Below are 60,361 nucleotides of genomic sequence, written 5' to 3'. Positions count from 1 at the left end.
CGCCGGGCACGGTGTGGGGGGATGCGCACCGGGATACGTGTGGGGCCGCACTCGCGCCATGGGGCCACCACCCCCGCGTGCCCCACCACGGTCTTCAGGCTGGGGCCACCGTGGAGGGTGCTCAGCGCCCACAGGACGTGGTGCTGGGCACACCGCAGCCAGCCCCGTGCACACAGCAGTGCCCACACGGGAGCCGCTCGCACGGGGTGCACGCGTGGGATGCATGTGCCAGATGCGTGCCCTGGGTGCGCGGGCTGGATGCAGGCATGGGGTGCAGACATGCTCGGGGTGCACGTGCAGGGTGCATGTGGGCTGTGGTGCCACCCGCGTCCCCGGGGCCCTGCCGTGGCGGGTGCCACAGCACTGGGCTCGTCGGCCCCGCTATTGTTGCGGCCACAGCCCTGTGCGGCCTTTGAAGTTGGCGAGACTTCCTGCCCCGAGGTTTTATGGCCCGATCTGTCTGCACCGCGCGCTTCCCCCTGCCCATAAATCACTCGGCGCTGGGAGGCTTGGGGGAGCGCAGCGTGCCTGGCCGTAACCCTCAGCCCCGGCCCCGCACGAGGGCACCGTCGGGGCCCACGCTGGCCTGGGACCTGCCCAGGGAGGCGATGCCCTGGGGCCGAGTGCTGTGCGCACGGAGCAGCCGTGGGGCAGTGCCCGGTCCCGGGGCTTCACCTCCAGCACAGGCAAGGTCAGCCAAAGGACATGTGGGCAGCTCCTGCACGGGACCTGGGGTGCCCCAGAGCCCTCGTGCCTGGGGGTCCTTCCCTCCTGCCCTGAGGGATCCAGGGCATGACTGGGGGCGTCTGCACCCACTGGCCAGGGATCCCCCTGCCCTGCTCTGTGCCCTTGTCCTTGCATCCCCTGTGCTGGAGCCCTGCCTGGCTGTCTCAGGGACAGACAGCCCCCTGCCATCCCCATCCCTGTCCCCATCCCCATCCCCATCCCTGTCCCCAACCCCATCCCCATCCCTCCAGAACTCCCTCACCGCTCCCCACCGCACTGCCCAGCAATAAAACAGGCAGCGGTTTAACGAGGGGGACGTGGGGTCAGACTTTTAGGGCTAATCACTGCAAGACTGGAAACACCAGCTAGCAGCGAGGGCTGCGTGAGGGCTCAGCCCCGGCCTGAGGCATGTTGGGTGCTGTCCAGTGTGGGGCTGCAGGATGGGGATGGGAATGGGGATGCTGATGGCGATGGCGATGGCGATGGCAATGGGGACAGGGCAGCCTCGTGGAGGCCCCCAGACCCCAGTCCCTGCCCAGCCGCTCCATCTGCCCGATGCTTCCGGCTTGACTCAGCGCAGAGGCGGCACAAGGGCTCGGTGGAGCAGTTACCTTTGCTATTCAGAGCATTTCCTGGGTTTTATTGTCTTCCCCTCCTTGTCCCACCTTCCTTGCAGGAAGCCCCCCGGTCCCAGCAGAGCCAGCGGCTCCGTGCCCAGAAGGACGGTGCTCCCAGCCACGGGGAGAAGTGGGGCTGGCGCCTGCCCCCCCGGTCCCCAGCCCAGGCCCCTGCAGCACCAGCGCACGCAGGGCAGCCCGTGCTCAGCACCAGCCCTGGCACCAGCCCCAGACTTGCCTGGGCCATGTGGAGCTGATCCAAGGAACATGGGCCCTGCAGAACTGGTCCGAGGCTTTGCAGTCCTGCACCCGCTGCCAGCCCTTCTTGCAGGCACTGTGGAGGGAGAGCTCGGGGGGTGCCCCTGGTTGCATTCCCTGCGTGGGACATTTGTGGTCGCATCCCTGCACGGGACGCCTGCAGCTGTGTTGCTGCACAGAACGCCTGCAGCTGCACCAGCACCCAGCCCAGGGCACTTTCCTCAGCCTTCACCCCGGCCGTCTGCCTGCTTGCCGTGGCCACAGGGCCTGGGGACCCCAGGCTCCTGCTGCCAGCGGGTGCCTGCCCAGCCCCAGCTCCCCGCTGCGGTTGTGGGATGGCTCCAGCCCCACTTTGGGCGCTGGAGAAGCCACCAGCTGGGCTGGCTCTGCCCCGCAGCAGGCAGGGGATGCTGAGTGGGCAGGAGCGTGCAGGGGAGACCCCAGGGCTGGGAGCAGGCATGACAGCAGCGGTCCCCTCCCCAGCCCATGCTCAGGCTGTCCTGGGGTCCCCGGCGAGGCCCCGACCTGGCGCAGGGCGAGGGCTGTGCCGCATGGCAGCGGCTGGGCGGGAGGAAGAAGAGCCGTCGCAGAGGAAGCCCCATCCTTCCTCCTCCTCCCGCTCCCAGCCCAGCTCTATTCTTAGCCCCGGTCTGTCCTGCATCCTCCCTGCCTGGCCAGGGTCTGGCCCATGCTGTCCCAAGGGGGGCAGAGAGCGCGTGAGGGACCCGCTGGGGGGGCCCTGCCCCTGCCTGCCCCTCCCTGCCCCAGGCCCTGCTCCCCCCGGCCGCACCCCCAGGGCCAGCCCAGCCACAGTAACTCGAGAGCCTGACAGCTGTGCCCTGTGCCTTGCCATGTTGTGCCGTGCCATGCCGTGCTGTGCTGTGCCATGCGGTGCCGTGCCGTGCTGTGCCGTGCCATGCCGTGCTGTGCTATGCTCTGCCATGTGCCGTGTGCCATGCTGTGCCGTGCTGTGCCCTGTGCCGTGCCGGGCAAGGACGTAGGGGGGGAGACAGAGCCCACTGGGTGGCCACCGGGCACCTCTGGGGCATTAGGACTGAGGGGATGGAGCAGGGGACGGCGTGGCCGGGTGCGGGTGAAAGCGGTCTGCCTGCCTGCCCAGTCCCACCAAGCCCCTCTGCTCAGCCCGGGCCGGGGGGACCCAGGTGTCCCCGGGGATGGGCCCTCCTATGACAGTGCCTGCGGTGTGGGGACAGCGGGTGGCGCCTATCCAGGAACGGTCACAGCATGGCGACACGGTGACAGCATCCCCGCTAGGCTGGGGACGCTGGGGACAGTCCTCTCCACGGACAGGGACCTCTGGAGCGGCACCCGGCTGCGTCTGGGGGCCGGGGTCGCGTCCCTCCTGGCGGGGTGCGGGGCTGCGAGGCCGCGGCCGTGGGCGCGGTGGCACGGGTGGGTCCCCGCGACCCCCGTGTCCCGGGGCCGTCCCCAGGCGAGCGGGGTCAGCGCGCCGGGAGCGCCGCATTCCTGCCGCTGGCCCGGCCGATCGGGTTACCTGCAGGCATGAGCCGGGCTCGGCCCTGCCGATTAATCTTCCCCTTGTAACACTTTGTAATTTGCCATTACAAAGCCCATTAAACGCGCGGGCCGGTCCCCGGCCGGGCGCGGGGGGGCTCGTAAATATGGGCCGTGTCAGGAGCAGGTACTTAGGGCCCGGCCGCGGGGCCGCGGGAGCAGGCAAAGCAAACAGCGTGATGGATGGGCCGGGAGCGCGCCCCTTTCATCTCCGGCCGGCCCTGCTGGGGCTGATTACGCCCGGCCGGGGGGCGCCCACCTGAGCCGGCGCCCGGGGCCGGGGCCGCCCGCGGGACCCCCCCACGGGACCGCCGCTGCAGCCCCCGGCGGCCACGGCCCCGCCACGAGGCCCGGCACGGCCCCGAAGCGCGGCGGTGCCGCGGCACAGCGCGATGGCGGGGCGGGAGAGGGGCCCGCCTGGCGCCGTGTTAGGGCACAAGCAACCAGCCGCCAGACGGAGCCGCGGCCTTCCGACAACCCCGGACTTGATTCAGGGAGCGCGGGAGCGGGCGGCGGCGGTGCGGGCACCAGGAGCCCCCGGCTCGGGGCTGCGCCCGGCCGGGCACGTGGGGGCGCGGGGACTCCGGGCCGGGTCGGGGCTGCAGACTGGGGACACGGGGGCGCGCGGGAGGGGGCAGGAGGGCCCGGGGCCCAGCGTGTCCCCCCCCCCCACTGGTGTGCACAGGGTGGCACAAGCATGTTCGCTGGTGCCGGTGCACACAGCGGTACCCCTGTGTGCGTACAAAACAGCTGCGTGTGCTACTCAGATGCCTACACCCACGTGTGCCAGCGCACACAAATTCACGTGTGTGCACGTGTGTGCGCACAAATATCGGTGCGCATGCAAACATCCGCAAGCTGAAGCGCTCGACCCCTGCCAGGCGCACACCCCCTCACCACGTGCCGCACAGGCACCGGCACACGCAGCCATGCTCAGATGTGTCCTCACTGCCAAGCAGCCACACCTCCCACAGCGCGTGTGTGAGCACCCGCTTGCACCACACACGTGCACACACGTGCCCCAGGCTTGCACACAAGAGGCACCCAAGCGCATGCATGCAGCTGGGGTGTGCAGGCAGGCGCATGCCCACTGTGCCCGAGCACCCACACGCAGGCAGCAGGCACAGAACCCCCACGTGCACGGCACACAAATACCCCGACCACGCGTGTGCGCTTGCAGAAATCACACCCGCGCATGGACACACACAAGGCAGCGTGCGGGACACAGCGGGGCTGGGGGTGCCGGGGCTGGGGGTTGGGGGTGGGGAATCTCCCCGCAGCTGAATCCAGCGGCCCCGCACCCTGCCCAGCCCTGGCACCCACGGGCGGGGGGCGTCTGTGTGGCAGCCTGGGGGCAGCGAGCAAGTGCTGGGGTGGGGACAGGGACGGGGTGGGGATGGCGGCGCTCTGCCCTCCTGCTGCCTGCCGGCGGCGCTGTGGCCGCTCCAGCCCAAGCCCCCACCCCGTAGGGTGCCCCCCCACCATGGAGCAGGGCCCCAGCACCCGCCCTGCTGAGCCCCGCAGCCCTGGGACGGGGACGCCCTGCAGCCGCCTGTCCCCCCCCTGCTGTCCCACAGCCCCCCCACCACCACCACAGCCCTGAGTGACAGCCCATGCTGCTGGGGGGGGGGGGGGGAGCGATCAATGGCTGCCCCCAGCGGCACCGTGCCCGCCTGCCTGCACCAGTGCCGACGCGCCGGCCCCCCCACAGACACCGCTGCTGCGTTTCGTTGAACTTTTCTTTTTAATTAACCTCTCGGCGGCGCGGCCCGGCAGCCCTGTCGGGGTTAATGATATCACTGACCCGCTGCGTGGCGGCCCCGATCGATACCCCCCTTCCCCGCGCCTCCGCCTGCCGCCACGCTGCAGCCCCAGCGCTCGGCGCGCCACCACACGCCGCCCCACCACCCTGCCCATCGCTGATCCCCCCGGGAGCCGGCGGGGTGCCCAGCACCCTGGTGCTGGGCCTCAGCCCCCAGCCCTGCCTGGCAGCATGCTGGTGTAGGGCCAGCATGCCCTGGTGTAGGGCAGCACGCTCTGTAGGGCCGCAGGGGGGCGTGGGGCTGTGGGGCACAGGCGGGACTGTGCTGTGGGGCGTCGGGACGGCTGCATGCTCCGGGAAACTGGTGGGGAGTGGTGTGTGGAGCTGCGGCCCTGGTGGTGGCAGACCAGCTCAACCCTCACTTGTTGCCTCCTGACCTCATCCCTGTCCCCATCCCCGTCCCTGTCCCTGTCCCTGGAGGATGCCCCACAGGCGACGTCCCACCAGAGGAGATCGCTGCGGCACTGCAGCCCTGCTGTCCCTGAGCCATGCCCTGAGTACCCCAGGGTGCTGATGCCAGTGCTCCCAGCTCATGCTCCCGGGCTGGGGAGGCTTCACCGAGCTGAGCGGTGGCTCCAGGCTAGGGTTTGTGGGGCCGAGATCGCACGGTGCCCTGCAGGTCCTGCATGACTGCCAGCCCAGCACCACTCGGTGCCTGAGAGGTCTCGCTGTGGCTGCAGACCCCCATTCCCGGGGCTGTACCCCACAGGTGCCAGGTCCCCCTCGCCCCTTGGGCATCCCAGAAGCCCTCTCCCCGGCACCCCTCTGCCCCTCTGCCGTGTCGGGGTCCCGGGACACCCTGCCTGTGGCCGCCCCAGCCCTGCTCCTCACTCAGGTGCGCCCTGTCAGCGTGCGAAGCTTTAATCCCGCGGTCGTTTATCTTCCAAGCGCGGCCCAGAGCTGTCAGCGGCTCAGACGAGCCATTTCCTCATTTCATTGCCCCGGCGAGGGGCTGAGCTGGGGTCCCCGCGCTCACAGCCCTAATTGAATCCGCATGGCTGTGGGTCGCAGTGCCGGCCTCGCCGCGGCACCCGGCCACCCCACACCGCCCAGGGGCCCCGGGGTGCTGCGGCAGCGGGGCAGGGGCCAGCCCGGCCCACAGCCACCCGTCCCCACCACCCCCCGGAGGGGACCCTGATTCCCACCCGGCCCCCACTCCCCACGGTGGCTGGGACCCCCAGGGACCGTGGGGACGCCAGGGGTTGCCCTGCGCTCAGGACAGCAGTGGGCGAGGGTCCCGCAGAGCCCCCCCGGCTGCCCCGTCGCACGGGCAGGGCTATTTGTGGCGCGGGGCAGGAAGCGGCAGCGGGGAGACGGTGCTGCCTGCCCCGCTTCCTGCCCTCGCCGGGCGCGGGCGCACGGCCCTGCACAATAGCCCTGCCCGACCCTGCGGCGGGACGTGGTTCCCACGCCGGGGAGGCAGTGCAGACACTCGCCTTGCTGCAGCTGACAGCGCCTGGCCCCGCGGGGCAGGGGTCCAGGGCTGCTCCCCGCAGCCCCCGCCTGCTCCCAGCCCCAGGTCTGGCCGCAGCCCCTGCTCCCCTCCCCTCCCTCCTCTCTGCCCTGGCCAGCATCGCCTCCCCCTGCAGCACCCCTCGCCCCAGCACCCTTGGGAAGAATCCCCAGGCCCTGTGGACGGGCCTGCATGAGGCCACCCGGCACAGGCACCTCGCCAGTGCATCCCCCGCTCCCATCCCTCCGCTGCTGGCTGCTCCACGGGTGCCAGAGGCCACCACGGGCTGGGGCTGCCCCTACCGTCCCTGGGAAAGGGGACGGGGCTGTCCCCAGCAGCCCTGCCCTGACCCAGGGCCAGCGGGGCGCGGGGCTGGGAGGCAGCCCGGGAGGAGGGAGCAGCGTTTGCTCACAGCCGGAGGCTTTGAAATGCAACCCCCACCCCCCGGCCCATTTGGCTAGAGTTTGGCCCAGGCCCATATGGAGGCCCCTGTGGCAGGGGGGGTCTCAGGGGGAGGGCGGCAGCTGGGGCTGGGGGCTGGCAGCTCCCCCCATGGCACTGGGCTGGGGTCCCTGCGGTGGGGTCACCTGGTCCCTGCTGGGGCATCACGCACAGGGCTGGGTCCAAGCCTTCCCCAGGGCTGGGCACTGCCTGGGGCCCCCAGTTTGCCAGCACTTCTGGTCCCAGTTTGCAGCCTGGAGCTCTGTGCACCCCCATGCACGGCTGTCACACGCCTGCACACCTCTGTGCACGGCCGCAGCCGCACGCAGGGCCACTGGGTGTCTGCTGGGGGTGCACACACACACCACAGACGTGGGGGTGAGCACTGCCTGCACACCACGCACACCTGCACAGCCCCACGCGTTTCAGGTGCCCCCAGCCCCTCAGCTCCCAGGAGGCACGAGCCCCTGCCCACTCCTTGCCCTGTCCTCTCCCGCCAGCTCGCATCCCCGTCGCGCTCTCCGCTTGATTAAGCTGCGGGTCCGCCCAGCACTTGTGCGTGCAGCGAGGTCAGTGCACGGTAATGAATAGATCATTTGCCAGTAACCCCTGGCGAGGGATCCCCGGCACCCCCCCCGCTCCCCGGACACATTAATACACCGTTTCCCCGGGGCGAGTGTAATCACATCAGTTGCTGCTTTGCCGCAGCCGCCCCAGCCGCGAGCTGGGTGAGTGTTTATTGCCAATAATTGGCCGGGTCTCCTCCCCCGGCACCAGGGCGCGCAGGCCCCGCGCAGCAGCTCCCCTGGTAATGCCCCGCGCGCCTCCGCTACTGACAGTTTAATTTTACACCGAGCTATTCCCCTTATTAAAGGAAAATTCATTTGCAAGCAATTTCCATGTGCAAACTGCTCTGCATTTCTAACTCTGGCGCGGGGCTGGGAGCGCCCCTAATTGAATTACTGCCAGGCGGTTCGTCATGGAGCCTGCGTTATTGAAATGGATTCGCTAAATAATAGATCAGGGGCAGAACGCGGTGCCTTGGCATAAGCATATTAGAGGGCTGAGCTGCCGCCTCCCGCCCCTAATCATGTTACCCTGTCACGGGGAATTCGCTGCACAGCGCAGACACCCGAGCGTGGGGCGTCCCTGCCGCCTGCTCCCAGGGCTGCCACGGCCACGGGTGCCCAAAGCCGTGCTGGTGCCCCCCAGCCGCTGGCATCCCAGGCCACGAGTGCCCCTGCGCCGTGGGCGTTTTGTGCTATGGGTGCCCTCGAGACATGGGTGTCCTGGGCAGGGGCGTCCGGGCAACCCCCAGCCATTGGCAGTCACGCCAATGCACGCACGCCATCCTGTGTGTGCTCACACAGCCCTGTGTGCGCGCACACCCTCACGCGTGCATGCGCAGCTGTGCTCTGGCGCTGCTCGCGTTGCTCCCGATGCGAGTGCTGCAGACCCTGCGCAGCTGCTGGGGCAGAGCCACGCAGAGCTCCGCCTCGGCTGTCCCAGGCCATGCTGGGGGCACCCACGGGTGTGCTGGGGGCAGCTGCCCCCACTCAGGCCTGCACCAAGGGGGTGACATACAGGACACGAGGCAGGTGCTGGCAGAGCTGCACCGGGGTGTGCACCCCCACGGTGTTGGGGACCCCAGCTCTGTCCCAGCACCCGTGCAGGACGCAGCACCCGCCGGGCCGTGGGCGCCTGGCCAGCATGGGGCCGGCCGCCAGCCAGGGCGCTTTGCTCCGCTCAGCAGGAAGCTGAAATTTTCCTGCAAAAATTCACAAGTCTTTTTGTTTTCCACCTTGTGTCCTGCTTTGGGGTGAAGCGCGTTTCCCATCCTGTTCCCAGCAGCTGGGGCCGACGCTTCCCCACCCGGTGTGAACCAGGGGCCAGTGCCCTCTCTGTGCCTAGCTGGGGTCCGTGTGCCCACGGTGAGCAGGGCCGAAGCAGGACAGTAAGCCTGCTGAAGGGTGGGGGCGGTGGGTGGCACGCTGCTCTGCGCCCTTGTGTCCATCTCCGTGGCCGTGCACTCCCCCTGACAGCTGCCCTGGTTCAGGCTGTGTGGGGCACGGGCCGGGGGGACCTCGTGTCCCAGCAGGGTGAGCACTGCAGCCAGACGCAGCTCTGTGACCAGCCCAGGTCCTGGCCCCATGGTCCTAGCCCCAGTGTTGAACGCCAGGCACCGCTGGCCCAGGGCTTCCTAGGCGAAGTTCTCGTCCCGGTCCCCAGAGCAGATGAAGTTGCAGGGGGAGATTTATTCAGAGGTGCAGGGCTGCTACAAACCCCGGTCAGTGCAAGAACAAGGAATTAGCCTAAGCAGCAATTTCCTGGTGTGTGTCACAGGGCATTAGCTGAGACAGAGCACAGGGCGCGGGCGTGAGCTGGGGCTCAGCCACCCCACGGGGCTAGGACTGGGATGAGGAAGGCTGCAAACACAAGAGGGCTGCGCACGCTGAGGGTGCAGTTCGTGGGAATCACAGCCCCAGCATCCTAGGGGAAAGCTCCCCTCTCCCCGCAGCACATGTGGCTGGGGAGCTCAGAGAGCCCCTTCCCTGCCTGCGCCAGGTGGCTGAGACTCACGGTCCGGCACGGTGCCCCTGTGCTGCACGGTGCTGCCGGAGGGGACAGGGGACAGTGCGCACAGCTGGCACTGCCACTTGCTGTGGCCCAGCCGAGGCCTGGGCAACTCCTGCGGGGTCAGGGGCCAGGGGAGGCAGCGGGGGCCTGGCTCATCTGCGCCCTGGGACAGGCACTGTAGAGCCGGGCAGGAGCACGTGCAGCGAAGGTGGCACCACCGGCTCCTTGCCATGTCTCTTTACCGCCAGCTGAGCACACGAGCCCTGCAGGAAGGACAAAAGGCTGCAAGGCAGCCACATGGACGCTGCTGCATCGGCGCCGTGTGCGAGGGGCCGTGGGTGCCCCCACGAGCGGGACCCATCCGGCAGCATACAGCCAGCACCAGGGGAAGGGGCAGCCCTGAGCTCTCCCAGCCTGCGCTGCGGCATGGGGACTTCCCGAGAGCAGCTTTAAAACCTCTCAGAAATTGGTTAAATCTCACACTGAGGGCTGGAGCGCCGGCAAGCCCTCACCCCACCCCCGCCCCGGGGTTTAATTGCTCCGGCTGCTAGGAAATTTCAAGGTTGAATTTGTCTAACTCCAATTTCCAGCCAGGGGATCGCGTTCTGCCTTTGTCAGCAACATTGGAAGCACCCCCCCCCCGCAGCTCTCCCCCTCCCCAGCACCAGCAGCGGCACACACGGGTCCCCCTGCACCTGCTCCCACCCGCCCGGCGCGGTTCCCCCATGGCCCCCAGCCCACAGGTTCATTTTCTGTCATTGCTGTGGTGACCCCTGCACCCGCAGCAGCATCTCTGTGTCCCCCGCTGTCCCCTCCCCACACTCAGGCTGCCCTCCTTCGGAGCATCACCCACCCCAGAAGGGCACCGGCACTGGCACAAGCCCACCCTGCCCGAGCAGGATCCCCTCCCCAAAGCCCCCCAAAAGTGCGTCACTAATGCTGCATGTGCCGCACGTTGGCCAGCCTGTGCCCACATGAGCTCCAGCAGCGCAGGGCTTCACCGCTGCACCCAGCAGAGCTGCTCCCCGCTTGCTGCAGCATTTCCTCCTTCCCAATCCCCCCAGCAGCTGGGAGAGCCCCCGGGCCATTCCTTGCCTCCTGGGGACAGCCCCTCACCCCTCCTTTCCCCTCCTATCTGCAGCATCCTGGGGGTGGCACTGGGACAGTGGGACGGTGTCCTCCACTCCCTCCATGTTCCCATAGCTGGGTGCCCCCTCCCCAGACCCCCAGGGAAGATGCTGCCCAGCGCCCAGGCAGCATTCCCCAAGGATGCACCACCGGGCCTGGGAAGGATCGAGACCTCTGGGCGATGAGACAGTTCCTGGTCCCAATCCCGCCTGGGAAACCGGTCCCGGTGCCGGTGGCGGGGCTCACCTGCGTGTGCGGGCGTCCCTGGGTCTTTACGAGCGGACGGGATCACGGAGCTATTTGTACCGGGGGGTTTACGGCCGGGCCGCGCTCTGAAACCCAAAACCCGCCCGAAGCGGCCTAATCACTCCCAGACGCGGCGGCCCCTGCTCTTTTATGGGGCGTTTTAGAGCAGGGGAGCTAATAAATTTCTGCGACGGCAAAAGCCCCGCCGGGTCGGGCGGGGGGGCTCGGCGGGGGGTTAGCGGGCCGCCCCCGAGGAGCTCTTAAAACCGGGCGCGGTGGCGCGGCGCTGCGCCCCGGCTGCCTCCCGTTACAGCCGCACCGGCCCGGGAGCGGAGCCCCCCCCCGCCCCGCGGGGCCGGAGCGGCGGGGACCCCCCCCGGCCCCCCCCCCCCGCTCCCCCGCTCCCGGCTCCCGCCCCCGCGGCTCCTCCTCCTCCCGGTGCCCCGTTATCCGCCCCGGCCCCGCGCCTTTAAGGCTGCGGCACCGGGGCCGCGGGGGGCAGCGGCGGCGGGCGCGGAGCTCGCCCTGCCCGCCGAGCGGCTCCCGGCGCCGGGAGGCCGAGCGCTCCGCCGCCGCCGGGCCCCCGCCGAGGGGGCGGGCTGCGCCCGCCGGGTTTAAGTGCGGCCGCGGCCGGCGCGGAGCCGCTTCATGCGCGGGCGGGGCGGCCGGGACAGCGGCTCCGAGGGGGGATCCGCCGCCGCGGCCCCGGCAGTATGAGGCGGGCGCGCCGCTGAGCCGGCCCCGGTGCAGGACCGGGGACGCGCCATGACCTCGGCGCGGGAGGCGGCCGGTTCCCCCCCGCTGCCCGCCGCGGGCGAGGAGCGCCGCCGGGGCGCCCTGGACCAGCTGCCGCCGCCCGCCAACTCCAACAAGCCGCTGACCCCCTTCGGCATCGAGGACATCCTCAGCAGGCCCTCGGGCCGCAGGGCCCCCCCCGGGCACGGCGCGCCCCCGGCCCGGCTCCCGGACAAGGCGGCGGGGCCCGGCGCGCCCCGCAACGGCGTGTGCGCCCCGTCCTCGCCGCTCTGCGCGCTGGAGGAGCTCGCCAGCAAAACTTTCAAGGGGCTGGAGCTGAACGTGCTGCAGGCGGCGGAAGGTACCGGGGCGCCTCGGGGCCGGGCCGGCGGCGCGGGGCCGGGGCCGGGAGCGGGGCCGGCCGGGGAGGCGGCCCGGGGCCGGCGGGGGCCCGGAGGGAGCGGGGCAGGTGCGTGTCCGGCGGCCGGGCCGGGCCGGGCGCGGAGGGGGCGGCGGGCGGCGGACGCGCTCCCGGGGCGGGCCGGGCCTGGGCCGCCTCCGGGGTCTCTCCTCGCCTCCAGCCCGGCGCGGCGCGGCCCGGCGGCTGCGGTAAGTTTGGTTCGCGTCCGCACCGGGGGAGCGGGGCCGCGGCGCCGGCCAGAGCCCGGAAGGCGGCGGCGGCCCGGGAGGGCCCGGTGCGAGCCCGCAGCGAGGACCGGGCGCGGCGTTACCGCTCCGCGGAGCCGCGGCCCGGAGGGAGGCAGAGGCCGGGGCCGGCCCGGGGGGCCCAGCGAGCCCCCCGCCGTGCGCACCGGCCGAGCCGCTCCGCGGAAGCTCCGCCGCGGCCCCGGGACGGGCGCGGTCAGAGCCCGGTACCGGGCCCTCGGCGCCCGGCGGCAGCGCGAGCTCCGCAAAATGCTGCAGCGGGCGCGGGGGCCGGGCCCCGGCGCCTTTACCGGGAGCCGCACATAACGAGCCGCCGCCGGGCCGGGCCGCGGTGTCCGCGCCGCAGAGAGCACGGGATCGGTCCCGCCGGCGGCCCCAGCCTTAAAACGGAGGCACCGGCCCCGCGGCGGGTGCGGATCCGTTACCGAGCGCTCGGGCAGACCGGCCGCGGCCGGCTCGCTCCCGTCGGTAACGAAAGCCTTTAACGAAAACCCGCGCCGGGCCGCGGCTTTTCCGCCCCCCGGAGCGGGGCTGGGTTCCTCGCCGCGTTACGAGCGGACACGCCGGCCCCGGCAGCGATCCTCGTTAGTAGCGCAGAAATCCCGTTTGTGCGGACTCCCGGCCCCGGCGGCCGCTGGCACCCGGTACCGGCAGAGGCGGCCCGGCGGGGCTGGAAATGGCCGCGCGGCTCCCGGGGGGGAACGGCGGCGGCAGCCCGACCGCTCAGCCACGTCGCCGGCGGGGTCCGGCCCGGTCGCGGCTCCTCCGAAAGCCCCGGGCGGCCCCGGGCTCCCGGCAGCGGCAGCCGCCGTGTGCGCGGCCCGGCAGCCCCGGTCCGACAAAGGCCCTTACGGGGCGGACACACGGACGGGCAGAGCGCGGCTCTCGGAGCTGACGAAAAGAAACCGTTGCAGGGGACAGGGACGGGCAGAGCGGGCTCCCGTGATTAACGGGGAAAACAAAAACGTACCCCGAAGGACACACGGACAGAAACGGGACAGCTCGGGGCTCCGTAATTATCGAAAAAATAAAAGCCCTTACCCGGACGGACACACGGACAGAACCCGGGCAGCGCGTGGTTCCGAAATCAACGAAAAATCCTTTACGCGGACGGACACACGGACACGGACGGGCAGATCGGAGTTCTCGTAATTAACAACGAAATCCTTACCCGGATGGGCAGAGCGGGGTTCCTGTAATTGTTGAAAAAAAGAGAAAAGAAAAAAAAACGTTACCCGGACAGACACCCGGACACGGACGGGCAGATCGCGACTCCCGTAATTATCGAACAAAACCCTTACCCGGACGGACACACGGACAGAACCGGCACAGCTCGGGACTCCCGTAATTAACGTAATTAACGAACGAGCCCGCTGCACGGACAGACACACGGGCAGAAAACTGGGACAGCCCGGGGCTCCCGCAGTTAGCGAACGAGCGCGCCGCACGGGCGGACACACGGACGGAGCCGCCGCCGACCGGCGCCTCGCGGAGCCCGGGCCGGGCCGGGCAGCCCCGTTACGGGCGGACGGGGCCGCAGCGGGGCCGGGGCCGGCGGCGAACGCTCAGCGGGAGGAGAACCGAGGGCGGCCCGGGCCGCGGCCCCGCGGGCTACGGCGAAACGTTAGCGGGAGCCGCACGGGGCGAGCCGCCGCCGAGCCGGGCCTCGGGAGCCGCACTACCGAGCGCGGCGGGTCGGTGCCGCCGGCAGCAGAAGGGCTTCAACGGCCGGGCGGAGCCGCGGGCGGAGCGGGACCAGGACCGGGACCGGGAGCGGGACCGGGACGGCGCCGCCGGTGGGAAGCCGTTACCGAGCGCGGAGCAGACCGGCCGCTGCCGGACTCGGATCCGCGCATTTCGCAGAAGCGCTTTACCGGGAGGAGCCGCTGAGCGCGGTCTGTCGGGGCCTCGGAGCTTCGGCGCGGCCGGAACCGACTCACACCGCAAACCGGCCGCGGGGCACCGGCCCGCCGGTAACCGGAACGGTCTGAGGGCGGGCCCCGGGACGGGCCCGCGGGGAGCGGGAGTTCCTAAAAGCGCTGAAGCGAAAGGACAGCCGGCAGCGCGGGCCGGTCGGGGCCGAGCCCGGCCCGGCCGCGGCGCGGTGCGGGCCCTGCGGCAGCGCTCCGGGACGCACGACCGGGGGCGAGCCGCCGGCGAGGAAAGACCGGACCGGAGCCCCGGAACGCTCCGCCGGGCCGGGCCAGCGGGGGACGGAGCGGCCGCGGGGCCGCGGGACGCGGGTGGGCTCGGCCGGGCGCGGCGGGGAGCCGGCGGGCGGCGGCTCGGCCCGGGTCGGGGCCGCTGTGGAGCGGCGAGGGAAGCGGGCGGAGGGGGCCGGGAGCGGCGGGCGGCTCCGGGCCCCGGGAACCCGCGGCTGGGCACTGGGCTCCGTGCGGAGCCACGGGCAGGGCCGCGCCCGGCACCGGGCACGGCACGGGGCGGCATGGCGCGGCTCGGCTCGGCACTGCAAGGCTCTGCACGCCTCGGCACGGCTCGGCTCGGCTCGGCTCGCTTTGCACGGCTGAGCGGGGCCGGCTCTGCAAAACTCGGCACGGCCTCGTCGGGCACCGCTCGGCACGGCTCGGGTCGGTTGGGTACGGCTCGGGTCGGTTCAGCACGGCTCGGCCGGGGAGGGGCGGGGGGGCGGCGGGGCCGAGGGGGGCGGCGGGGCCGGGGGCGGCCGCGCTGACGCCGTGTCCCCGCAGGTCGGGAGCCGCTGGGCGCCTTCGGGCACCGCCCGGCCTCCAAGAAGCGGCGCAAGTCGCGGACGGCGTTCACCAACCAGCAGATCTACGAGCTGGAGAAGCGCTTCCTCTACCAGAAGTACCTCTCCCCGGCCGACCGCGACCAGCTGGCGCAGCGGCTGGCGCTGAGCACGGCGCAGGTCATCACCTGGTTCCAGAACCGCCGCGCCAAGCTCAAGCGCGACCTGGAGGAGATGCGCGCCGACGTGGCCTCGCTGCAGGCGCTGCCCCCCGCCGCCCTCGAGCAGCTGGCGGCGCTCCCCGAGCCCCCCCGCGCCCCCGCCGCCGCCCCCGCCGCCGGCCCCGAGCCGCCGCCCGCCGCCGAGCTCTCGGAGGAGGAGATCGACGTCGGGGACTGAGGCGGCGGGGCCGGGCCGGCACCGGGAACTGACCGCGGGCCGCCGCCGGAACGGGGCGGCCGCGCTGCCCCCGCCCTCGCGCCGGGGGCTTTGGTGCAATTTCTCTTTTTTGTCTTCGTTCTTTTTTTTTTTTTTTTTAATTTTATTTTCTATCGTGACTGTCCCGTCGGTCCGTCCGCGAGGCCCGGGCCGCCCCGCGTGTATATATTTTGAATAAAGGAGACACCTTATTAACGAGGAGCGGGGGGGCTCGCTGGGGCGCGGCGGGCTGCGCACGGGCAGACGGACGGACGGAGGGACGGACAGACGGACGGATGAGTGCACCCACGCACACGCACCCCCTGCTGCAGCCCGAGCTGGGCGCGCTGCGCACACGCGTGCAGTGCTCAGCCCGGGGGGGCTCCGGGGCGGGCGGGGGCCGAGGCGGGGAGCGGAGCCGCGGTCCCTGAGACCCCGGCGCCCTGCCCAGCCCCGCGCCGGCACCGCCGCCGGGCCCCAGCCCCGCGCCCAGAGCGCTGGGACCCCCCCGGCAGGGCTGGGCGCGGGGACGGGCTCGGGGCGCCGCCACCCGCAGCCGGAGCAGGGAGCAGCGGGGGGGCGAGCAGCGGGCCCCAAATAGCACCCCCAGCTGTGTGTCCGTGTGTCCGCGTCTGTGTGCTTGTGTGTCCGTGTCCGAGTGTCCGCGTGTCCCTGTCCGCGTGTCCTTGTCCGCGCCTTTGTCTGTGTCTCTGTGTCTCTGTTGGTGTGTCCGTGTCTGTGTGTTTGTACGTGTCTGGGTCTGTGTTTGTACGTGCGCGTGTTTCCGTGTCTGTGTGTGTTTGTACATGTGTGTGTGTTTCTGTGCCCGTGTCCGTGCCCCCACCGCCCAAGCAGGGGGAGGCGGGGGCGCACCCCGGTACCCGGACACCTGCTCCGAGTCGTTGGCCTCCACGCCGCCGCCCTTGACGTCATGCTCCGGTGACGTCACCGCGCGGGGGCGATGACGTCACTCCCCGAGGAGGCTCAGGGCGAGCGGGGGGTGCCCGAGCGGCAGCGAGGCGCTGCGCCGTGCCGGGGGCCCGGCCCCGCACCCCCCCGTCCGTTCCCACCGAGCCGGGGCGGCCGCGGGGAGGTGACAGGCAGCTGCCGGCCCCGTGCCCTTGCCAGCGGTCCCCGGAGCCCCCTGTCATCGCCGCTACGTGTGAGCCCCCCCGGGCTCCATATGAGCCCTCGCTGATCTAATTACGCCGGTGCAAACTTCCGAAGGGAGACCCGCTTCTTCCATTATTTACTCCATTTTTAATTGCATTGTCCTTCCCTTCCCCCAGCGCTGCAGCAGCGCCGGCCGAGGGGGAGGGGGAGAAATGAGATTTAGCCCTGAAAGTGCCTTTGAGCGTCCCCCCCCGGGGAATTGCTTTTAATTTGACAGGTAGGAGGTCTGGGGAAGGCGGGCTCGGTGCGTGCGCGGGGCCGCGGCCATGCCGAAGCCCCAGGCTGCGGGTGTACCTCGGGGGGGTTAACGCGAGGGGGGCGGCGGTGACCGGGGGCTCCCCTTGTGCTACGGCTGCGGGCACCCCGCGGGTGGGGGCAGAGGCCCCGGGCAGGGCTCCGGAGGAGAGGGGGCAGAGGACAAGGGGTGGGGGGAGAGGACCCCCAGGGGGTCCCGCCCTGCCTCCCTCCTCCCTCTCCTCAGTGCTGGCAGACTCCGGGGGCTGCCCAGCCTCGGGAGCCCCCAGCTCAGCACCCACCCGGCTGCCCCGGTGCTGCTCCGGGGCTGGCTCCTTCCCCCCAGCTCCGCACAGGCCCCCAGAGGCCCAGAGACTTGGGGGGGGCCTCGCACCCCGCGGGGAGGGTTTGCACACACAACGATGGGGTTTGCACACACAGCGATGGGGTTCGCACACCCTGCAAGGGGGGGGGGGGGTTGCATACACAGCAATGGGGTTTGCACACAGCAGTGGGATTTGCACACACAGCAGTGGGATTTGCACACGCAGCAGTGGGGTTGCATGCCCTGCGGGATCCCAGGACTCTCACACTGACCCATGATGCCCGCAGCCACGGCCCCGCAGGGCTGGGGCAAGGCTCCGGGGTGCTGTTGCCGCAAACACCTCATTCACTCGATGGGCGACCAAAAAGCGGCGGTGTGTGCCCAGCCCCAGAGCCAGGAGCCCTGCGCCCACCCCACGAGCCCCCAGCAGCCGCAGCCAGGAGCCGGGAGCGAGATAACGAGGCGCCTCCGCGGCCCCGCAGCCCCCCGGCCTGCACCGGCCCCCCCGGCCCCCCCTCCCGGCAGGCGGCCACGCCGGGCGATGTCCCCGGTCCCCACGATAGAGACGGGCACGGGGCCGCACGCCCGGGGCCGGGGGCTCCAGCGCCGCTCCCCCCCCCGCTGTCCCGGCGCCCCCAGAGCCTCCCCGAGCGCGGCCGGGACCCCACATCCTCGGCCCCAGCCCTCCCCATGCGCCCCACAGGCTGGGGGGGGGCGGCGTGGGGCAGGGACGGGGGAGGAGGAGGGGGCTCAGGCCCTCGCGTTTCGGCCCCGTCCCCGCAGCCAGAGCCGGTGCCAGCACCTCCCGCCCCTCCGTCCGCGGGGGCCGGCGGCTTCGGTGCCCCTGCCGCGGCCCCAGCCTGCCCGAGCCGCCCCCCCGGGCCCAGCCCCCCCCCGCCGGCCGGTCCCGCGGGCGCAGCTCATCGGGGCGGAAGCGGCCGCGGGGCCGGGCAGCGGCTGGAGCCCCCCCGGCCGCCCCGCGGGAGGCTCCGCTCCGGGACGTGCCGCAGGCGCCGGGCGCGCCGCCATCAGCAGCCGCTTCCCACCGCCGGGGGCGGCCCCGGGCCCCCCGCCCGCAGCGGCACCGCGCGGGGGCAGCCGGCCACGGGCTCGGGCACAGGCAGCAGCTGCGGCCCCCCCCGGTGGGCGCGCTGGGGGCGCTGCGGGGCTGCGGGGGGGTGCGGGGCTGCGGGGGGGTGCGGGGCTGCTGGGGGCAGCGGGGCTGCGGGGCTGCGCGGCGCCGCCCGAAGCGGGGCCCCCCTCTCGTACTCCACGCGCACGGGCGCTGAGCACCCCGGGGGGTTCCCCGGCTGCAGGACCCGGCCCCCGGTCCCGGGAGGCTCTGCCCGGAGCCGAGCCGCGGGCACGCCCCAGCCGCGCTCGCCCCCGCGCGCTCCGCGCCCGCCACCGGGGCCCCGGGGCAGGCTCCGTGCCCGTGCCGCCGGCAGAGGCACCGCCAGGCCCGGCCCCGCGCTCCGCTCCTCCCCACGCGCTCTCGTCGTTTTCCTCTTCCAATTTTCTGGATGATTAACTCTGCTGCTGTTTCCTGACAACCTCTGCTGTTGGTATTAATTTCTTTTAACTAGTGATTAATTACTCGCTGTCTCCCGCGCTCCTTCTCCCCGCCGCCCATTTGCATATTAATCAAATCCTACTTGATGGCCTGCCTACTGCCTTCCTGCCACGGCCCCTGCGACTCCCATCACCTGCAAATGACATTACAGGCACTGCTCTCCTAGCAGCGGGGCTGGAGGCCCACAGCAAACACAGCGTGGCCCCGTACCGGGGGCAGCAGAACCCCCCCGGGCCCTGCCCCCCGCCAGGACCCCCGCTGACGGGAAACCGGGGCACCGGGAGGCCCCCGTGGGAGGCACTGGGGGCTGCCTGGGCGCTGCCCCCCGCCTCACCCCAGCTGCTCAGAGCCTGGCATGCCTCGATGCCTCCCCCATCCCCATGCCCCTGGGATCCCCGGGCTCTTCCCCATGCCTGGAGGTTCCCAGGGTTGGGGGCCCAGTGCAGCTGGGCTGCCCAGGGAGGTGGTGCCCTCCCCATCGCTGGTGTATTTGAGACACATGGCCGAGGCGCTAAGGGACGGGATTTAGTGATGGGACGTGGTAAGCCAGGTTGGCGGTTGGACTTGGTTGAAGCTCATTTCCAACCGAGGTGGATTCCATGAATTGGTGACTCCGTGCTGTGCGGAGCACCCAGGGCACGGAGCTGCCCTGTCCCTGCTGTGTGACACCGCTGTCCCCCCGGCAGCACCACCACCCCTCCTGCAGGACCCCCACACTGCCCTGGGCAGTTGCCCACCCCCTCTGTCCCTGCCGTCCCTTGTCCTGTCCTCCCCGGCCAACACCGTGTCCCCACTCCTCCAGGGAGGGAAAACAGCCCCAGGGGAGCACCCGCACGGGACCAGGACAGGGAGTGCCCACGCCCCCCCCGCAGCACAGCCAGAGGGCAGCTCCAGTGGCGGGGCAACAAGACTCAGGGCAGGCGAGCGACCAAAGCAGCAGCCCTGCGGGTGCTGGGCCCCTGAGGACATGGAGCCGCCTGGAGCATGTGCACCAGAGCCGCTCACCGCAGCCCGGTGAGCAGTGACAGGCCCCGCACGTCCCCAGTGTGGTGAGCCAGCAGCCCCAGGGTGAGGGCTTGGTGGGATGGAGCTGCGGCAGCGCCCGGCTGGGAGCCTGCCCGACACTCGCTCCTCTCCCATGCAAAAGCCACCGAGCACGGCTTGCCTCTGTAAATCATACGAAACCCTCAGATGCCTCAAAGGGCAGCTCCATTAGAGATAATCCCGCTAAAAACCCACAGATGTTCGCTGGGAAACCAGCCTCCCTGTGTGCCGCGGGTGCTGCTGCAAAGTGAGCTTTAATGGAGCTCAGCAGCAGCCCCAAACGCTTCAAAGGCCGTGCGCGAGTCCCAGGCCATCAATCGCTGCCAGAGCCTGGAGGGACTGAGAGACAAAACACATCCACCGTGCCCTGCCTGGGAACGCGGCTCCCCCCGCCCCCCACCCCCGTGTTCGGTTTCCCCAGAGTCACACAAGGGGGCTGCGCGGGGGGGCTGCACCGCAGCACAGTGAGCCCGTGGCAGGTGATGGGGCAGGAGCTGGAGGAAAGCAGGGGCAGCAGGAGGTGGGGGGGGGGGATGAGGTGTGACGGTGGCGGTGCCCCTGGGGGGACACAGAAGCACAGCCCGGGTGGGGGGGGAGCAGCTTTGCACTGATGTGAATGGGGGGGCTGATAGGGTGCCAGGGACAGGCAGCTGGGCAGGGGAAGGAGCAGCACAGGAGCACGTCTGGCTCTTGGTTTTATTAAGAAACCCAAAGCAGGTACAAATCCCTGAAGGCAGCGTGTGCCGCTGTGGGCAGGGCCCAGCCCTGCTGCATGCAGGGCTCCCGGGCACAAGGAGCTCCATGGGCAGGCCCCGGGGCAGCACGGTCCCTAGTCCCCAGAGCCCCCAGGGGGCAGGCCCCCAAGGCACAGCCACGACAGGTGGCAGGAGGTAGGGCCCTGGGCTAGGACCAAGCCCAGCACAGGGCCAGGGGCCGGGGCTGCTGCTGCAGAGGGAGAGAGGGTGCGGGCAGGGCCCCCCCACCCCGCTGAGGCCCAGGGAAGGCACCCTGCAGGGTGCCCCCGGCTCCTCCCAGGGCTGGGGACCAGCTCCAAGAGCCCAGCGCACAGCCAGGAGCTGCTGCTGCAGGACGCGGGGCACAAAGCGCCAGGCTGGGGAGGAAACCCGAGCAGGGAGGGCCCAAACCCAGCTGTGCTCACTCCTTGGCTCCAGGGCCTGGGGAAAACATCCCAAGAGGTCACAGCCCCCGCGGCCACAGCCCTGCCAGGAGGGGTCCGCGCTCCCGCTGGCTCCCCGGGGCGCGAGGCCGGGCGCTGCGGAGCTGGGTGGCGCAGGAGCAGCAGTCTGTTGGGGCCAGCCCCTGGACAGGGTCCCAGCGGTGCAAGGGGGCAGCATCCCACCACAGGGGTCCTGGCTCTGCTCCCCCTGAGCTGGTGAGGTTTGCTGGCTACAGGAGCCCCCCGGGGAGGGCACCCCCCTCGCAGCAGGCCTATGGGCGCTGCCAGGGGCTCGGCGTGGCGTGGGAGGGGTGCTTGAGCTGCAGCACCAGCCTGCTTCCCTCCAGGTCAGCGTCCTGGGGAGGGAGAGACATCGGTGCTGCCACGGCCCCGTTGGGCGCAGAGCCCAGGAGGGGCCGTGGGTCCCCCCGGCCCAGTGCTCACCAGCATGTCCTCGTAGGCTGCTTCTGCTGATGCCTTCTGCTTGAAGTTGACGAAGGCACAGCGTTTGCCTGGGAGCATCCGGATGGACTGGATCTGCCCAAACCTGCGCAGTGGAGTCTCGGCAAGCCTGCCCCACGGACACCCCGCACCAACGCTCCCCACGCTCCGCAGGGAAGGTAAAACACAGCAGGGATGGGGCCGGGATGTGCCATCGCAGAGCAGGGCTCGCTCCCACCACGGAGCACGGGGAGCAGGGGCCCAAGTGAGTCAGTCCCACAGGGCAGGCAGGGGGCTGGCAGGGCACCGTGGATGCACGGTCCTGGCACCGGGATGGCGACACGGAGCAGGGCGGGCGCAAGGAGAAACACTCACCGGCTGAAGCAGTCCCGCAGCACCTTCTCGGTGATCCTAGAGGTGACGTTCCCAACCCACAGGGGATAGCAGTCCCTGCCAAACCGCACCACCATCACCGGCAGCTGCCTCCCTCCTGCCCACGCCTGGAGGGCTCCCCAGCACCCCCAGCTCGGAGGCAGCAACAGCCTTCACCCGGCCCTCCCGCTGTCCCGAGTAAGCACCAGGCACCTCCCCTGGGGCCCTGGGCTGCGGTCCCCGCCAGCCCCGTCTCCCTCCCCAGCCCCTGGGCCCTACCTGCCAGGATGATGCGGAGGCAGCTGCTGCTGCTTGCTGCTCGCTGCGGCTGTGGCCCGGGCCTGGCTTTTCGAGTGGCTCCTTGAGTTCACCACGGTCACAAAGCCACTCATGTCGGTGTCACAGCAGCTCCCATTCACCCACTCCTCTGGTGAGAGGCACCCGGGGCTCAGCACATTGAGGGCTGGGGGCCAGCCCAGCCTCCACATCCCCCGCTCGCGTCCAGCTCCACCGCACCCAGGGCCCCCCAGCACCATCCCTAAGGCAAAACTGCTGCCGGTGCTGAGCCCCTTACCGGGCAGGGGCAGCGGTGGATCCCCATCTTCCAGCAGGGACAGCACGGGGACGCCCCCAGGGACACCAGCTGTGTGGGCGCTGCTCTGCTGCGGAGGGGAGAGGGGTCAGGGCCCGTGGGGTGGCGCTGGGGCCAGCAGCACAGCAGGGCTGGAGCTCACCTGCAGCAGCGCCCGGCAGGCCTGCAGCTGGGCGGCCGCGTCAGCGTGGGCACCATCCAGCCGCAGCAGCTCCTCGAAGGTCCTAACGGCCTCGGCATAGCGCTGGGGCCATGTGGGGAGAGGGGCTGAGCTCCTGTCCCCAGGGACATGCTGCCTCTGCCCCCATGCAGGGCTCTGCCAAGCACCTGCAGCCCCCTGCCCACCCTGGTACCTTCAGGCCCCGCAGGGCTTTGCCCTTGCGGAAGAAGCCTTTGGGCCAGTTGGGCTGGAGGCTGAGGGACATCTGCGCATCCCTGAGCGCCTCCTCATATTGCTGGAGCTTCTCGTAACAGTACGAGCGGTTCCCGAAGAGCCTGGGGGCAGAGCAGGGTCGTGGCTGCAAGCTCTGGGCACGCCAGCTGGGACGCGGAGCTCAGTGACCCCGCAGCGCCCAGCCCCGTGCTCACCGGTGCTCCCTGGGGTTCAGCTTCACGGCCTCGGTGAAGGCCTGCACTGCCTCCACGTAGTGGCCCTCCTGGGCGGCCTCGTTGCCATGACCTGCAGGGAGAGCATCGCCCGCTGCCAACCCTCAAGCGAGCCAGGCAGCCCAGCTGGGGGAGCAGAGCGGTGTCCCGGCACGCGGCAGGGACACGTGTGTCTGCTGGGGACGAGCAGGGCCACAGAGAGGAGGTGGCAGCAGCTTCGCCTTCACCCCGTCAGGTGGGAAAGGTGCCTCGGAGACAGCCCGGTGCCACACAGACCCACAGCCAGTGAGAAGCACGAGGGTGCACGCCCAGAGCAACCCTCCTGGGGCAAAGCTGCCCACAGAGCCTGGACAAAGCAGGGCAGAGCTGCCATGTGCCCACCCTCTTGCTCTCGCTGTCCGGGGAGGCCCGAGGCACTGACCTGCAAGAATCAGGCTCTGCTCCACCACGCTTGTGTCCAGGGGCACAGGCTCAGGGGCCTGTGGGGCAGCCAAGCACGGCAGCGGGGGCTCAGGTGCCTGTGGGGCAGCCAAGCAGGGCAGCGGGGGTGAGGGCTCCTGCCCCAGCCTGGGGACCGAGGCAGACGGCCCAGGAGAGCTGCCTGTCCCCGGTGTGCAGGCACTGCTCCCCACTGTGCCCCAGCTTGTAGGGCTGGGCAGAGGACGGGGGCACCCACACCCCCGCCAGCGCAGCGCAGCCAGCTCCAAAGAGCTGGGAGAGGCTGGGGAGGAGCTGCCATGGCTCCCAGCCTATAGCACCGGGGTGGACACCGTCCCTGTCACCACCCAGGCAGACAGAGCACGGCCCTGGGACCCACGTGCTGTGCCAGCCCCTTGGTGACTGGGGGCTCTCTCTGCCCACACACGGTTCCAGCTCTAATTCAGGAGCTGGGCCAGCCACAGGCTGTGAAGAGAGTCCAGGGCGAGTCAGTGCCGAGGGTACTTACGGCTCCCATGCGTCCTTTACCAGGTTCCTGCAGCTGCCATCAGTGTGCTCAGGAGGCCCCAGCCTGAAGGAGCTCTGGCACCAGGACCGCTGGTGCCCAGCCTTGGGACCGGCAGCAGCAGCACTGCTGCCCACAGCCGCCCTGGTTCCCACTCCCTTCCCAGGAACTGCCCAAGGGACTGCCCTGCCCGAGGCCCCTCGTGGGCAGGGGTCCTGCAGAGACACCCCAGCCCCCCGGCAGCGCGCTCCTGCCTGCAGGGAAGGCCCCTCTGGGGGGCGGGATCCAACTCACTGTCTCCTGCAGCCCCTTGTCGGGCTCTACAGCACCAGGTTTGGTCGGTTTCTCCTTCCCAGGCACTTGCAGCTTCACGCCTGCTTTCTGCCGTGCTTTGAAGACAAAGGTGCAGCTCAAGTCCAGTTCGTCCTAGAAGATGAGAGGGGTCAGAGCCGTGCAGAGCCGCGTGCTCTGTCTGCACGGCAGGCAGCGGTCAGGAAGCGCAGCAGGCGCCGCGCGGGGCTGAGCCCGGCTGGCAGGCAGGCAGCGCAGCCCACGGCCGCAGCGCCTCACCCTCACCTCTGCCTCCTCCACGCTACCACCCTGGTCCCCTGCTCCCTGCTCTGCACCATCCCCGAGGCTCTGAGAGGGGCTGGAGGCTGAGCAGCCCTTCTCCTCCTCAGCACCATCAGCATCGGCGGGAGCAGCGCTGTTCAGAGACGAGGTACTCTGCAGAGAGAGAACGGGAGCGGGAAGGCAGCTGCAGTCAGGGCTCTGCCCCCGGCAGCTCTCGCAGCCCCAGCTCTGCACGTTCCGAGGTTTGTGGGAGCCCTAGGGGGAGAGAAAGGTGCACGGCCGCTCACCGACTCAGCCTCCTGCTTGCTTTTTAGCTCTTGTTTTAACTTTTCCTGCTTCTTCCTGTCCTTCTGCTTCTGAAAAGCAGAGATAAAACCACGCGTTGGCAGCAGCCCAAAGCGGCACAAACCCAGACCTGACCCGCAGCGCAGCTCTCTGCCCAGCGTGCTGCTGCGGGCAACGAGCGTAAGCAAGCGCCAGCCCCCAGGAGACATGCCTCGCACCGGGGCTATCAGCGGGGCTCAGGCAGCAGGGACCACGCTCCAGGCGGGCCGTGAGAGCCCCACAGCGGCACACACCCACCTTCTTCTTCAATTTCTTTTTCTCCGCTTTCTTCTTCATTCGCTCCTCCTCTGCCACCAGCTCCTTTGCGTTCTTTTCTGCTTCCTGGGGGGAGAGAGGTGTCAGTGACCAACTATGAGCCCCTGACACCGCACCCCAGCCAGGGAAGGGCTGGGGTGTGCAGGCAGCAGCGCCTCAGCTGCCCCTGAGCGTGGTGGGAGCTGCTGCAGGGCTGACAGGAACACCGTGGAGCTGCAGGGATTCGTGGGGGAGCCACGGATTCGGGAGGGGATCACGGGCAGGAAGCTGCAGCAGCTGCTGCTCACACAGGAACTACGACGTGGCTCAGCCACAACAGGCCTGAGCCCAAAGGGGCCATCGGCGCAGCCCTGCAGAGCTGGAGCCAATGTGGGGATCACAGGAGCGGCTTGCGAGAGCTGAGCCTTGCTGCAGCCAGGAGGCGAAGGGACCAGCGGGCACAGCATGGCAGGGACGGGTCAAGCTGGCAACAGGGGCACCTCGGGGAGGAGGAGCAGCACGCGTGGCCGAGGGCGCTCACCTCCGCTGTGACCCGGTGCCTCCAGGACGCGTTCAGGCCGTGCACGCCCAGGTTTAGAAAGCCGGGGGCTGGGTGCACAGGCAGCGGCTCCCCGCCCAGGATGGGATTGTTGGTCCCGTGGAAACTGAAGCCGGGGCTGCTGTAGCTCCGGGTGTAGTCGATCCAGTCGTCATCCTCCTCCTCCTCGCTGGACTCCGGCTGGCTGGGGCAGTAGAAGCCCTGGCCTGTGCAGGGCGAGGCGCTGCCCACACCTCCCCACGGCCGTGCCCCCCGCAGCCCCAGGTACGGCCGCCCCCGCCCCGCCTCCCTCTCCCCCCCCGGCACCGAAGCAGCAGCAAACGGCCCCGCAGGCGGGGGAGCCGCCGGCCGCTGAAGGCCACGCTCCGATAACGGGAGCGGCGCTGCGGGGGAGCGCCCAGCCCCAGCACGGCCGGGCCGGGTCCTCCCCCCTGCCTGGCGGGGGCCGGCAGCCGCTGCCCGCTCCTCCAGCGCTTCGCCCCGCTGCCGGGGAACGCCGGGCACCGCCGGGCCGCTCCCAGCCCCCCCCCCGCCCTTGGGGTCCCCAGGGGCCGAGCCCCCCCCGCCCTCACCTGGCAGCGGCTCCGCGGCGGCTCGTCCCGGCGCCGTGCGGTGCAGCGGGGGGCAGGCAGCCTGCGGGCGGAGCGGGGCGGGAGGTGCCGCGGCCGCCCCGCGCGCACCGGGGGCGCTGCCCCGGGGCTCCCAGCCCCCCCCGTCCCGCCGCCTACCTGCACCTGCCGCATCCTCCGCTCGGCCTCGGGGGCTCCGGGCAGCAAGTGCCGGGGGCACGGGGGCGCTGCGGGGGGCGGGGGCAGCGCTCAGCCGCCGGCGGAACCGAAACCGAAACCCGGCGGCGCGGCGCGGGGCGGGGCGGACCCAGCCCTCCCCGCTCCCCGCTCCCGGGACCCCGCCCCGCGCCCCCCCCCAGCCCCGTACCGCCGCTCCAGCCGCCGGCGCCGAGCACGCAGCCCCAGGGGCAGGCGACGGGGGCGGCCCCGGGTCCCGTCCCGGCTGGGCCCCGCATGGCCCGGCCCCGCCGCTCCCGGTGCCCGCCGCCGTTCCGCGGAAGCTCCCGCTCGGCGCGGTCCGGAAGTGGGGCGCGGGCGGGGCGTGAGGCCGCCGGCCGCCATCTCGGGTGCGGGCAGGACGGCGGCCCGCGAGGCCCAAGCGGCACGTCCCGCACCCCCAGCGACCCCCCGGGGGTCGCAGCCATGGGCGCCGCAGCCCCTCCCGCCGCCCGTCCCGGGGCACGGCCGTGCCCCCCCGCACCCCGCGGCGCTGCCAGCAGGCGGGGGCGGGAGCCGGCGGCCGGCTGTCCCTGCCCGCTGCCCCGCGCCGGATTAGCGGGGCTCACGAGCGCTAAGCTCATTTCCCGGCGGCCCTGCCGGCGGCGGTCGCCCGTGCCCGGAGCCGTGCCCGTGGCCGGCCCAAGATGCAGGACGGACGGCCCGGGAGGAGCTGCGGGACGCCCTGCGGGCAGGTGAGGCCCCGAGCCCCGCGGGGACGGCGCGGCAGGGACGGGGCGCGCAGCTCTGCCCGCGGGGCCCGGCCCCGGTCCCTCCCGGCGGCGCCGTGGGGACGTTAGTTGGGTAACGGGCGAGCGGGCCGGTGGGGAGCTCTGGGGCCGGCGCACCCGGGGAGGGCCGGGCCGGGCCGGGGCGCAGCAGGGCGCCGCCGGCAGCACGGCCCCGGCCCGGCGCAGAGGTCGCGGCCTGGCGGCGGCACCGGGCCCGGCCCCGCTTTCGGCGTCTCCTTGGTAACTGCGCCCGCCCGCAGGGCGTCACGTGGCCCCGCCCCGGGAGGGGGCGTGGCACTCCGGCTCGGCGGGCACCGATTGGCGGCGTGGGCGGGCGGGGCGGGGCGCGGGCAGGCGGCCCCGCCCCTTGCTGACCGCCCCTGCCCGCAGCCGCCGCCCGCCGCCCGCCCGCCCCCGCTCTCGGTGCCCGGCCCGGGGCCCGCCCCGCCGGCCCTGCCCGCGCTGCCGCCCCTGCTGCCGCCCCTGCTGCCGCCGCTCGCCGCCCCGCCCCGGCCGCCCGCGGAGCCAGGTGAGCGCCGCCGCCCCCCGTTCTCCCCGCCCCGCGCCCAGCTCGGTCCCGGTGCCGGTGCCGGTCCCGTCCCCGCAGGCGGCGGCCCCCGGGGCGGCCTGGCCCGCTCGCTGCGGAAGGCGGAGGCCATGCTGCGGAGCTGCGTCGGCCCCGGCCTGCGGCGCCTGCTGCCCCCCCCGCCCGGCCCGGCCGCCCCGGGCGGGGACGCGGAGGAGCGCCCCGAGGCGCTGGCGGGGCTGGAGCGGAGCCTGGCGGGGCTGCGCCGCGCCTTCCGCGCCTGGGAGGACCCGCGCACCGAGACCTTCCGCGGCCACGTGCGGCACCAGCCCGCCGACGCCTTCTCCTTCCACCCGCTGCACCCGCGCGTGGCCGAGCGCGGCGCCACGCTGCAGGCGCTGCTGCAGCACCGCCACCTCCTGCGCCTGGCCCGCGAGTACTGCCGCCGCCTGCACGCCGCCTCCGCCTTCCTCCGCCGCCTGCTGCCCGGGGCACCGGGGGCGGCCCGGCCGCTGCGGGGGCTCTGCGAGGAGCTGCGGGCGCACGCCGGGCACTGGAGCGCGCTGCAGCGGCGGATGCGCGGCGAGGCCTGGCTGCGCCCGCTGCTGCTGCGCCGGCACGAGGCGGTGGCGCACATGCGGCGGGCGCTGGGGCTGCTGGCGCTGCAGGCGGCGCGGCTGCTGGAGGCGCGGGCCGAGGAGGCGCTGAGGGGCCTGGCGAGGGCCGGGCCCCCGGGTCCCCCCCCGGCGCTGCTCGCCGACCTCTTCCAAGGGCTGGAGATCTACAACCGCGTGCTGGGCGACCTGGACCCCGAGCTGGGCTCCGTCCAAGGCTGGGCGGGGGGGCTGCCCCGCGCCTTCCCCCTGCACAGGGTGCTGGCGGTGCTGGCGGCTGAGCGCGGCCGGCTGGCGGCCAAGCGGCTCGGGCAGCTCCTGCAGCACAGGGCAGAGGGCACCGTGCTTTGGCCTCCAGCTGGCTGCCCCATCGCAGCGGAGGATGTGGGACCTTCGGGCCGGGGAGTGCTGCAGAACCTCCCCGAGGAGCTGCGGGCGCTGTGTGTGGAGGACAAGGAGCTCGTTGGCCCCGTCCTGGAGGTGCTGGTGGCCTCCGCTGACAGCCTCTGGCGCCACGTGCTCAGCGAGCCGGCGGGGAGCCCCGTGCCCCCATGCACGGCCCCGCGGCCGGGCTCCCCGGGCTGGAAGTCGGTGCGGTGGCTGGACGCGTCCCACGCGGCAGCAGCCGAGGCCCTGTACGCCCGGTACCTCCCGCTCTTCTGGGACGCCACCAGCGCCGCGCTGGGCCTGCGCCTGGAGCTGCCGGACTGCAGGGCAGGACGGGCCCCCAGCAACACGCAGGAGCTGCACCAGGCACTCGCCCAGGGTCCCTGCGGAGTGGCCGCCTCCAGGAGACCCCCAGCCCTGCACCAGGGGCCAAGGGTCCTGCAGGGCGTCCCTCAGCGCTGTCCCCCTGCAGCCTGCGTCCCCCCGGAGTGCCAGGAGGAGCTGGAGCGGCTCTGCCTGCGCCTGCTGTGCCAGGGCGTCCTGCGCACCTGGGAGCGAGGTAGGGGGTGCGGGGTGGCTGGGGGGGCCCTGCCCGGGGCCCAGCACCGCTCACCCCATGTCCCCCTCGCAGACTTCACCCGGGCACTGGGCTCAGGGCTGTGTGACCGGTGCTCAGCGGTGCCGGAGCCGTCACGGGGAGCGGCGCAGAGCAGCACCGCCCGGCTCCTGCAGCAGCTCTACCCAGGCCTGTCCTTCGCCCTGCGACACCTGCCGCCCGTGCTGGAGGGTGAGTGGCACCTTGTCATGGTCTGGGGACAGGGACAGTCCCTCTGTTGGCCCTGCTGTGCCGAGCTCCTGCTAGGTGCGGTGTCACCGCAGCCACCACCATGTCCCCACCGCTCTGTCTGCCCCCAGGCAGCCCCCCTGGCTCGCCCTGCCTGCGCCTGCAGCTGCTGGGCCGGTGCCTGGCCACGGTGCAGGCCTCCTGCTCCTGGCTGATGGGCAAGGCCTTCCAGTACCTGGCATCCTGGTCCCTCCACCAGTTCCTGCTCGTCACCCAGGGAGACCTGCAGGTGAGTGCAGGGCCAGGGTGGGGGCACAGGGGGCTCAGCCCCACTGTGGGGCGGGGGGCAGGATTTGGGTCACTCTTCTTCCCTCTGCCGCCTACAGCTGCTGAAGGCCGAGACGGACGCGCTGGTGCTGCTGGTGAGCGCGGCCTTCCCGGAGCCCGGGGACAGCCCCCAGCACCTCGCGCCCCACCAGCGGCTCCGGTCCCACCAGGAGATGTGGCTGTGCCAGCAGATCCGCTCCATGGCTGCCAGCATCCAGGTAGGGCCGAGCACTGCCAGCGGCTTGTGTGCCACTGCCACAGCCCCAGGTGCCAGCGGCTGCCACGCACCGAGCCCTGCGCTGTGTTGGGAGAGGTCCCGCAGCGGGGAGGGAGTGGTTTGGCACGGCCGGGCACTGGGCTGCGCAGCCCCAGCTCCCCTTGCTCTGCTCCCCAGCAATTTGCGGGGGAAGTGCTGAAGATGTTCTCCACCGACTGCAAGCGGATGTCGGCCGAGATCTTTGACCAGACCATGCCACTGGGCAAGCACTGGAGGGTCAGCCTCCGAGCCGGTGGGTAGCAGGCGCCCTGGCCCCCCCAGCCCTGGCAGGGCCGTGGGGCTGACCGGGTCCCCGTCCCCGCAGAGCTGCCCAGCTCCCCCAGCGAGTACGCGGCGGCAGCGGCCCAGACGGTGCTGGGCCAGGTCCTGCAGGGTGCCCAGCTGCTGCCCCGCGACTGCCAGGTGCCCACCCTGGCCCGGGTCACGACGGCCTTCGTGGAGGCCTGGATGGATCACATCCTGGCTCAGAAGATCAAGTTTAGGTGAGGGTGGCGGGGCCGCGGCTGGGCAGGGGCAGGGGCCGGGGGCGCCCAGGCTGAGGCGCTGTGCACAGCCTGCAGGGCGCCCTGCAGCTGCAGCAGGACTTCGCGCTGGTGCGGGACCTGGTGCAGTCGGAGCACTACGGGCTGGCGCCCGAGACCCGGCAGTCGCTGCTCTCCCTGCGCGTCTTCCAGCAGATGGACAGCGCCATCCTCTGCCTGCTGCAGCAGCCCAGCGGCAAGGCCTACCTGTCCTCCCACCCCTGGCCCTCCCTGCGCCAGTGCTGTGAGTCGGGACGGGGACAGGGATGGGAGCCCCCAGCCCGCAGCTCCCGTGGTGCCTGGCTCGGGCTCCTCATCCCTCCCCGGTGCCGGGGAGCTCGGGATGGGGGGCACGGGGCAGGCCCCCATCCCTCCTGTGACCCCGTCTCCTCTCCCCATCCAGGCTCCAACAACGGCGCCCGCACGCAGGAGCTGGGCGCGAGCAGCCTGGAGACCCTGGAGGCGCCGGGGGCCGCGGCGGGGCCCCCCCCGGACTCCCCCAGCACGGAGCCTCCCGGCCAGCTGCGCGCCCCCCCCGAGTCCTACCTGGCGGGCAGCCAGCAGCAGTGGCTGGCGCTGCGGCTGCGCGGGGCCCGGCGCTGGCGTGTGCCCGGCCTGCCCTGCATGGCCAAGAGCCCCGAGGGCTGAGCAGCAATAAAGCGCCCAGCGAGCTGAGCTGAGCCGGGCTCTGGGCCTCTGTCCCCTTCCCCGTGGGGGAGTCCCGTGGGAGCGCCCGGGGGGGGCAGTCCCAGCCCCGGCTGCCGACTCCCGGTGCTCGCGGCCTCGAGCAGCGCCGTGCGCCCGGCCCGGGGGCCCGTGGCCGTCGTCCCGGTGCCGCTCCCTGCCACCCCGCGTGGGTGCCCGCCCGGGGACACCTCCGGGGCCGTCCCCGTCCCCGCTGTGCCCGAGGGGCTTCGCCGGCCCCGCCAAGCCCCGTGCTCAGACCGTGCTCGCCCGGTGCTGCCCGGCGCCGTGCTGCCCACGCGGGGCCGGTGCGGGGGGGGGAGGTTCCCCGCGGGGGTTCGGGGTCCGCACAGCGCCGCTGCCGACCCCCGTGCCCCCGCCGTGCCCCCGCGTCTCGTTTCTTCCCCCCCCGCGGTGCCGCCGCGCCCGGTGCCGGGGTCTCCCGGCCCCCCGGTGCTCCCCGCGCCCGGTGCCGGCGGGACTACGGCTCCCATCATGCCGCCGCTGCCGCCCGGTCACTTCCTCCGCGCGGCGGGGCGGGGCGGGGTCGGGCCGAGCCGCTCGCCCCTTCCCCGTCCCGGTCCCCTTCCCCGTCCCGGTCCCGGTCCCCGTCCCGGTGCCGCCTCGGGCCCGGCCCGGCCCGGCCCCGCCGCCGCCGCGATGTCCGCCGCCAGCGCGGCCGAGCTGGGCGCCGCCGACCGCGCCCCCTTCGCCACGGCAAGTACCGGGACCGGGAGCGGACCGGGCCGGGAGCGGGGCGGCGGGGGCCGGGTCCCGGCGGGGCGCGCGGTGACGGTGCCGGTGGTGCGCAGGGCCCGTGCCCGGCGGGCGCCGAGGAGGACGGGGCCGAGGAGCTGCCGGGGGCCGGGGGGCCGCTGGCCTGGGCCCCCCGCGAGAAGCTGCTGCACGAGGCGCGGCTCAAGGCCAAGGCCAAGCGGCGGCTGCGGCGCGCCTCGTCCCGGGACTCGGCCCGAGAGTCGCTGTCCGAGGGCGCCGAGCCCGGCCCCGAGCCCGGCAGCCCCAAGGGCAGGGCCCACGACCGCAAGTCCCGCATGGGCAAGGGCCGCGGGCTGCCCAAGAAAGGTGAGGGGCGGGCTGGGACCCCCGCGTCCCCCGGGGGGCTGGGAACCCCCCTCCATTTCCCCTTGGGGCTGGGGACCCCGCACAGCCCTGTCACCCCCCCCCCCCGTGAGGCTAGAACCCCCCCCTTTCCATTCCCCCCGAGGCTGGGACCCCCATACGGCCCTGTCACCCCCCCCGTGAGGCTGGGACCCTCCCCTGCATCCTTTCTGACCCGCACAGCCCCGACACCTCCCCACGAGCTTGCCCCCTTCCCCCCCCCTCACATCCCCCACGGGGCAGGGCTCCCTCCCATCCCCCCAGGCTGGCCCTGCTGGTAGCCCCCCCCGGGTGGTCTCAGTGCCCCCCGTGGCTGAGCCCCATCTATGCCCGGTGCAGGCGGTGCCGGGGGCAAGGGTGTGTGGGGTGCCCCCGGCGTGGTGTACGGCTACCAGGAGCCTGATGCCCGCGACCCCAACTACGACGAGGTGGCTCAGGTACAGCCCCAGCCCCCTCCCTGAGCCCCTGCCTGGGGCAGCCCCCACTGTGGGCGGCCAACTGGAGCCCCACGGATAGCCACGTCCGTCTGTCCCCGCAGGGGGACACGGTGTATGCCACCGTGGTACCCGAGCTGGAGGAGGACGAGCTGGAGAAGAACGTGCAGCCCATGGTGCTGGAGTACTTTGAGCACGGGGACACCAGCGAGGTCATGGTGCGTCGGGGCAGGGGGAAAGGGGACCCTCGGTGAGGGGGACGGGGCCAGCTGGTGCGGGGCAGGGTCCCAGGGAGGGGAAGGGTCCCTTGGAGCGAGGAGGGGGGTCCCTTGCTGGTGGTAGCCCTTTGGAAGGGGCAGGGTCACTTGGGGAGGGGACGGGGTGCCTTGGTGATGGGGAGGGGAAATGCAGGGGCCAGGCTGGTGGTGGGGCAGGGTCCGAGGAGGGGCAGGGTCTGGGGGGTGTGCGCGGGGCCAGCGTTAACGTGCTGGGCGCAGGCGCTGCTGCGGGGGCTGAACCTGGGCAGCCAGAAGCACGCGGTGCCCTCGCTGGCGGTGGCACTGGCTCTGGAGGGCAAGGCCAGCCACCGCGAGCTGACGTCCCGCCTGCTGTCCGACCTGGTGGGCCGCGTGGTGAGCCCCGAGGACATCGCCTGGGCCTTCGACAAGATGCTGCAGGACCTGCCCGACCTCATCCTCGACACCCCCGAGGCCCCCCAGGTGTCAGCGGGCGCGGGGATGCGGCCGTGCCGGGGCGCGCTCTGGGGTTGTGGCCATGCCGGGTCTGCCGTGCGGGGAGGTGGCTGTGCCGGGGGGGTGGACGTGCCAGGGGGTGCCAGGGGAATGTGGCTATGCTGGCAGTGCTTGGGTCAGCGGCGGGCCACGCGCTGACACCGTGCCCCCAGATGCTGGGGCAGTTCATTGCCCGGGCGGTGGCCGACCACGCGCTGCCCCTGGACTTCCTGGAGCGCTACAAGGGGCGCGTGGACTGCGAGCACGCCAGGTAAGCGCCGCCCCGGCCCCCGCTGCCCACCCTGCGCCCGGCCCTCACCCCGTCCTCCGCAGGGCTGCCCTCGACCGCGCCGCTGTCCTGCTGCGCATCAAGCGCGACGTCAACCGGCTCGACAACGTCTGGGGCGTGGGGGGCGGCCAGCGCCCCGTCAAGCACCTGGTCAAGGAGGTCAGCGCGTGGCCGGCCCCGCATGCATCCCGCGCCGCGTCCCCCGGTCCTGCCCATTCCCCGTCCATGCGGATGTCCCCACGCTTCGTCCCCTCCCACGGGCCCTGCCCATGCCTCCAGACGTGCCCTGTGTGTCCCCCGCCGCACCCCTCTGGACGTGCGTGCCCACGTGGCATTCACTGCTCGTGTCCCCGGTCTGTTCTGCCATACCAGCAGCACCCCCAGCTGTCTCAGTGCCACCCCCACATCAGGACCCCATTCCCAGCCGTCCCCACACAAAGTCCCTGTGCGGTGTCCCCGCCGTCCCCACCGCAGCCATCTCTGTCCCCAGATGAACCTGCTGCTGCGGGAGTACCTGCTCTCCGGGGAGGTGTCGGAGGCTGAGCGCTGCCTGCGGGCGCTGGAGGTGCCGCACTTCCACCATGAGCTGGTGTACGAGGTGAGGGGCTGGGGGGGCTGGGGGTGCCGGGGGGGCCCCGCGGCCGTGCTGACGCCCGCTGCCCGCAGGCGGTGGTGATGGTGCTGGAGGGCTCCGGGGACGCGCCAGTGACGATGATGGTGACACTGCTGAAGGTGCTGTGGGAGACGGGGCTGGTGACGCTGGACCAGATGAACCGGGTGAGCGCGGAGGCAACCGTCAGGGGGGCCGGGGGTGCGGGGCGGGGGTCCCAGGGCTGACTCCTGCGGTGTCCCCGCGACCCCAGGGCTTCCAGCGGGTGTACGCGGAGCTGGGGGACATCAGCCTGGACGTGCCCCTGGCCCACGGCCTCCTGGAGCGGCTGGTGGAGCTCTGCTTCCAGCGCGGCATCATCACCAGGGCGCTGCGGGACGCCTGCCCCGCCAGGTACGGGGACGCGGGGTCGCGAGGGGCGAGGGGGCCTTCATCCCCTCACCCCCTCCTCCTCCTCCTCCTCCTCCTCCTCCTCCTCCTCCACAGGGGCCGAAAGCGCTTCGTCAGCGAGGGCGACGGGGGCCAGGTCAAGCAGTGAGCGCCGGGCACGGCCCCCCCCGGGCTCCGAGGGCCCCGCCGCTGCTGCCCCGGGACCGGAGCCGGAGCCGGACCCGAAGCCGGGGCCGGGGCCGCCGGTGCGGGCGGGCCGGACGCGGGCACAATAAAGCGGCTTCCAGGGACGAGCGCGTCTGCGTCTGCGGCTCGGGCCCCGCCGGTACCGGGGACGCCGCGGTCCCCCCCCCAGCAGCGGCCCGCGGAGGCGCCGCCAGGGGGCGCTCCCCCCGCCCCCCCCACCCCCACCCGGTGACGTGCGGCGATGGCGGCGGAGCGGCGGCGGCGGGGCGCGGAGGGGCCGCGGGAGGCGCGGGGCCGGCCCCGGGAGCGGGAGCGGGAGCGGGAGCGGGGCGCGGCGCGGGGGGCGCGGGGCGGGCGGGCGGCGCTGGGGCTGGCGGCGGCGCTGGCGCTGGGGCTGGGGCTGGCGGCGGCGGCGGCGGCGCTGGCGCAGTGGGGCCGGTGGCGAGCGGCCGCCCGCGCCGCCAGCCCGCACCCCGCGCCCCCCGCGCTGCCCCCCGGCGCCGCCGGGCCCCGCGCCGCGCCCCGCCGCTTCTGGGGCTCCTACCGGCCCCACGTCTACTTCGGCATGAAGACCCGCAGCCCCCGCGCCGTCGTCACCGGTACGCGGCGGGGCCGGGGGCGCTCTCGGGCCGGGCTCGGGCCCGGCGGGCGGGGGGCGGCGGCGGCGGGGGGCCGGGGGGCGGCAGCCGCCTGAGCGCCCCCGCCCCGCGCCCCCAGGGCTGATGTGGCTGCAGCAGCGGGAGGCGGGGGGCGGCCTGCGGCACACGTGCGAGCAGGGCGACGGGCTGGCGAGCTACGGCTGGCTGCGGCACGACGGCGACAACTTCGGGGTGCAGGACGTGCGCGACCGCGGGCTGCTGCTGCGCACCGAGTTCGTCAAGCGGCCCGGCGGGGAGCACGGCGGGGACTGGAGCTGGCACGTCACCGCCCGGCCCGAGGTGGGTGCTGCCGCCCACGACCCCCAGCCGTCAGCTGGCGACCTCCTCCCAGCCAGCGGCAGCCCCGGGAGGGCAACGCGGGCGGCCCCGGCCCCCCCCGATCCGGACGCGTTCCCCCTCCGGCAGGGCGCGGGCAGCCCGGCCTCCCTCGTCTCCCTCTTCTTCTACGTGGCCACGGACGGGCAGGGGACGCTGCGGCCACACGTGGAGGACAGGACGCGGCTGGCCGCCGTGACCGGGACGTCCGAGGAGCTGGGCGACTTCAAGATCACCTTCCTCAGGCCCACCACTGAGAGCGGGCAGGACCCCAAGTACAGCAGGTGCCTCACGGTGTCCGCGCCCCCAGTCCCCGGGGCGCCGCCGGGCGCTGACTTCTCTGTGCTTGTAGCTACCACTACCTGGACGCGTGGAGCCCGGGGCTGCACCGCCTCACCGACGTGGTGCAGAGCAGCCTGAGCGACCGCTTCGTCTTCTCCCCGCCGGGCGGGCCCCGGCAGCGCTTCCTGGCCGTGGACACCTTCCGCGGGCTGCCGGGAGCGGCGGGGGCCCCGCGCAGCCACCTGCTGCTGCACCAGGTGACGCTGCGGCTGCCGGCCTGCGTGGAGGTGACCTTCGAGTCGGGCAGCGTGCGGGACCGGCGCGGCCCGCTGGTGGGGCCGGCGCTGACGGCGGAGCTGGCGCGGCACGAGGCCGCCTTCGAGCGGCGCTTCGAGGAGACCTTCGCCCTGGAGCGCAAGGGCTTCCCGCCCGCCCAGCGCCGCTTCGCCCAGGCCGCCCTCAGCAACATGCTGGGTGGGATGGGCTACTTCCACGGGCACTCCCTGGTGCAGTCCCCGCTGCACAACCACCCCGTGCCTTACCCCGAGAGCTCCCTCTTCACCGCCGTGCCCTCCCGCTCCTTCTTCCCCCGCGGCTTCCTCTGGGACGAGGGCTTCCACCAGCTGCTGCTGGCGCGCTGGGACCCCGAGCTGAGCTGCGAGGTGATCGCGCACTGGTTCGACCTGATGAACACGGAGGGCTGGATCCCGCGGGAGCAGATCCTGGGCGAGGAGGCGCGCGCCAAGGTGCCCCCCGAGTTCGTCGTGCAGCACAGCGAGACCGCCAACCCCCCCACGCTCTTCCTGGCGCTGCAGCGGCTGCTGGGGACGGCCCCGCTGCCCTACCTGCGCCGCCTCTTCCCCCGCCTGCGCGCCTGGTACGAGTGGTACAACAGCACCCAGGCCGGGCCCCTGCCCTACACCTTCCGCTGGCGCGGCCGCGACACCGACCCCGAGCGCTTCCTCAACCCCAAGACGCTGGCGTCGGGGCTGGACGATTACCCCCGCGCCTCGCACCCCTCGGCGGACGAGCGGCACCTCGACCTGCGCTGCTGGATGGCGCTGGCCTCCCAGGTGCTGGCGGAGGCGGCCGAGCGGCTGGGGGAGCCGGCGGAGCCCTACCGGCAGATGCAGCGGGCGCTGAGCGACAACGAGCTGCTGGAGCGGCTGCACTGGTCCGAGGAGCTGGGCGCCTTCGCCGACTACGGCAACCACAGCCAGGCGGTGGGGCTGCGGCGCGAGGCGGTGCGGGCGGCCCCCGGGCAGCCCCCCCCGGCCGCCCGGCTGGTGCGCGTGGTGCGCGAGGCGCCTCGGCCCCGCTTCGTGGGGGCGCTGGGCTACGTCAGCCTCTTCCCGCTGCTGCTGCAGCTGCTGCCCCCCGACTCGCCGCGCCTGGCCTCCGTGCTGGCCGCCATGCGCAGCGAGCGGCAGCTCTGGACGCCCTTCGGCCTGCGCTCGCTCGCCCGCGACAGCCCCCTCTACATGCAGCGCAACACGGAGCACGACCCCCCGTACTGGCGGGGCCCCGTCTGGGTCAACATCAACTACCTGGCGCTGCGGGCGCTGCACGCCTACGGCAGCCGCCCCGGGCCCCACCGGGAGCAGGCGGCGGAGCTGTACCGCGAGCTGCGGCACAACCTCGTCACCAACCTGTACCGGCAGTACGCCGAGAGCGGCTACCTCTGGGAGCACTACAGCGACAGCACCGGCGCGGGGCAGGGCTCCCACCCCTTCACCGGCTGGTCGGCGCTGGTGGTGCTGGTGATGGCCGAGGACTACTAGGGCAGGGTGCGCCGGGGGGGGCCCGGCTTTCTCAGGGGCAGGTGGAGGCGCCCCGGGACTGGGGCTCGAGTCCTCCACCGACAATAAACCTCAGCCGTGACGTGCCTCGGTGCCTGTGTCGGGGATGGGAGCGAGGAGCAGGCGTGCGGCATAGGAACGGCCGCTGCTGCCCCCGCACCTGCCGGACCCCAGCTGTCCTGGTCCTCCCCTGCTGGGGGGGGCAGCACCCCCTCACTGCAACGTCCCTGCCCGCGGGGAAAGATTTGGGAGGGGGAGAGGGGTCACGGCTCAGCCCCAGCTCCACAGCACCCTGTGCTGCCCCAGGCCCCACAGAGGAAGGCGGCGGGGCCGTAATTCCACATCTCTTTAATGATGAGGGCACGCTACTCGGACCCTGCGCACAGGCCTGCAGGCTGCGGCGGGACGGAGCCGCCCCCCCTGGCCAGGGCCCGGCTCCCTGGAAGCAGTTCAGAGGGGACAGCGGGGGGCACGGCGGCGCCGCGGCGGGGCCATCCCGGGGGCTCCGCGGCGAGAGTCCACAGCCCGGGGATGGCGGCACAGCCCGCGGAGCCGCAGCGGGGAGCGGAGGCGGGGGAGAGGCGGCCCCGCCGCACCCGGGGCCCTCTGAGCAGGGGCAGCTTCGGCACCGAGGTGCCCCCAGCCCGGCTGCTCCAAGGCGGGGAGCGGCGGCGTGAGCCGTGGCGGCGGGGAGAGGCGCGGGCGGCACCGGGCCGGCCCCGCGGGCAAGGTGATGGTGGCGGCAGGGGCAACGGCAGGGCCGGGCCGGGCCCCTCAGACAGGCAGGGCGGGAGCGCCCGGCTCCCCGCCACCCCCCTCAGCCGGGATGCTGCACCGGGCCGGGGGCGGCACGGGGCCGGCCTTGCCCAGCAGGCGCACGCCCTCGCCCTCGCTCTCCTCGCCGCCCTCCTCTTCCTGGCAGCGCCCCACCTCGATGCCCGAGTCGCCCGTCAGGCGCCGGTGCCGGTAGTGCTCGCCGCCCTCCTCCGGGGCCGCGCCACCCTCCTCCTCCTCGCCTTCCTCGATGTCCGAGCAGCGGTGGCAGTCGGCCTCGAAGAAGTCCACGTTGGAGGAGAAGAGGGCGTGCTTGTGCGGGGCCGGGCGGGCGGGCAGCTCCTCGGGCAGCTCCCAGCTGGCGCCGGTGCCGGTGCTGCTGGTGCCGCCCTCCTCGCTGGGCGTGCTGGCCCGGCTGCGCTCCGTCTCGTCCGTCACCTGCACCGACAGCGAGGTGCTGCTGGGGGACGTCACGCAGCTCGACTCGCAGGAGCAGCTGGTGTAGTTCTCCGAGCTGGGCGAGAGCGTGAGGCTGCTGGAGCCCAGGCGGCTGCGCGGCCCGCTCAGCTGGGCCAGGATGGCGCTGTAGGGCGGCGGCGGCGTGCTGGGCCGGTGGGCCACCTCCTCGTAGGCAGGCAGCTTGAAGGAAGCCAGCATCCCTGCGGGGGGCACGCGGTGAGCACGGCCAACGAGAGCCCCCCACCGGCCCCTCCGGTGCCCACCTCCGCGGGGCGCAGCCACCCCAAACTGCCGCGGCCCCCTCTGTCCCCGGGGGGCTCCTCAGGACCGGGCCGAGCGCGGAGCCGAGCGCGGGGCCCCGGGGACGTGCGGGGGCAGCGGCACTCACTGAGATCCATCATGGAGGCGGGGTAGTTGCAGGCACCGTGGTAGGCGATGAGGTTGATCTCCCGCTGCCGCTGCTGCTGCTGCAGGCGCAGCTTGGCCCGGCGGTGCCGGTAGGCACAGCAGCAGCTGAAGAGGATGAGGATGGTCCAGAGCAGCCAGAACCCTGCGGGGGCAGAGCGGGGTGACCGTCCCAACGCGCCGCTGCCCTCGCCTGCCCCGCGCCCAGCCCCGCCCCCCCGCCGCACTCACACCACAGCTCGTAGTAGTACGTGCAGCAGCCGGTCTCTCCGCAGCAGTGCCCGGTCTCGCACACGTAGGGCTGGTTGTTCACCCCCGGGCAGTACTCCCGGGCCTGCGGGGGGCAGCGACGCCGTCACGCGCGGGGCCGGGCCGCCCGCCGCCGCTGCTGGGCGCCCGCTGCAGGGCACCGGGACCGGCCCCGGGGGGCTGCGGCGGGGCGGGACGGGAAAGGACGGGACCGGGCGGGGCGGAACGGGACGGGACGGGACGGGACGGGACGGTACCGGCCCGCCCCGTCCTGCTCGCGGCGCCCCCCCGCCGTGCGGCCTCTCCCGCCGGTACCTGCTGGTGCTGCCGGCCCAGCAGCGCGGCCCAGGCCCCCTCGGCGCCGCCGCTCCCGGGCCGCTCCATGGCGCCGCCTACAGCCCGCCGCGGCCCCGCGCCGGCTCCTCCCGCTCGGCCGCCCCGGCCCCCGCCGCCCGCAGCAGCAGCCGCTGACCCGCCGCCGCCGCCGCCGCCCCCATGGCGGCCGCCGGGGCCGCCGCCGCCGCCCGGGCCGCAGCCGCCGCCGCCGCCATCGCTCCCGGGCCCGAGGTCCCGCCCCCCCGCCGCCGCCGCGGCCAATCCGGCGCCGCCTCGCCGCCGCCCGCCAATCGGCGCCGCCGCCGCCGCCCTGCCCCCGCCAATCGGGTGCCGTCTGCCCGCACCTCACGCCCAACAACAGAGACAAAGGGACCGAGCCCCGCCCCCGCGGGGAGTGGCGGCGGCCGCGGCCAATCGGAGGCCGAGCGCCACCTCCCCGGCCGCGACGGACGTGGCTCCTGCCCAATGGGGGCCTCGCCCTCCGTAGCCGCGCGTGACGGGCAGCCGGCGCCACCAATGGCGAGCTTGGTCCCGTCCCAGAGGCGGGCGCTTAGGGAGCCGCAGCTAAACAGACGCGAAAGCACTGCTCAGGCGAAAGATTGGCGGAGAGGCCGACCAACCAGCGGCGTTGTTCTTTGCCAGACAGCGCTCCCAGCCAATGGGGCCCGCCGGCAGCCGCCCGCCCACCCCCCGCCCGCTGGCCCCGCCTCCGTTGCCCCGGGAGGGGCGGAGCCAACCGCGGCGTGCCCGGGGGGGCGGGGCCGGGCCCGGGGCCTGGCGGGGACCCCCCGGCGCCCCCCGGCCCCGGGCACGGGGACCACCGGGAAGCACCAGGGACCCCCCCGGGCTTCCCCCGGTCCCAGCCCCGGCACCGCCGCCAGTCCTGTCCCGTGCCTCCGGTCCCGTCCGGCCCCGTCCCGTGGGTGCCGGCGCTAGGCCGCGGCCTCCTGCAGCCGCAGGTTCTTCTTGTAGCAGGCCAGGCTGCAGAGCGGCAGCCCGGTGCGGGAGCAGGAGTAGCGCTTGTGGTTGGAGCAGCCGCTCACCCCGCAGAGGGCGGGCGGCGGCGCGGCGGGGGCGGGCGCGGGCAGCAGCGGCAGGGCCATGCCGGCCGGGAAGGAGACGGTGATGCGGTCGGCGGCGTTGCAGTAGTGCACGACGGGGCAGGGCGCCTGCTTGGCCCTGCGCTCCCGCAGCGTCTTCACCTTGGCCTTGTTGGTCTTGGTGAGGCGCTCGATGGTCTGGTTCTTGTTCTCCTCCGCCTTCTTGGCCGCCTGCAGGCGCCGCTTGCGGGCCCGCTCCTCGCGCTTCACCAGCATCTCCTCCGTCATCTCCTTCGTCTTGTAGCCCATGGGCAGCTCCAGCAGCGGCTGGCTCTGCTGCTTGTGCAGGAGGGCTTTCTGCGGGGGCCACGGGGGCACCATCAGGCTGGAGGAGAGGCCCCGGGAGGCGGGGAGAGGCCCCCATCCCTGTCCCTCCGAGGGCACGGAGCCTCCGACCTGATTCCCGGCCAGCTCTGGGGTCCCCACGCTCCTCATCTCGCCAGAGCCAGCCTCCTCTCAGGCAGCACCCAAACTAGGCAGGATGCCCCTGGCTGGGGGCTGCCCCTGAGCAGGCTTCACCACCACCCCAGCCCAGTCCCATGCCTCCATGCTGCCACCCTCACCTGTCTCGCCGTCAGCAGGGACTCATCCACCTCCTTCTTGAGCTCCCCGTTGTCGTCCAGCTCACCCTTCTCCAGGGCATCGAGCCAGCGCTCTTCTTCCTCCTCCTCCTCTTCACGGGCAGGGAAGCAACTCTCTGAGTCCAGGTCTGGCAGGGGTGAGGGGTCCAGGTTGCTGTCCTCATCTAGGCCAGGCAGCAAGGGACAGAACGGTCACTGTGGGAGTGCAGCTGCCGTGTCTGCTCCATCCTGGGGTGACGCCATCCCCAAACTGCATCAGGGTGACTCACACTGCCCCCATGATGCAGGAACCATTTCTGCCCTGCTCACTGAGGCACTGGACGCTCGCAGCCTGCTTAAAGCCTGGAGGAGGGAACCAGAACATCCCCCCAGGGCTCCCCTCTTGCTCCAGCCCCTCCACTTCCCCCTCCAGCCCAACCCTTCCTCAGAGACCCTCCAGCCCAACCCGTCCTCAGAGACCCTCCAGCCCCGACGTCTCCCCGCCTTGTGCCCACATCGGTGGCAGCGCCCTGGGGCTGACCGAGCGAGCCCGCCCCAGCACTCACCCAGCCAGGCCCGGTACTGCTCGATGGGCACCCCCTCCGTGGGCTCGTCCTCCTCATCCACCACCATCAGCGGGGAGGGGGAGCGCGGCGCCTCGGGGACCACCGTGAAGGTCGGCACGCTGCGGAGAGAGCGCGGCAGCCCCTGAGGCCGGAACAGGGCTCTGGGGGGTGGGGGTGGGCACCGGTGCTGCGGGGCTGGGGGCGCTGGGGGCCAGCCGGGCCCCTGTGCTGGGCAGGGGCAGGGGCAGGGTCCCAGGGCACAGCGGCCACGCGCTCTCACCTCTTGGTGCCCAGGATCTGCCCCCCGAGCTTGATCTTGAGCTTGAGCTGCGGCTTCCGCAGGGCGGCTCCAGGCTCCGGCGCCTCGAGCGCGGGCGGCCCCGCGGGCTCGTGGTGGTGCTTCTTCTTGTGCTTCTTCTTGTGCTTCTTGTGCTTCTTCTTGTGCGAGCCGTGCCCGCCGGCATCGTCCTCCTCGCCTGCGGGGCACCGGCGTCAGCCCTGCCCGGAGCCCCGGCCGCGGGACCCCGCGAGGGGCAGGCGGGGACACCCCGCGGGGCCGGGACCGGGGCTCCCGGGGCTGGGGCCAGGCCGCCGGCCGAGCCAGGGGCACCGGGCCCGGCCCGAGGAGACCGCCGGGGAGCGCCCGGCCCCGGCCCGCCCCGGCCGCCCGGGGTCTCACCGTGCTCGCCGCCCTCCGCCCTGCCCCGCCGCCACGCCTTGCTCATCCGGCCGAGCCGCCCGCGCCCGGTGGCGGTGCTGGCGCCGGAGCCCGAGCCCGCGACGCGGGGGAACCGATTGCGGACGGACCCGCTTCCGCCCGCCGCGGAGCACCGCGCGCAGCCTCGGCAGGGCGGGGCAGCGCCGCCGCCGCCATCTTTGAAGCGGGCACAGTCCCCCGGGCCCCGCTGCCCGGGTGGGAACCGCTGCCGCGCGCCCTGCGGCCGGGCCCGCCCCGCCCCTGCCCTGCCTCGGCCCGGCCACGGCGCGGGGGGTCCGGGGCTGGGGGGCGGAGCCGGGGCGCGGCGGGGGGGGGAGGGGCCGGGCCCGCCGGTACCGGGGCGCGCCGCGGCCGTCCCGGGTCAGCGCCCCCGGCCGGGGGGTCCCGCGGCGCCCCGCGCGTGGGGCCCGGCCGCCGCCTCCCCGGGGCGCGACGCGCGCCCGGCCCCACGCGCGTGCACGCCGGAGGCCACGCGCGTGTGCGCAGCCCCGGGCACACGGGGCACGCGCGGACCGGCGGGCGCGCACAGCGCGGGGTGCGCGCGTGGGCACGGACACGCGCCCTGGCCACCTGCACGCCCCCCCGGCACGGGCACGGGCACGGACACGCGCGGCCCCCCCGCTGCCCCCGGCCGCAGCTGCCCGCCCTGACTCGGGCTTTGTCCGCCCGGGGCCGGCGGCGCCACGCGCGGCTGGGGGCACCGAGCCCGCCCCGCCCGTGCCAGGGGACGCCCGGTACTGGCCCCGGCCCCGGCCCCGGCCCCGGCCCCGCTCCCGCTCCCGCTCCGGGCGGGCTCGGTGCAGCTCAGTGCGGCTCGGCACAGCTCGGTGCGTGTCCGCGCAGCCCGGTGCGTGTCGGCGCGGCTCGGTGCGTGTCGGTGCAGCCCGGTGCGGCGCCGCCCGCCCCCGCCGCCAGGTGCCGCCGGCCCCGGGGAGGGGTTTGCGCGACTTCGGAGCTCAGGGAAGTTCCCGTGGGACCCGGAGCGGCCCTAGCCCCCGGCCCCGGCCCCGGCCCCGGCCCCGGTCCCGCCGCCGCGATGTTCTGCCGCAACCACCGCAGCCGGGTGACCGTGGCCCGCGGCTCGGCGCTGGAGATGGAGATCCGACGGGGCCGCTGCCGCCTCAGCCTGCTCGGCGCCGCCCCGCAGGTAGGGCCCGGCCCCGCCGCCGGTACCTGGGCGCCCGCCGGGTGCCGCCGCCCCGGAGCCCCCCGCGCAGCCCCTGCGCGCCGCGGGACGGGCGGGAGCCCCACGCGTGTCCCCACGTGTCCGCGTGGGCGCGCCGGGACCTCCCGTGCCGCGGGGTCCGCGCGGGGCCCCACGAGGCTCCCGGGGCGGTGGGAACGGCCGGGGCCGGGCCCGCGCAGCCGCCTGGGAAGGGCGAAGGCGGCGGCGGCCGCTCCCGTCCCATCCCGTCCCGTCCCGTCCCGCCGGTGGGACCGGGCGCTGCCGGCCCAGCGAGCCCGGCCGGGCGGAGCGGGAACCGGCCCCGCGGCACGGGAGGGGCCGGCGCCCCCGGCGGCTCCCACGGCCCCGCGCCCCCGCCGCCGGCTGCGGGGCCGCGTCCTGCCCGGGGCGGTGGCGGTGCCGTGCCGAGCCCGCCCGTGCCGTGCCGAGCCCCGCGGCCCGGTGTCTGCCTGCGTGCGGCCGGGGAGCTGCGGCCGCGGGGGGCTTCGCGCCCCGGGCAGAGACCGGGAGGTCCCGGCGTGGGGGCGCCCGAGTCCCCTGAGCCCCGGGCCGGTTTACGGGGCGCGGGTCCCGGTAGCCCCGTACCGGCTGCACACGCGGCGGCGGGGTCTCGGTACAGCGGGGGGGGGGCGGGGGGGCGGAAGGACCCGCCGCCAGGGGGCGCCCCCGCGCCCCGGGGTGCCGGTGCCGCCGGTGCCGCGGGCGGGGGGCCGGGCCGGGCCGGGCCGGGGGCGGCCCCTGTAACCGGAGCCGCCGGAGGAATGCCGGGGGAGGGCGGGCAGGGGGCGGGCGGCCGCCGCCTTCCTGTGCGCGCCGCGCCGCGCCGGAGCAGCGGTCCGGGATCGGCGGCAGGTACCGGCGGGGCGGCCCCGCTGCAGCGCACACCGGGGCCGGCAGGGGGCGGCGGGGGGGCGGCGCGGGGCGCACCGGGGCCACGTCCCCGCCACGCGCCCGGGACCCCGGCCCCGCAACTCACGCCACGTCCCGGCGCCCCCCTCACCCCCCTCCCCTTACACCCCCCCGCGCCCGGCCCCGCTCCCCCCGCGACCCCTGCGCCCCCCGCGTGCGGGTTTCGGGGCCGCTGCCTCCCCCCTCCCCCGCCGCCCCTCCCGGTCCCGTCCCCCCCTGCCCCCGGCCGCCCGCGCTGCCCTTTCCCGGCACAGAGGCCGCTTGTTCGCCGGCCGCGGCCGGGCGATGAAAGGCCCTTTCTCTCCGCAGCCGGGCCGGGCCGGGCCGGGCGGGGGAGGCCGCGCACGGCGCTGGACGCGGCGGGGGCCGCGGGCCGGGGGCCGGGGCGGATGCGGGATCCCCGCGCCCGGTGTCGGCGGCTCCCCGTGGGGCCGCGGCGGGGCCGATGGAGGTGGCCGGGCGGGACGGCTGCGCCCCGCTGCAGGACAAGCTGCGGATCCTGGAGGACCTCAACATGCTCTACATCCGCCAGATCGCCCTCAGCCTCGAGGTACGGGGGGGGTCGCGCCCCCCGCCCCCTCGGCAGCGGCCCCCGGTACCGGCTGCCCCGCGGCGCCGGGGCCGAGGCTCGCGGCCGCCCAGCCCCGCGGCGGCACCCCCGGGGCGATGCCACGCGGCGAGGCCGGGACGGGGCGCGGGGACCCGGGGGCGGCCCCGGTAACGGGCCGGTCCCGCGGCCCGGGGCCCTGCCCTGCCGCGCGGGGGCCCCCCGCGTTCTCTCGGTGGGGCGGACGGAGCCCCGCGGCGCTCGGAGCAAATTCCCCCCGCAGCCCCCTCCGCCCGCCCGGGCCGGACCCGCTGCGACGCTCGGTTTGGGGGGGGGGCCCTCGTCGGTCGCCCCCCCTCGCCCAGCAGCGCCCCCAAAAGCTCCCCGCAGCGGGGCGGGCGCCCTATGGCGAGTGGGGCCGCCGGGCGCGGGGAGAGTGAGCGGTGCGGGGGGGGCGCGGGGCTTACGGGGGGGGTCCCTAGGGGGCTGCAGCCGCCCGCGCCCCCCGCCGCGGCTCCGGTGGCTATTTATAGCTGCCGGTGATGTCACCGCTCCGGCGCTGCGGCTCCGCCAGCCCCGGCCCCGCGCCCGCCCGCAGCTCTGCCGGGCCCCGCTGCCGGGGGCCGGGGGCCGGGGGCTGGGGCACGGGGGCGGCAGGGGGATGCCCTGGGCCGGCATGGATCGCCGCGGCACCGGCAACGTGAGTCGGGGGCCGAGCCGGCGGGGGGCGGGGGGGATGCGCAGTGCCGAGGCTGCGGATTGCGGCAGGGGGGCTCCGGGGGGGTCCTGCGGGAGGGGGCAGCCCCGTGCCGGGGTCTGGCATCCTCCGCCCGTGCGGCTGTGGGGTGCCCCCTTCCCCCTGCGGCTGCGGGCCCCGGGGCGGGGGGCTGGGGCTGCGGGGGCTTTGCCGCCCTCCGATGTGGCTCCTCTGCAGCTCCGGTCCCGGGGGGGGAGCTGGGGACAGTGCTGGGAGGGCTGGGGTGTCCGTGGGGTGCGCGGCACCTCCGTGCGGCACATCAGGCAGCTGCGGGATGCGTCACCGATCCGTGGGGTGCGGGGCAGCATGTGATGTGCCTGTGGGGCACGGAGCTCCCCTGGGAGGCACAGTGAAGCTGCGGGGTGCGTGGCACGTCTGTGGGGTGCATGATGGAGCTGTGGGGCACGCGGCACCTCTGTAGGGCGCACGATGGAGCTGTGGGTATCCGGCTCCCCTGTGGGGTGTCTGTGGGGCACGTGGCTTGTCTGTGGGATGCAGGATGGACCCGTGGGGTGTGTGGCACAGCTGTGGGGCATGTGATGCAACCGTGCGCTCTGCGACGTGTCCGTGGGGTGTGGGAAACAGCCGTGGGGTGGATGACATACCCGGGGGGCATGTGGCATACCCGTGGGGTTCGTGAAGTGCTTGTGGGGTTTTTGGCTCTCCCGCAGGGTTCATGATGTATCCGCAGGGCGCGTGGCGCTCCGTGGGGCACGCGACATGTCTCTGGGGCACGCGACATGTCTTTGGGGCACGTGGCTCCCCAGGGGCCTGGGCCGGGATGGTGGCTCTCTGCCCGGGGGGTCAGGGGACGTGTTTGCTGGTGCAGCAGAGGCTAGCTTGGGGCAGGAGGGTCGGCCCCGGGCACTGGCCATGCTGGGGGAGCGGGGCCGTGTGCGGGCCGCTGTCCCCTCCATGTGAATGTGGCTGCCCCTTCCCGGGGACCTGCCGGGGTCTGCAGTGGCAGGGGAGGGCGGGACCCGGGCCCCCCCCCCCAACTGGGTCCTGTGCTCCCACGCCACCTGTCCCACAGGACACGGACATCCAGAAGAAGATTGACCATGAGATCCGGATGCGGGAGGGGGCCTGCAAGCTGCTGGCTGCCTGCACGCAGCGGGAGCAGGCGCTGGAGGCCACCAAGAGCCTCCTGGTGTGCAACAGCCGCATCCTGGCCTACATGTCGGAGCTGCAGCGCATGAAGGAGGTGCAGGTGATGCAGCGCGTGGCCAGGCGGTGAGGACCCCGCGGTGGGGGGGTGGGCGGGAGGTGGGGGCCCCCGGGCAGCGGTCACGGCTCTGCGCTTCCTCCCGCAGCCCCTCGGACGCTGGCCCCACAGATGACCGCCTGCCCTGCCGGGGCAGGGTCTGCATCTCAGGTATGGGGTCCCCAAAAGCCCTGCGGGGCCAGGGGGGCGCTGGGGGTCCTGCACCGGCCCCTGGGGCGAGGACAGGGCCCCGGGGGTCTCACCACCACTCCCCCCCACCCCCGCAGACCTGCGCATCCCGCTGATGTGGAAGGACACGGAGTACTTCAGGAACAAGGGAGGTGAGTGGGGGGGGCGGCAGCGCAGCCCCCAGCCCCACGCTCGCCTGACCCCCGCCCCCGGCGCAGAGCTGCACCGCTGCGCCGTCTTCTGCCTCCTCCAGATCGGGGTGGAGATCTACGACACCGAGATGGTGCTGGTGGACCGGACCCTCACCGACATCTGCTTTGAGAACGCCGTCCTCTTGTGCGCGCTGCGCCGGGCAGGTCCCCGCGTCCCTGCATGTCCCCGCGTCCCCCCGCGCCCCTGCAACCCACAAATCCCCGCCTATCCCCGCGTCCCCATTTCCCTGCATCTCCGTGTCCTCGCGTCCCTGCATTCCCACGTCCCCGGGGGCTCCCCGGCAGTGCCCCCCCGGCAGCGGGGAGGGCGGGGGCCGGGGGCTGCGTGCGCCCGCTGAGCCGTGCCCCCAGCACGGAGGCCGGGCCGGACTTCGAGCTGAAGGTGGAGCTGTACAGCGCGGGGCTGGAGGAGGAGGCGCCGGGCAGCGCGCCCAAGAAGCTGGCCAGCAAGCTCAGCAGCTCCCTGGGCCGCTCCTCGGGACGCCGGCTGCGCACCGCCATGGACGGGGGCCCCGGCAGCCCCGGCGGTAACGGTGGCAGCGGCCCCCTGCTGCTGCCGGCCCCCAGCGTGCCGTGAGTACCTGACCCCCCTTCGACACCCCCCCCACACGGCTGCTTGCCCCTCACTCTCGGCTCCCGCAGGGGCCCCAAGTATCACCTGCTGGCGCACGCGGTGCTGTCCCTGGCCGAGGTGCAGGACGGTTTCCGCACCCACGACCTCGCCATCGCCTGCAATGGTGAGCGCAGCACCGTGCGGCTTCCCTGGCCAGGGATGGGGCTGGGGGCCTGGGGGGGGCAGGGGGGCTGGGGTGTGATGGGGCGGGGGAGAAGAAGCTGCGGGGTCCCGGCTGGATGTGGGGAGAGGGGGGTTGTCGGGGCTGGGGCTGGTGTCTTGGCAAGGTGGGGGGGCAGCACTGGGACGTGGGCAGCTTTGGGGAGAGCTGGGGCCAGGTAGGGGGCTGGGAGGGGGGCCCTGCCCTAGGGCCCCCCTCTGAGTGCTCTGCCCCCCCCAGAGGAGAGCTCCTTCTGGCTGCCGCTGTATGGCAGCATGTGCTGCCGCCTGGCCGCCCAGCCCCGCTGCATGGCCACCCAGATGATGTGCGGCTTCCTCAAGGTGCAGGTGAGCACGGGGACAGGATGGGGATAGGACGGGGACGGGACGGGGATGGAATGGGAACAGGGGTGGAGCAGGGACAGGCTGTGTTGGGGCAGGGTGGGTAGGGGACAGGCAGCGCCAGCAGCCCGCCAGGTGACAGCCATCCCTGCCGTTAGGCTATGGACCGTGGTGGGGATGGGGAGCGGGGATCCCTGCACTGGGGCGGGGGCTGCTCCCACCCCCGGGGCTGGGCTGTGGGCGCTGAGCAGCCCTGTCCCACGGCAGCAGGCATCGGGGGAGCCGCAGGGCTGGGCTCGGCTGTTCTGCGTCCTGCGCGGCACCAACCTCCTCTGCTACCGGCGCCCGCAGGAGGCTGAGGCGGGCGTGGAGCCGGCGCTCACCATCGCCATCAACAAGGTAGGGGCTGGGCTGGGGGGCTGGGGAGGCGCGGGGGCGCAGGCTGACCGCAGCGTGCCCCGCAGGAGACCCGGATCCGTGCCACGGAGCAGGAGGCGCGCGGGAAGCTGCACAGCATGTCCGTCACCAACCGCTACGGGGCCGAGGAGGTGACCCACACGCTGCTGGCCGAGAGCCGTGCCGAGACGCAGCGCTGGATGGAGGCCTTCTGGCAGCACTTCTACGACATGAGTGCGTGCGGGGACGGGGACGGGGACGAGGACCCCCGCCCCGTGGCGCACTGAGTCTGGCCCCCTCCCCTCCCCTCCACTCCCCGCAGGCCAGTGGAAGCAGTGCTGCGACGAGCTGATGCGCATCGAGGTGCCGCCGCCACGCCGGCCGCCTGCCCCGCTGCCACGGCAGGGCTCGCTGTACCACGAGATGGGTGAGTGCGGCCTGCGCGCGGCTTCCTCACCTTCCTCGTCACCTTCCTCGTCACCTTCCTCCTCACCTTCCTCCTCACCTTCCTCCTCACCTTCCTCCTCACCTTCCTCCTCACCTTCCTCCTCACCTTCCTCCTCACCTTCCTCCTCACCTTCCTCTTCTCCACTGACCAGCCTCTCCTGCCACCTGCGCCTCCCTAACCTCCTGCCTTCTCTCTGCTGTCCTCTGCCTCTCTCTGCCCCTGGCCGTGCCCTCCCACGGTGCAGCCCTGCCCGGCCCTGCCGTGCCGCCCTCGGCCTGCGAAGGGCTCCTGCTGCAGGATAACGCCGTCTCGGCGGAGATCCGCGCCCTGCTCTCCTCCTATTACAGCGACAGGTGACGTACGGGGCCGGCAGGCTGGGCCAGCGGCACCCGCTGCGCGGCGTGGCACAGCTACACACGGCGCGGCCGCGGGGCACGGCACGGCCACCCCGGCCACGGGGCATGGCACAGCTGCCCCTGCCTGCCGGAGGTGTCGCAGCAGCACCGGCTGCAGGGCAAATCCCAGCTGCCTTGGCCACAGGGCGCATCCTGGCTGTCGTGGCCATGGGGCATGTCCTGGCCACCCAGGCTGCAGGGCACGCCCCAGTTGTCCCAGCTCCAGTGCACGTCCCGGTTCCCGTGCACGTCCCGGTCCCGGTGCCTGTCCCAGCCGCGGGGCACATCCCGGCCCTCCCTGTGGTGGGGGATGCACCTGGCTGGCCCCCCGCTGACCCCCGCTCTTCCCCGCAGCTATTGAGCCGGCCGACGACATCGAGGCAGTGACGGACATCCTGACGCGGCGGGCGGCGGGGCTGGAGGGGGGGCCGGGGCTGGGCTGCCCCCCCTGGCTCTCCCTCTTTGAGGGGCCCCCCCTGTGCGCCACCCCCCCCAGCGGGGTCAGCCCCGGCCCCCGTGCCCGCCCCCGCACACTCTCGCTCGACGCCAAGCTCAGCACCCTGAAGGGGCGGGGGGCCCGGCGCGCCCCCTCCCCGCACCCATCGCCCGGCTCCAGCTCCTCCAGCCCCGGCAGCAGCAGCCCGGACACGGAGCGTGCGCCTCCCCCCCCGAGCCTGCCGGCCCCCCCCGGGTACCTCCAGTCCCAGGTCTGAGCCCGGGACCTACAGGAGGCTCAGGGGCGGGGGGCCCTGTCCCCCCCCCGGGGGGGCTGACACCACAGGGGACCTGTCCTGGGAGGCAGTGGGGGGTCCCAGGGGTCCCTGGCCCTGCTGGGGGCTCAGAGCTTCTTTCCTTGGGGAGAAACTGGAATTTACGGTGCCCTGTGCCGGGGGGGAGTGGGGGGGCTTGGGGCCAATGCCGCCACTGCAGGGGGCATTTGGGGCTGACCCCCTCCAAGGGGTGCTCGGGGCTCACCCCACCATGAGCAGGTGTGGGCCCAGCCCCCGGGGGCCAGAGCCCCCCCACTCTGCTTTCCTCACCGTTCCTAACCCTGGCCCCGCTGCACCCCGTGGGGACCAGCTGACGCCACCTCATTCATGTGCATTAAAATTTATTTAACAGCCACTGCGTCTCACTGGGGGGGCTGGGGATCGCGGGGGGGGGGGGGGGGGGCAAGGTCCTGCTGCCTGCCCTGTGCCCCCCAATCTTGGGACCCCTGTCCCCCCCCAGCCCTGTGCTGCACAGGTGGGTCGGGGCTGTGGGGTGCGTGGCTGCTTCCCAAAGCTGCTGTATGGGGGGGGTAGGGGGCCAGCGGCCCCAGTGCAAGAGGCTGTGCTGGGGGGGGGGGCAGGGGGCTGCAGGCACCACACCGAGCGTGGGGCAGTGGGGCGAGGTGCGGGGCAGCCAATGCATGGGGGGCTGGGGGCAGCCCCGGCTGTGGGGGTGCTGGGGGGCACAGTAGGCGGTGCTGGGGGGGGGGGCGGCGTGCTGCTGTCCCCCCCGACTACACAGCATGAGGGGAGAGGTCCTCGTCCTCGGCTGGGGGGCTGCTGCCAGCAGGCAGCTGCTGGTGGGGGGCATCGCGGGCCAGCAGCAGGGCGAAGCCTGGGGGGGAGAGGGGGTGAGGGCTGAGCCCGGCCAGGGGGCTCGGGACACACAGGGGGGTCGGGGGGGTGCAGCGGTACCTGGCTTGGCTTTGTGCAGCAGCTCCGGCAGGATGGTGTCGCTGGGCTCATCCCCCTGCGGGAGAGGGCCCCGGGGGTCCCCTGCTCTCAGGGCCCCCCTGCCCTGCCCTGCCCCTTGCCCCCAGCCCCGTCCTGTCCCCCCCTCAGCCCCTGCCCTGTCTTCGCCCCCCCCGTCCCATCCCTGCTCCCCTTGCCGTCCCCTCCCAGCCCCCAAACATCCACCCCCAGCTCCCCGCTGCCCCCCACCTGCCGCAGGTGCTGCCCGTCCCACCCACGCCACCACCACCTTGTGCCCCCAGCCCCCCCAGCCCTACCTGCACTGGGGGGTCCTGCTCCCAGAGGGCTGGCCACCCCCCATGCCCGAGGCCCCCGATGCCGTTGTGTCCCAAGTCGCCGCGGGCCGGCTCCTGCTCAGGCTCCCCGATGGTCCCTGGGGGGACGGGGGCATGGCTGAGCCCCCCCCACCAGCCCAGGTGCTGGGGCTGGGGGGTGCAGCGTGCAGGACCCCCACCCCAGCCCCACGCAGCGGGCAGGGGGCTGCGGGCACCCACCTTGCTGTGGCTCCCGGGCTGCCAGGCTGGGGAGGGCCGGATCCTGCGGTGGGCTGGGGGGGCTGGGGCCACGCGGGGGCACCGGGGCGGGTGCCAGCCCAGGGGGAGGAGACCCCCCCCGGGGGCTCAGGGCCCCCTCACCCGGCCCCACCGGCAGCCCCGGAGACCCCCAAGCCGGGGGGCTGGGGAGGGGCGGGGTGCCCTGGGGGGGGCCCTCCTCATCCAGGGGGGTGCCGGGGGGGCTGGGCAGAGGCAGAGCCTCAGCCCCCGCGCTGTCGGTGGAGGACGGCACGGCCGGCCCCGGGGGGGGCTGCCAGGGAGGGCTCGGGGGCGGCAGCCCCCCGCCGGAGCTGCTGGGGGGGGCCAGCCCGGGAGTGCCGCGGGGGGGCTCGGGCTCTGCCCCACGGGTGCCGTCGGGGGGCCCCGACCCGGGGGGGCTGGCGGGGGGCGGGGACCCCGGCAGGGTCGGGGGGGGCCCTGCCCCGGCTGGGCTGGGAGCCCCCGCGGCGGCACAGCGAGGGGGGGGCCCCGTCCCCGCGGGGCTGGCGGGGAGCGGCGGCGGGGGGCGGCGGGGGCTGGGGGGGGGCGCCGCCCTGAAAGCCCCGGGGTCGAGGGGCGCGGGCGAGGGCGGGGGCTCCGGCCGGCGGAAGATGAAGGCTGACTCGGTCAGGCTGCGCTGGTACCGCAGGAACGGCCGCCGGGCTCCTGGGGGAGCGCGGGTCAGCAGCCGGCCCCCGGCCCGGCCCGGCCCCCCCGGCCCGCCCCCTCCCGCCCCCCGCACCTACCGGGCCGGGCGCCCAGGGGGCCGGCGGGCAGCGGAGCCCCGGAGGCGGACCCCGCGCGCTCCCGCTGCCGGAAGAAATCCCGGGGGTTCTGCGGGCGCTGGGACACCAGCACGGCCGCCTCCTGCAGCACCGGGAGGGGACGGCCGTCAGCGGCGGCCCCCGGCCCCCCCGGCCCCCTCGTCCTCCCGCCCCCCCGCACTCACGGCCGCCTTCTCGATGGACTCGGAGCGCCGGGAGCGGTCCCGCGTGGCCTCCTCGTGCTCCCGCTGCTGCTGCTCCTGCGGGACCGGGACCGGGACCGGGACGGGGCCGCGGTGAGGCGGCTGGGGCGGGGCAGCCCCGCGCCCGCCCCGTCCCCCCGTGCCCCGTCCCCCCGTGGCCCCGATCCCCGGCCCCGGCCCCGCTCACCCAGCGGGCTTTCTCCTTCCTCCGCTCCTCCGCCTCCAGCCGCGCCTGCTCCTTCCTGCCGGGACGGGGACCCTCAGGGCCGGCACCGGGGCCGCCGCCGGGGCTCGGGGGCCGCGGGGACGGGGCGGGGGCGGCTGCGCGCCCCCGGGGGTGCCGCGCTCACCGGTGCTCCTCGATCAGCCGCTCCTTCTCCCTGAAGCGCTGCTCGCGCTCGGCCGCCTCCCGCCTCTCCTCCTCCATCCGCTCCCGCTCCCACCGCCGCCGCTCCTCCAGCAGCCGCCGCCGCTCCTCCTCCTTGCGCTGCTCCTCTTCGCGCTGCGCCGGGCGGCACCGGGCTCAGCGGGGCCGGGCCCCCCGGGAGCGGCACCGGGGCCGGGCCCGGGCCCCCCGGGAGCGGCGGCCGCGCGGGGCCCCCCGGCGCTCACCTCGGCCTGCGCCCAGAAGGAGTCCCGCTGGGTCCGGCGGATCTCCAGCGCCGGGTTCGTCTTGCGGTAGTTGGTGCCCTGCGGGGACCGGCCGGGCCTCAGGGCGGCCCCGCGGCGGCGCCGAGCACCCGGGGGGCGCCCTCGCGCCGCCGGCCCCGGTCCCCGGCCCCGCCGGCCCCGCTCACCACCAGCTCCTCGGTGTCGGCCGGGGGGGCCCTCCTGGCCGGGGGGGCCGCGGCGGGGGCCAGCTGGGCCAGAGCGCGGCTCAGCCCCTCCTGGGTCACCTCCTCGGCGCGCCGGGCGCTCAGCACCACGCTGGCCTCCTGCCGCCAGACGGGGACGGCGTCAGCCCCGAGCACCCGCGGGGGTGCCGAGGCGCCGGCCGCCGCAGCCCCCGCCCCCGCTCCCCCCGGGACGGGCCCGCAGCCCCCCCGAGCGCTCCCCAGGGAATCCCGGCGCCATTCCCCGCCGCGTGCGCGCGCCCGACGGATCCAGGCGCGGGGCCGGATCCAGGCGCGGGGATGTCCCGCAGGGCGGGCTGGGGCAGCGTCCCCGCTGCTGCGGGGCCGGGCAGGATCCGGCCGGGGCAGGGAGCCCAGCCGCAGCCCCGGGTCGGCGGCCAAGGCTGGGAGCTGGGAACGGCGGCGCCTGAGTCAGCAGCGCCAGGAATGCACTGAGCGCAGCAAGCAAAGGTCGGGGCTGCCCCGGGCTGGGGGGCGGGAGGAGGGGCGGGGGGAGCCCCCCCGGGGCGGGGCCGCCCCCGGCCCCCCGCCGGCCCCGACTCACCCTGAAGAAGGCTCTGATGGCCGGCAGGTGCCCCGCGCACGCCTGCCGCTGGGACTCGGGCGTCTTCTCCCCGACCTGGCACGGGCACAGGCGGCTCAGGGCTGGGGCCCCGCCGCGCCCCCCCCGCCCCGCGCCCGCCGCCGGCCGGAGCCCCCCCCGCGACCCGGCGCGGCCGCGGGGCCGGGGGCCGGGGGGGGTCTCGGCCGTGCCCGCGGCGGGCTGCGAGGCGGCGGGGTCAGCCCCGGCGCCCCCCCGCAGGAGCCCCCGGCCCGCGCTCACCCAGCTGATGAGGACGATGCGGGGGGCGCCGGTGGCGGGGTCCCGGAGGCGGCACAGCCCGTACATGACGCTGCCGGCGCAGAACTTGCCGGCCAGCTCGTCCGCGCCCCCGGCTGCGAGGAGGGGGCGGTCAGGGGGGGGCCGGGCGCTGCGGGACCCCCGCGCACTCCGCGGGGGCAGGCAGCGGCCGGGCCCCCCCTCGTACCTCCGGAGTCCAGCAGCTTGAGGTCATGGTGCTTCTCGTAGGCAAAGACGGCCCTGGGGGGGCAGAGGGATCAGCAGCTGGGAGGGGGGGGAGGCGGCACCCCCGGGGGAAGCGCCGGGAGGAGCCGGGGCAGGGCCGGGGGGGCGGCGGGGATCCAGCCCCGGGTCCCCGCCGCACCGGGACCGCGCGGCTCCGCCGGCCCCCGCCCACCAGTGCCCGGCCCCCGCGCCGTGCCCACCCCCCGCCGTGCCCCCCCGCTGCCCGCCGGGCTGAATTCGTGGAAGTGCCGCCGGCAGCATCCGCCCAGGGGACAATGGGGCCGCGGGAAGCGCCGCAGCGCCCGGACCCCGCCGGCCCGTGCCCGTCCCCCCCCCTCCCCCGGTGATACCGGCCCCGAGCCGGCCTCTCCCCGCTGCCCGAGAGCCCCCCCAGCGGCCGGGCAGCCCCGACCCGCCGGCGCCCCCCGGCCTCGTGCGCCCGGGGCTGGGGCCGGGGGGGCCGGTGAGCCCCCCGCCGGGGCGGCATTCCCCGCCAGCCGCCGCCGCCTTTGTCTCGGCACGGCTCCGATTACAGCCGCATGTGGCGGCACGCTGCGCGCCGGGGACACGGCGGGGCCCAGCTCCAGCAGCACGCGTGCGGAGCGGCACGGCTCGTCACGGCTCGGCACGGCTCGGCACGGCTCGGCACGGCTCGGTAGCGGCGCGCTGGAGCACGGCGCGGCTCGGGGCCACGGGGCAGAGGGCAGCGGCCGCGGGGCCGCGCGGCCCCGGGAAGCGACGGGCGGCGGGGAAAGGGGCGGCCCCGCCCCCGGCCCCCCCGCCCCCCCCGCCCCGCCGCCGCCAGCCCGGGGGACCCGCCGCGACAGCCGGCCCCGACCGCGGCCGCGCGGTGTCGGGAGGGCGCCGGCTCGCGGCCCAGCTCCCGCGGGAGGAGCGGCACCGGTCCCGGGACAGGCTCCGCCGCCCCGCCGGCAACGGGAGGGGCGCGGGGCTCCCACGCCCGGGCGGGGCCGGGCAGGAGCCGCGGTCCCCACGCGGTGCGGCCGGGGGGGATGGCAGAGCCGGGCGGGGCGCTGCGGGCACCCCCGGGCGGGCACCGGTGCGGGGGCGCGGCCGCTCCCCCCGGCCCTGGCGCGTCCCGGGGCCGTTCAGCCCCGGCGGGCCCCGCGCCCCGGAGCCGCTCCCAGCCCGACGGGCCGGGCCGGGCCGCCCGGTTCCCTGCCCGGGTCCGCGGGCTCAGCGCCGGGCGGGGCCCAGCCCCGGGGCCGCGGCACCGTCTCGGCACCGTCCCGCCGTCCCCGTTCCCCGGGGCCACGCTCGGCCGGCCCCGGTGCGTGGGTCCACGTGCGCCCCGGGCCCCCCCGGCCCGGCTCCGGTGCCCGGGTTCCCCGGCCCCGCGTGGGTCCCCCCCGCCCGCTGCCCCGCACGTCGCGGCCCCCGCCCGTGCCCGGTGCCGAAGCGCGGTGCCCGGTGCCCGGTGCCCTCACCAGTTGGTGGCCGCCCGCGGGTTGCCCACGTCCTCCTTGGCCGCCAGCAGCGCCAGCCGGTGCCGGTCCAGCCCCGGGGCCCCCATGCTGCGCCCTGCCCGGCCCCGCGCCGCCCGGACAGATCCTGCGCCCGGCCCGGCCCCGCCTCCGCCGCCGCCGGGAGGGCGGGGAGGGACCGGGCGGGACCGGGCGGGACCGGGCGCCGCGCCAGCCCCGCGCCCTGCGCCCGGCCCGGAGGGGGCGGTGGAGGGGGCGCGGGGCCGCTACCGGCGGCGGGGCCGTTACCGGTGCACGGGGGCCTCCCGGTGGCCGCCCGGGACGGGGTCACTGCCGCCGGGGGGGCCCGGCCCGGGGCAGAGCGCGGGGGCGCGGCGATGCCGGGCCTCCCCCCGGCGGTTCGGGAGCACCAGGGCGTGGGTGCGGGGCGTGGGTCACTCGGCAGGCCGTGGGCTCGCGGGTGCCACGCGGTAACGTGGGCAGAGCGCGGGGCCCACACCGCGGCGTGGGGGCGGTGCGGGGTCCCGCTGCGTGACGTGGGCACAGGGCAAGGTCCCACGCGGTAACACGGGAGCAGCGCGGGGCCCCACGCGTAACACGGGTGCAGGGCAGAATCCCCCGGGGGGGCCGGGACGTGGGTGCAGGGCAGAATCCCACGCCGGGACGTGGGTGCGCCCGGTGCGGCGGGGCCCGTGCGGGCGGACGCGGCGCGTGACGCGGAGCCCCCCCGGGGCCCGGCCCCCCGGGAGCGGCCTCCCCACGCGCGGGGCCGCCCGGCGCCGCTGCCCTTATTTGGTCACCGCGGCCTCCGAGCCCCAAAGCCCCAGAGAGGGAAAAAATTCGGCAGCGGCAGCTGCGGCCGGGCGGGGGGGGCGCCCCCGGGGGGCGGGGATGAGCCCCCCCCCGCCGTGTCGCCGCACCGCCCCGTGTCCCGCGGCGCCCCGCGTCCCGCAGCGCCCCGTGCCGCCCCCAGCCCCGCACACGGAGGTGCCCATCACTGCTGCCCCCCCCCCCCCCCCCCAGCTCTCAGCTGCCGCTGCTGGCGGCATGGGGAGGGGGGGGCCCGGTCCCGCAGCCCCCGGACGCCGGGCGCGTCCTGGTCCCTTCTCTGATGCGAGCAAAGGGGGCGCCGCCGGGGGCCCCTGCGGGGGGGGCCGAGCTGCGGCCCTCTGCGGGCACGGGGACCCACGCGCCCCAGCCCTCACCCCCCCAAAACAAGGGTCCCCGGCCGCAGCGGCAACCGACGCCCTGGGCCACCGGCCCACCGCGGCCCCCGGCCCCGAGGGGACAGCCCCGAGCCGCCGGGGACCCGCAGGAGGAGGCTGGGGACAGGGAGAGCCCCGGCACTGGGGGGGGGCCGGGCGGCAGGGAGCGGTGTGCCCGCAGGGCCCCGTGCGGCACCGGCACCCCGAGGTGCTGGGGCAGGAGCGCTGCGGGCACCGCGGGGCTGCGGCGGGGGTTTGGAACGGTGCTGGGGGCGTGGGGACAGCGGGACAGCGGGGACAGCAGGCAGCCCTGAGGCCCACGGTGTCACTGGGGTCACTGGTTTGTACTGGAGTGTGCTGGTGGTGCTGCGACCGCTGGTGTCCCTGGGGTCCCTGGGGTCCCTGGGGTCCCGCTGTGCCAGGCATGTGCTGGCTGCGCTGGGCCACTGGTGCTGCTGGTGCCACTGGAGTCACTGGTGCCACCGGTGTCACTGGTGCTGCTAGTGCCACTGGTGCCACTGGAGTCACTGGTGCCACTGGCGTCACTGGTGCCACCGGTATCACTGGTGCTGCTGGTGCCACTGGTGCCACTGGAGTCACTGGTGCCACCGGTGTCACTGGTGCTGCTGGTGCCACTGGTGTCACTGGAGTCACTGGTGCCACTGGCGTCACTGGTGCTACCAGTATCACTGGTGCTGCTGGTGCCACTGGTGTCACTGGTGCTGCTGGTGTCACTGGTGCTGCTGGTGCCACTGGTGCCACTGGAGTCACTGGTGCCACCGGTGCCACTGGTGCTGCTGGTGCCTGGTGTCACTGGTGCCACTGGAGTCACTGGTGTCACTGGTGCCACTGGTGCCACTGCTGTCACTGCTGTCCGTTTTACCGCCGGTGCCCCTCGCGGCCCCGCTGTCGCTCCGTGCCCCCGCCGCTCCCGGTGTCTCCGCCGTCCCCCCCGTCGACGCTCGGCGGGTGGGCGTGGCGCAGGGGCGGGGCTTCCCGCGTGACCGGCCCACGCGGGGGCGTGGCTTCATACGTGACCCCGCCCACCGGGGGCGTGGCGCCGCCGGCCGCGAGGAGAGCGGGGGCAGGGGGGCGGTCACGTGGGCGCGGCGCCCCCTGGCGGCGCTCCTTTGTCCGCGCGCGGGCGGGGCCGCGGCGGGGCGGGCGCGGATTGGCGGCGGGGGGGGCGAGGGGGCGTGGCCGGGCGGGGCGGGGCGGGCGCGGGTTGGCGGCGGGCGCGGGGCGTGGCCGGCGGGGCGGGGCTCGGCGCGGCGGGGCGGGCGCGGATTGGCTGCGGGGCGGGGCGGGGCGGGGCGGGGCGGGCGGGGTAACGGGCCCGGGCGGCGGCGGCGGCGGCGGCTGCGGCGGCGGCGCGGGATGGGCGGGGGGCGGCGCGGGGCGCGGCGCTGAGCGGGGCCCCATGGACCTGGACGTGGACTACGAGCGGCCCAACGTCGAGACCATCAAGTGCGTGGTGGTGGGCGACAACGCCGTGGGCAAGACGCGCCTCATCTGCGCCCGCGCCTGCAACGCCACGCTCAGCCAGTACCAGCTGCTGGCCACGCACGTGCCCACCGTGTGGGCCATCGACCAGTACCGCGTCTGCCAGGAGGTGCGGGGGGGGCGCCGGGCGGGGGCGGCCCCGGCCCCGGGGGGAGCCCCCCGTCACCGGGGGGGGCCCCCCCGGACCGCGGGGAGCCCCTGACCGCCGGCCCCGCAGGTGCTGGAGCGCTCCCGGGACGTGGTGGACGAGGTGAGCGTGTCGCTGCGGCTCTGGGACACCTTCGGGGACCACCACAAGGACCGGCGCTTCGCCTACGGCAGGTGGGGGCGGCGCGGGGGGGGCACGGCCCCGGAACCGAGCCCGGCGGCGGGCGGGGGGCGCCGAGCCCGAGGGACCCCCGGGCACCACCCGCGGCCGGGCGGGACTCGGGGGGGGCGGGAGAGGTCTGACACCCCCCCTCCCCCTCCCCCCCCCGTCCGGTGTCCGGTTGCAGCCCCGGGGGCACCGTGACCCCAGGGCCCGGGCAGGCACCGGCGCCGGGGGCAGCTCTG

General features: G+C 74.5%; 10 protein-coding genes across 15 annotated transcripts in view; 6 read left to right on the top strand and 4 right to left on the bottom strand.

Moving 5' to 3' along the window:
• The first annotated feature begins 11,569 nt into the window (after positions 1-11,569).
• LBX2 (ladybird homeobox 2) lies at positions 11,570-16,294 on the top strand. The gene is made up of 3 exons (XM_050716939.1): positions 11,570-11,900; positions 14,914-15,225; positions 16,185-16,294. The coding sequence occupies exons 1-3, from the start codon at positions 11,570-11,572 to the stop codon at positions 16,292-16,294; spliced, it is 753 nt and encodes a 250-aa protein (XP_050572896.1).
• A 4,066-nt stretch (positions 16,295-20,360) lies between these two features.
• TTC31 (tetratricopeptide repeat domain 31) lies at positions 20,361-26,559 on the bottom strand. Of its 2 annotated transcripts, none has more exons than XM_035571010.2 (17): positions 26,457-26,559; positions 26,249-26,316; positions 26,093-26,153; positions 25,503-25,726; positions 24,965-25,048; positions 24,670-24,738; positions 24,386-24,535; positions 24,104-24,235; positions 23,288-23,384; positions 22,849-22,939; positions 22,614-22,755; positions 22,403-22,504; positions 22,243-22,330; positions 21,948-22,095; positions 21,672-21,746; positions 21,300-21,402; positions 20,361-21,211 (listed from the first exon to the last, which is right to left on the bottom strand). In XM_035571010.2, exons 1-17 carry the CDS (start codon positions 26,542-26,544, stop codon positions 21,128-21,130), a joined length of 1,806 nt encoding a protein of 601 aa, XP_035426903.1. In that variant the 5' UTR covers positions 26,545-26,559; the 3' UTR covers positions 20,361-21,127. The 2 variants fall into 2 exon arrangements, with proteins under 2 accessions (XP_035426903.1, XP_035426904.1); XM_035571011.2 differs by having other exon boundaries at positions 22,243-22,327.
• A 393-nt stretch (positions 26,560-26,952) lies between these two features.
• On the top strand, positions 26,953-31,152 carry CCDC142 (coiled-coil domain containing 142). The gene is made up of 10 exons (XM_035571016.2): positions 26,953-27,000; positions 27,427-27,565; positions 27,644-29,122; positions 29,195-29,350; positions 29,479-29,636; positions 29,734-29,892; positions 30,069-30,183; positions 30,256-30,433; positions 30,505-30,716; positions 30,876-31,152. The coding sequence occupies exons 1-10, from the start codon at positions 26,953-26,955 to the stop codon at positions 31,118-31,120; spliced, it is 2,889 nt and encodes a 962-aa protein (XP_035426909.2). The 3' UTR covers positions 31,121-31,152.
• Positions 31,153-31,801: 649 nt separating this feature from the next.
• Positions 31,802-35,019, top strand: LOC118260619 (programmed cell death protein 4-like). Of its 2 annotated transcripts, XM_035571017.2 has the most exons (11): positions 31,802-31,873; positions 31,969-32,239; positions 32,615-32,712; positions 32,814-32,927; positions 33,207-33,428; positions 33,614-33,711; positions 33,774-33,888; positions 34,220-34,327; positions 34,396-34,506; positions 34,593-34,732; positions 34,826-35,019. In XM_035571017.2, exons 1-11 carry the CDS (start codon positions 31,817-31,819, stop codon positions 34,875-34,877), a joined length of 1,386 nt encoding a protein of 461 aa, XP_035426910.1. In that variant the 5' UTR covers positions 31,802-31,816; the 3' UTR covers positions 34,878-35,019. The 2 variants fall into 2 exon arrangements, with proteins under 2 accessions (XP_035426910.1, XP_050572901.1); XM_050716944.1 differs by lacking the exon at positions 33,207-33,428.
• A 399-nt stretch (positions 35,020-35,418) lies between these two features.
• MOGS (mannosyl-oligosaccharide glucosidase) lies at positions 35,419-38,052 on the top strand. The gene is made up of 4 exons (XM_035571023.2): positions 35,419-35,514; positions 35,633-35,853; positions 35,980-36,173; positions 36,242-38,052. The coding sequence occupies exons 1-4, from the start codon at positions 35,481-35,483 to the stop codon at positions 37,950-37,952; spliced, it is 2,160 nt and encodes a 719-aa protein (XP_035426916.1). The 5' UTR covers positions 35,419-35,480; the 3' UTR covers positions 37,953-38,052.
• Positions 38,053-38,618: 566 nt separating this feature from the next.
• On the bottom strand, positions 38,619-40,262 carry WBP1 (WW domain binding protein 1). The gene is made up of 4 exons (XM_035571025.2): positions 40,173-40,262; positions 39,840-39,942; positions 39,592-39,753; positions 38,619-39,403 (listed from the first exon to the last, which is right to left on the bottom strand). Exons 1-4 carry the CDS (start codon positions 40,239-40,241, stop codon positions 38,745-38,747), a joined length of 993 nt encoding a protein of 330 aa, XP_035426918.1. The 5' UTR covers positions 40,242-40,262; the 3' UTR covers positions 38,619-38,744.
• A 716-nt stretch (positions 40,263-40,978) lies between these two features.
• On the bottom strand, positions 40,979-43,233 carry INO80B (INO80 complex subunit B). Its single transcript, XM_035570970.2, has 5 exons — positions 43,099-43,233; positions 42,700-42,895; positions 42,420-42,538; positions 41,857-42,038; positions 40,979-41,590 (listed from the first exon to the last, which is right to left on the bottom strand). The coding sequence occupies exons 1-5, from the start codon at positions 43,142-43,144 to the stop codon at positions 41,126-41,128; spliced, it is 1,008 nt and encodes a 335-aa protein (XP_035426863.1). The 5' UTR covers positions 43,145-43,233; the 3' UTR covers positions 40,979-41,125.
• A 1,877-nt stretch (positions 43,234-45,110) lies between these two features.
• On the top strand, positions 45,111-51,619 carry RTKN (rhotekin). Of its 4 annotated transcripts, none has more exons than XM_050716945.1 (12): positions 45,111-45,175; positions 47,570-47,769; positions 47,850-47,911; positions 48,028-48,081; positions 48,148-48,265; positions 48,493-48,714; positions 48,784-48,878; positions 49,155-49,261; positions 49,523-49,654; positions 49,720-49,885; positions 49,974-50,078; positions 50,849-51,619. In XM_050716945.1, exons 2-12 carry the CDS (start codon positions 47,609-47,611, stop codon positions 51,205-51,207), a joined length of 1,581 nt encoding a protein of 526 aa, XP_050572902.1. In that variant the 5' UTR covers positions 45,111-45,175; positions 47,570-47,608; the 3' UTR covers positions 51,208-51,619. The 4 variants fall into 4 exon arrangements, with proteins under 4 accessions (XP_050572902.1, XP_035426858.1, XP_035426857.1 ...); XM_035570965.1 differs by lacking the exon at positions 45,111-45,175 and adding an exon at positions 45,632-45,782 and having other exon boundaries at positions 49,526-49,654; XM_035570964.1 differs by lacking the exon at positions 45,111-45,175 and adding an exon at positions 45,632-45,782.
• Positions 51,620-51,875: 256 nt separating this feature from the next.
• On the bottom strand, positions 51,876-57,230 carry LOC118260620 (drebrin-like). Its single transcript, XM_035571018.2, has 14 exons — positions 57,105-57,230; positions 55,619-55,671; positions 55,414-55,526; positions 55,135-55,209; positions 54,534-54,671; positions 54,349-54,426; positions 54,087-54,238; positions 53,924-53,978; positions 53,719-53,793; positions 53,516-53,636; positions 52,731-53,435; positions 52,494-52,609; positions 52,180-52,234; positions 51,876-52,099 (listed from the first exon to the last, which is right to left on the bottom strand). Exons 1-14 carry the CDS (start codon positions 57,188-57,190, stop codon positions 51,999-52,001), a joined length of 1,923 nt encoding a protein of 640 aa, XP_035426911.2. The 5' UTR covers positions 57,191-57,230; the 3' UTR covers positions 51,876-51,998.
• Positions 57,231-59,726: 2,496 nt separating this feature from the next.
• The window catches only part of LOC118260594 (rho-related BTB domain-containing protein 2-like), a 4,363-nt gene continuing 3,728 nt past the window's right edge, over positions 59,727-60,361 (top strand). Inside the window, exons 1-2 of the mRNA XM_035570969.1 lie at positions 59,727-59,918; positions 60,027-60,130. Of these exons, the coding sequence (XP_035426862.1) occupies positions 59,727-59,918; positions 60,027-60,130 (296 nt within the window). The remainder of the gene's footprint in view (positions 59,919-60,026; positions 60,131-60,361) is intronic.

The sequence above is a fragment of the Cygnus atratus genome, unplaced genomic scaffold (genome assembly GCF_013377495.2).
Source record: "Cygnus atratus isolate AKBS03 ecotype Queensland, Australia unplaced genomic scaffold, CAtr_DNAZoo_HiC_assembly HiC_scaffold_56, whole genome shotgun sequence".
In the NCBI taxonomy this organism is placed as follows: domain Eukaryota; kingdom Metazoa; phylum Chordata; class Aves; order Anseriformes; family Anatidae; genus Cygnus; species Cygnus atratus.
The sequence above is the reverse complement of the archived record's forward strand: the minus strand, read 5'-3'. Positions and strand labels throughout refer to the sequence as shown.

Coding starts and splice junctions, on each gene's coding strand:
- LBX2 (XM_050716939.1), top strand. CDS start 11,570: ATGACCTCGGCGCGGGAGGCGGCCGGTTCCCCCCCGCTGCCCGCCGCG. Junction 11,901..14,913: donor CGTGCTGCAGGCGGCGGAAG/GTACCGGGGCGC, acceptor GTGTCCCCGCAG/GTCGGGAGCCGCTGGGCGCC. Junction 15,226..16,184: donor GGCGCTCCCCGAGCCCCCCC/GCGCCCCCGCCG, acceptor CCGCCCAAGCAG/GGGGAGGCGGGGGCGCACCC.
- TTC31 (XM_035571010.2), bottom strand. CDS start 26,544: ATGCGGGGCCCAGCCGGGACGGGACCCGGGGCCGCCCCCGTCGCCTGC. Junction 25,049..25,502: donor GGCACCGGGTCACAGCGGAG/GTGAGCGCCCTC, acceptor CTCTCCCCCCAG/GAAGCAGAAAAGAACGCAAA. Junction 22,756..22,848: donor CTGAACCCCAGGGAGCACCG/GTGAGCACGGGG, acceptor CTCTGCCCCCAG/GCTCTTCGGGAACCGCTCGT.
- CCDC142 (XM_035571016.2), top strand. CDS start 26,953: ATGCAGGACGGACGGCCCGGGAGGAGCTGCGGGACGCCCTGCGGGCAG. Junction 27,001..27,426: donor GCGGGACGCCCTGCGGGCAG/GTGAGGCCCCGA, acceptor CCCTGCCCGCAG/CCGCCGCCCGCCGCCCGCCC. Junction 29,637..29,733: donor TCACCCAGGGAGACCTGCAG/GTGAGTGCAGGG, acceptor TGCCGCCTACAG/CTGCTGAAGGCCGAGACGGA.
- LOC118260619 (XM_035571017.2), top strand. CDS start 31,817: ATGTCCGCCGCCAGCGCGGCCGAGCTGGGCGCCGCCGACCGCGCCCCC. Junction 32,240..32,614: donor CCGCGGGCTGCCCAAGAAAG/GTGAGGGGCGGG, acceptor TGCCCGGTGCAG/GCGGTGCCGGGGGCAAGGGT. Junction 33,429..33,613: donor ACACCCCCGAGGCCCCCCAG/GTGTCAGCGGGC, acceptor CCGTGCCCCCAG/ATGCTGGGGCAGTTCATTGC.
- MOGS (XM_035571023.2), top strand. CDS start 35,481: ATGAAGACCCGCAGCCCCCGCGCCGTCGTCACCG. Junction 35,515..35,632: donor CCCCCGCGCCGTCGTCACCG/GTACGCGGCGGG, acceptor CCGCGCCCCCAG/GGCTGATGTGGCTGCAGCAG. Junction 35,854..35,979: donor ACGTCACCGCCCGGCCCGAG/GTGGGTGCTGCC, acceptor CCCCTCCGGCAG/GGCGCGGGCAGCCCGGCCTC.
- WBP1 (XM_035571025.2), bottom strand. CDS start 40,241: ATGGAGCGGCCCGGGAGCGGCGGCGCCGAGGGGGCCTGGGCCGCGCTG. Junction 39,754..39,839: donor GTACTACTACGAGCTGTGGT/GTGAGTGCGGCG, acceptor CTGCCCCCGCAG/GGTTCTGGCTGCTCTGGACC. Junction 39,404..39,591: donor CGCCTCCATGATGGATCTCA/GTGAGTGCCGCT, acceptor TGCCCCCCGCAG/GGATGCTGGCTTCCTTCAAG.
- INO80B (XM_035570970.2), bottom strand. CDS start 43,144: ATGAGCAAGGCGTGGCGGCGGGGCAGGGCGGAGGGCGGCGAGCACG. Junction 42,896..43,098: donor GGCGGAGGGCGGCGAGCACG/GTGAGACCCCGG, acceptor GGTGCCCCGCAG/GCGAGGAGGACGATGCCGGC. Junction 42,039..42,419: donor GCAGTACCGGGCCTGGCTGG/GTGAGTGCTGGG, acceptor TGCCTGGCCTAG/ATGAGGACAGCAACCTGGAC.
- RTKN (XM_035570964.1), top strand. CDS start 45,678: ATGGAGGTGGCCGGGCGGGACGGCTGCGCCCCGCTGCAGGACAAGCTG. Junction 47,770..47,849: donor ATGCAGCGCGTGGCCAGGCG/GTGAGGACCCCG, acceptor TTCCTCCCGCAG/CCCCTCGGACGCTGGCCCCA. Junction 49,655..49,719: donor TCACCATCGCCATCAACAAG/GTAGGGGCTGGG, acceptor CGTGCCCCGCAG/GAGACCCGGATCCGTGCCAC.
- LOC118260620 (XM_035571018.2), bottom strand. CDS start 57,190: ATGGGGGCCCCGGGGCTGGACCGGCACCGGCTGGCGCTGCTGGCGGCC. Junction 55,210..55,413: donor GCATCGTCCTCATCAGCTGG/GTGAGCGCGGGC, acceptor TGCCCGTGCCAG/GTCGGGGAGAAGACGCCCGA. Junction 52,235..52,493: donor AGCAGGACCCCCCAGTGCAG/GTAGGGCTGGGG, acceptor CCTCTCCCGCAG/GGGGATGAGCCCAGCGACAC.